The sequence below is a fragment of the Lycium barbarum genome, chromosome 2, assembly GCF_019175385.1.
Source record: "Lycium barbarum isolate Lr01 chromosome 2, ASM1917538v2, whole genome shotgun sequence".
Taxonomy (NCBI): domain Eukaryota; kingdom Viridiplantae; phylum Streptophyta; class Magnoliopsida; order Solanales; family Solanaceae; genus Lycium; species Lycium barbarum.
In genome coordinates, this window is record NC_083338.1 from 53,347,943 (window position 1) to 53,420,031 (window position 72,089).

General features: G+C 37.4%; 1 protein-coding gene, 4 non-coding genes and 1 pseudogene across 7 annotated transcripts; 4 read left to right on the forward strand and 2 right to left on the reverse strand.

Moving 5' to 3' along the window:
* Nucleotides 1-1,900: 1,900 nt before the first annotated feature.
* On the reverse strand, nucleotides 1,901-3,529 carry LOC132626509 (glucan endo-1,3-beta-glucosidase, acidic-like; annotated as a pseudogene).
* Nucleotides 3,530-35,592: 32,063 nt separating this feature from the next.
* Nucleotides 35,593-38,277, reverse strand: LOC132626510 (zinc finger BED domain-containing protein RICESLEEPER 3-like). Of its 3 annotated transcripts, none has more exons than XM_060341427.1 (3): nucleotides 38,152-38,277; nucleotides 36,246-37,775; nucleotides 35,593-36,157 (listed from the first exon to the last, which is right to left on the reverse strand). In XM_060341427.1, exons 2-3 carry the CDS (start codon nucleotides 36,775-36,777, stop codon nucleotides 36,096-36,098), a joined length of 594 nt encoding a protein of 197 aa, XP_060197410.1. In that variant the 5' UTR covers nucleotides 36,778-37,775; nucleotides 38,152-38,277; the 3' UTR covers nucleotides 35,593-36,095. The 3 variants fall into 3 exon arrangements, with proteins under 3 accessions (XP_060197410.1, XP_060197408.1, XP_060197409.1); XM_060341425.1 differs by having other exon boundaries at nucleotides 38,130-38,240; XM_060341426.1 differs by lacking the exon at nucleotides 38,152-38,277 and having other exon boundaries at nucleotides 36,246-38,121.
* Nucleotides 38,278-38,995: 718 nt separating this feature from the next.
* Nucleotides 38,996-39,072, forward strand: LOC132629639 (small nucleolar RNA R12). The gene has a single exon (XR_009578400.1). It is a non-coding gene; the product is annotated as a small nucleolar RNA R12 (small nucleolar RNA).
* Nucleotides 39,073-39,183: 111 nt separating this feature from the next.
* On the forward strand, nucleotides 39,184-39,275 carry LOC132629514 (small nucleolar RNA SNORD24). The gene has a single exon (XR_009578286.1). It is a non-coding gene; the product is annotated as a small nucleolar RNA SNORD24 (small nucleolar RNA).
* A 636-nt stretch (nucleotides 39,276-39,911) lies between these two features.
* LOC132629638 (small nucleolar RNA R12) lies at nucleotides 39,912-39,986 on the forward strand. The gene has a single exon (XR_009578399.1). It is a non-coding gene; the product is annotated as a small nucleolar RNA R12 (small nucleolar RNA).
* Nucleotides 39,987-40,071: 85 nt separating this feature from the next.
* Nucleotides 40,072-40,163, forward strand: LOC132629515 (small nucleolar RNA SNORD24). The gene has a single exon (XR_009578287.1). It is a non-coding gene; the product is annotated as a small nucleolar RNA SNORD24 (small nucleolar RNA).
* Nucleotides 40,164-72,089: the final 31,926 nt, after the last annotated feature.

Below are 72,089 nucleotides of genomic sequence, written 5' to 3' on the forward strand. Positions count from 1 at the left end.
TCAAACTATCCAAATCTGAGATTTTGGAAAAGAATAGTCTTTTACTGTCAATTTACTGGCTTGATGAAGAAGTTTCCATTGTTTACTAACAAGTGTTTGAGATTAATGATACATTAAGAATATGAAGCAAGTGGTGAAAATTGTTATGAAATGGTATACACAAATACACTTTCTTTTTCATTTTTTTCGCTTTTGACACCTTGTCTGTCAAGTCTGTTGTTTAAGTCGATTCTTTGCCCAAAGTAGAATTCAGCCATTATAGAATTGTACGTGTGACTTGTTAGGGCTTTTTGTGTGGTTTTTCCCCCTTTTACAATCCTAAAGTAAGGAAAAGAGTTAGCACAGTTTACCAACTATTCTTGGGAACTAAACATTGTAATTAGTACTCCCTTTGTCCCAATTTATATGGCACCTTTTGGATTTCGGGAGCTAACTCAAGTTTTTCTTTGATCGTTCTAACCCAAGTTTTTCGTTGATCGTTTTTTTATATGCTGTTTAAATATTTTAAGTTGTTAATTATTGTGATTTCTAGTATTTTTTACTAGTTTCTAATTATATAGATTTTATTTCAAAAAATTTAAAGCTTATATGTCCGAATTGACTGTCAAAATTAGCAGTTTGAATCTCGAAATTCTAACTCTGCCACATAAATTGGGACAGAGGGAGTATTCACTTGCAAAAAACCTGCTACTTGTGTTCTGAACCTTAGGATATATATAACTAAAAAAAACCTTAGGATATATATAACTCAAAAATCCTAAACCTGCTAATTGTCTTCTGAACATTAGGATATGTGTTCATGACATTTGCTTTAACCTTCAGAAGCTCTAATTCTGTTTAGGAACCAACCATGCTTCATGTAATCCCCATAGGTAAAGGTTCCTTTGTTATTGAGGTGTTTGTGTTTCTCATAATTGTGGGTGATGGTGTGATGAAATAGACATTAGTAGAGTGATTCTCTTCTTGCTATGCTTATTTTTGTTGTGCTTCGAAGGATTTGAGTCTATTGGAGGTAGCGGTGGTAGGCAGATATAGGATTTGAACTTTATGAATTCTACAACGACATCAAGTGCTGATAATTGGTTTCTAATTTAAAATTTGTACATATGTAGTGAATTTTCATAACACATACAGGTTTAGGACAAACCTGCTTTTCAGCCGAACCCTTAAGTTATCTTCTAGCTCCGCCCTTGAGTGGTGGGTTGGCATTGATGAGGCCACACTGACCGGACATTGGCAGAAACTGACTTTGGGCAATAGCTTAAAAACTAGGGGGTGGAGCTTGTTTCCTGCAAGAGGCTTTGTCATGGATTCAACAGTGATTTACAACAAGACTCTATCTGATTGCAGCTCGGGTGAATTGCTATCACAAGTTGAAGATCCCGAACGCGCCATCATTATATATGATGATAATGCGGATTTCTATGATCAAGTGCGCGTTGTCACTCGAACAAGACTTGAAGCAGGCATCGTTATTTATCGTCAATGCCCTTTAGCTAAGGTTCATCCTGTAATTCGTGTAAATTTCATTGAATGATCGTCTTATAATCCATCTAACCTTTTCTCAGTTTAAGACCATCCAATTAGGAACGAAAGAAAATGGAACTTGAACCATCTAAATGAACAACAATGAAATTATGGGACGGGATAAAGTTACTAATCTTTAGTATATTAAGAGTCGTTTGGATTATTAGCTTTATTCTGGTTTTACTTAGCTCTAACTCGGGCAATACTTAAGTTATTTAATTCCATTTCGAGAAATTGTTTAAAATCTGAGTTAGAAGACGACTTCTTCGTACTAAACTACCTACTGGAACTATTTTAGAAGAAAAGATAAGCCTTGAGATGTCTAAGGTTACTGGCAGATAAATCATCAACAGAGGAAAAGAAGTCCAGATAATAGCTTATAAGTAATTGCCTTATATAAGCATGTAAGGTGGGTATCTCACGTAAATGGGTTGTCGGGCAACTATTATTCTACTACATGTATATATAAAGAAGATAGCTTTTATTGGCGTAATTCTCTTGCATACTATAGCTAGTTAAAACTGATTGGGTATTTTGGCTGCCTGTTTGGTGTAAATAGTCCAAAATGTTTCTCAAGTTCAGGGCTCTTCTGATCTTCATCAAACAAAGCAAATATGTATGCCTCTATGGGCTTGGAGGGCCTTTTAGGACTGCCTCCTTTCACATGCTTAATTAAGTTGTTGTAAGTCCTTGCATTGTCAGTGGAGGTCAATTGCCCTGCTCCAGCCGAAGGCCAACCACTCTCTGATACAACGATTTCCAAAGAAGAGCCACCGGCCTTTCCAAGGGCTGAGTACGTGGCATCTAAGATGGCATCAAACAGGTTTTGGTATCCTTTTCCTTTGTCATTGACAACAACTCCAGGTGACGTAAATAGAGCGTACTCAAGCTTAATGGCTTGATTGTTTGCTATTGCAAAATAAGGGTAAATGTTGACAAGCAAAGGTGAACGGTTGGCTACTAGGAAGCTGATGATGGGATCAATAAATTGCCGACATCATCTTTAAATTTGCCTCTTGATGGAGGAGAAGTCTCTTCTGTAAGTTCAGTTTCAATAGCAGTAGAAACTTTAATCTGGTTTCCGAGACCAGCACCCGAAATTGCATTTTGAATGTTTCTCATGGCATTGAGCAAGAAAGGTACATATTGGGATTTATCATTTAGTGGACTGATTTCATTTCCAACTGCTATATACCTGAACTTGACATTACCATAGTTCTTGACATTGTTTTGTACCCAGGTATTTGCATTGGCTTGGCTAGAAGCGATATTCTGAAGGTCAGGGTTTGGCACGCTGAGCATGAGCTCAATATTGGAGCCTCTAAGGGCTTGGAGAGTGGGTTGATGAGGATCGTAGATTCTCATTCTTCGTATATTATTCCGGTTGCATAGAGCCACAACATCTGCTGGAGATGGTAATCCATTCCCGTTTCTTCCATAACGAACTCCTGTTCGTGCACCTGCATAGCATTTCTGTCTATTAGCTCTTGAATCTATGTACTTTCTAGATCGACTGGAATATCAAGACAACCAGAAACATATGAATATAATTTAAGAGTTTAAGTTATATACACCGTCGGTATAAGGAATTCTTTACACTATCAGGTCATCTAAAGGATATTACTAGCAAGTTTCCTTAAAATGTGGGATTTTTAATCTTAAAAGTAAAACAAGTTACCTGCTACAAACGGTAAATGTGACCGGATAGTGTGTACATAACTTGAACTCATAATTTAAAAAGAAAATGTATTCTTAATCATGTCGCGGAACAAATTTGAAGAATAAAGAGCTACATGCCTCTGCAATATGCAAATTTATAGGCAGGCTGCGTTAGTGTTTGCTATGTATATTAAAAGAGAGCTGACAGACCTGTGAAGTCTGAGGTAGCCAATATAAGTACCACCAGCAGAACTATGGTAACTGGAAAATGTGGTTTGATAGAAGCCATGGCAAAAGAAAGACAAATTGAGCTATGGCTGAAATAGCAGGAAAGCTTACCCATTTATAGTGAAATTTTTAGAAAGAGGAAGGACTATGTTACTCCAATTTCTACTGCTAAGTCAAGTCAATCCATGGAAAATGCAGAAACTTACAACAATGAGAGAAATTCTTAGTATTTGCATAGGTTTTGAAAAGTCTGCAGCCACTAAATTTCCTGGATGAGAATGACTTATGACTAGGAGCCTGTTTGGCTGGGCTTAAAAAAAAACAGCTTATAAGGTGGAAACAGCTTATAAGCCAAAAAAAATAAGTTGGGGTAGGCCAACTTATTTTTTTGGCTTTTAAGTTGTTTCCAACTTATAAGCTGCTTTAGATAAGCTAAACCAAACGGGCTCAATTAACTTTTTCGGCCTATTTTAAGCACAAAATGACTTTAAGCTAGCCAGCCAAACATTCAAAAAAACTGAAAACAGTTTATAAGCAACTTATAAGCCAATCCAAAGGGACTCTAGGAAAAATGTGGAATTGGTTAGCAGCCTTACGACTTATTTGTGCACTAACCATTAGGGCAAGTTGTAGATATTTCTCTTCGAGGATTAAAGAAGATTATCCATTACTGGACTGCAAGGTTGAAATCTTGCACTGATCTTCAAGAGACACTAGGACTAACTTGGTTTAGGCCTTCAGCATAGGTGTAATATTTTGACAATGCAAAGTTTTGTGAGAATGGACTAGCGTGTCACTTTCTAGATGCAATATGCGTACGAAGCATTTTGCACAATCAGTGTCGATCTAGTCTCACAATTCAATTTGTACACGGATTTTAGTCTGGAGTTAATCAGAGCTTTACTTCCCATCCCAAAATGATGTTTATTTGCCTTATTTTTCAAAGGATATCAGTCTATTAGTGAATAATCCATGCTTCCCGCAGTCATAAAAGTAAATATTATTTAACAATATTAGTTGTAGTAGGAATTTCGTGATAGAGAAAAAATAATATCTATTTTAATAATATGTTGTTCGGAAACAATATAATTAGTTCTTGTAAATAATAATAATATCTATTTTAAATTATGTTTAGAGACTTTTGAAAATTAATAGAAAAAGCTTACTAATTTTATTATTTTGTAAAATAACATTTTAAGTAATTGTACATAGAGATTTTTGTGGCTAAAGTACGTCATCTCGACTTCCCGTTCCCATATTGTTTAAATTATAGTTTTCCGCAATGGATTTTATTCATTTTGGAGAATTAAACCTTCTTTTTCCTTTTCTCATTCAAGCCCATCTAAATATGAGTAATGATATGCTGGCATTTTTATGATATTTAGTTTTATTTATGAAGAACTTTAAACAGGAGCTGAATAGGAACGTCTCACTTATTTTTATTTCTATTCAAGGTCCAAATATAATTACTAAAAAAACTATAATTTATAATAGTTATAATAAATAACTATTTCACATGTGGTTTAAAACCTATGTAGCTATTTTTTCTATTTCGGTGATAATGTTCTGTAAATCGGTAATATAACCTGTAAAGTTGAAATCCCGATTCTGCTTGTAATCTTCAATCTTTGAAATACTTCTAATATATGGTTATAAAATAGTTTCTCTATTGCAACGCCTTGGAGCAAAGAGAGTTGATCATCATTCCACAACACCAAACGTACAACCGAATTATCTGGATAAACCCAAAATATTCCTTGATTCTTCATTTCTTGCAACAGCTTTACTTAGCATCAAAGACTTCTACCTTCATCCCTATAAAGTTGTAAAAGAACTCATAAAAACTCACTCAAAGAGAAAAAAGATAATAGAAAAATTAGAGAACATAAAAGAGGAATTGAGGAATCACCCAAATCCGAGAGAAGTAGGGCATCTCGAACTGTTTCTTTTTTGTCTCTTTTTAGTCCAACTGATCAACCCCTTTAATAGGCATTGTTATTAGCCATATGCCTTCTTGTTTCTCCTGTGATTAAAGACGAGAATTTTGTGACGAAGAATATCTTAAGCGGAAGAAGTACACAAGCAATAAGAAACACTAAAAAAAAAAAATAGGTAGATGCAACAAAAGATGAGAAAAAATTAACGACATACAATTATGAATTATAGATCAACCATTTTACTCATTGTTGACATGTAACTATATAAAGGTTATCTTCATCCAAGCAATTAGTCTTGTCTTCGTACGGAAAAATTCTAGGCAAAAGGATATTTAGTCTACTAGTATTGGTGAAACCTGAAAACATAGGCATGTAGAAGACATGAAACTTCTGTCATGTAATTAAAGATGAGGATGAACCCAATAGTATATATTAATCCTCCACTATCACAATATGGACATTGATTAACAGTAATAGAACTTCAATATATCATCGGTTATTAGTTCTCTATGCATTCCCTTACTTAATGAATAGTTATACTTATGACCCTTTGTATAACATGACTATTACAAAGCAACTCTTGTGAAAGAACCAAATTAAAGATTGAGGGAAAAGATCAAATAAAGAAGGAAAAGTTGGGAGAAGGAAAAAGTTGGGAGTAGTAAATATTGAGGCTATAGGAATATAATGAGTGGAGTAGTAAATTGAATTTTGAGACATTAAATTTTTTATATTAAAGAATAGAAATGAAGTAGTACTTGTCATATTTATTATTGTACAATAAGAAAATAGAAATTTGTTAAAAAATGAGAAAAAAAGATAAATACAATCTTTGGCCAAAGAGAGGTGCCACATTTCTTTTTCTATTTCTAGCTTTATTATATATATATATATATATATATAGATTGTATATGCATTTATAGCTTGTTTGACCAAGCTTATTTTTCCCCGAAAGTGTTTTTTTTTTTTTTTTTTTGATAATTGCTTATTTTTAAAAAGTGAGGTGTTTGGCCAAGCTTTTTGGAGAAAATAAGTGTTTCAGGCAGAAGCTTTTCAGAAACTAAAAAAATAGCTTTTGCGCAAAAGCATTTTTTGGAAAAGTACTTTTGAGAAAAATACACTTAGAAGCATTTTTTAAAAGCTTGGCCAAACATTAATTGCTTCTCAAAAGTATTTTTTAAATTAATTGATCAAACACAAACTGCTTTTCGCCAAAAGTATTTTTTTGAAAAGCACTTTTGAGAAAAATATTTTTTAAAGTAAGCTAATTTTAAAAATTTGACCAAACAAGCTATTATTTTTTTTTTAGAAATACATGCGCGTATGCATATTCCCTTCAAATGTTGCTCGATAGTACCACTTGGTTGAAGGGCCTCCGTCTGTGTCCAGATGGCATCATTTGGAGATTCTTGAAAGTCCATTTTTTATGAGTCCTCAAGATGAGGCAAAGTATTAGTGGTAGAAGTTCCTTAGGCCTCATTTGTTTGCACTTATTGGAGGTCTGAATCTGAATGGTTCAGACCTTAAGCCATTAAGTGCATTTGTTTGCATTAAGATCTAAGCACTTATTGAGTCTGAATAGGTCTTAATCAATAAGATCTTGAATCAAGTCTTAATATCATTAAGAGGTATTTTTGTGTGGAACTTTTTTATCACTAACCCCAACCCTCCACCTCAACCCCACCCCCACCCACTCTCCACTTCAACCCCACCCATCCACCTCAACCCTACCCCACAGCCACGCACCCTCCCTCCACTCTAACCCCCCACTCCCCACCACCCCCACCCCAATCCCACCCTACACCACCCACCCCCACTCCCCACTACCCCCACTTCCCACCACCAACCCCACCCCCACTCCCCACCAACCCCTACCCCACACCACCCACCCCCACTCCCCACTACCCCCACCTCCCACCACCAACCCCACCCCCACTCCCCACCAACCCCACCTCTACTACCTCCTGCCCCTCACCCCAACCACCCACTCACCCTTCCACCCCCACTCACCACCCACCACGACTACAAAATATCTCCACCATTACTAGTGAACATAAATGTTTCATTTTTTTTTATCAAATAATATATTTTTTTATTAAATTTGTATTTATTTTCTACTATTTAGCTATTTTTTAATTTGAATTGTATATTTATTATGTTTAAATAAACACATCATGCACATTCGGATATTGAAAAACAAACAGTCTTAATCATTCAGTGTTCAGACCTAGAGACAACATCTTAATGATTTAGATGTGCATTCAGATTCAGACGTCTTAATCTTAAAGAAAACAAATGAGGCCAGTCTCTAGCAATGATTAGCATGATATCATTGACTAGGTAACTGGAAATTTTCCATCTGAATTAGGATTGCCAGTAGAAATTCTAGATGTGTTAGGTCGAGTCCACGAAGGATTTGAAACTCAAATAGATAAAATTGAAGGCAAAAACAAAATGAGGATTATGTAATTTTTTTTTTTTTGCGTGGCTCTAAGAAAATGACCCTGCAAAGATTTCTTGTATGATATTTTCAAATTTCTTTTGTGTAAAAATAAAATAACTCGTGTAAAAATAATGTAAGAATAAAATTTAATTTGTGAATAGCTACAAAACTAATGACCCACAATAATGTCAACCCTAGGGGTCGTTTGATAGCTAGTGAAGAGACAACTTATACATGAATTAATTTCTATATAAATTATACCACGTTTGGCAGCTAGTTAGGTTAAACAGATAGTGCAAACGAGTCTTTACATTGTCTATGCGTATATAACTTAAATTCAAAGATTCCAATTATATCATCAGTGCAATTCGAGATTTTCCTTGGGAGGAAACGGGAAGGATTTGGAATAGAATAAATATCGATTCATACAGAAGAAAAGATTCCCTATTAATTCAAGGGTAAATTACGTATATATATATATATATTAAGGAGAAATATTTACGAAACGTGACGATAGTTTTCTATTTACAAAACATAACATTACAAACCCTATAACAAACATACTTTTTTTATTTTATTTTTAAATATTTTTTATTTTTTATTTTTTTCGCTCAAAAATTTATGTATGAAATGTGTATATCTCGCTCAAGACTTAAAAAGTTCGCTCAAAATTTAGTGTATGAAAATTGTATGAAATGTGTATATCTCATTCAAGGCTTAAAAATTCACCTCAAAATTGTATATATGAAAACGATATGAAATTTATATCTCGCTCAAGGTTTAAAATTTCGCTCACATTTTTGTGTATAAAGTCCATGTTAGATTTGTCTAAAATTAATACAACTACAACAACATTGTATACAACTTTGATACAACATTCAAAACTTAAAATAATCGCTTAAATTTTTGTGTATGAAATGTATATATCTTGCTCAAGGCTTAAAAAATTCGCTCAAATTTTGTGTATGCAAAACGTATGAAATGTGTATATCTCGATCAAGGCTTAAACATTACGCTCAAAATTTTATGTACGAGAATAGTATGAAACGTGTATATCTCGCTCATGACTTAGAATTTCATTCACATTTTGTGTATGAAAAACTATATTAAAATTTTTGCTTACACATACATATACACATTTCATACATTTTTTATACAACTTTCATACACAAAAATTTGAGGTAATTTTTTAAGCCTAATAAATTTTTTTAAAGAAAATATAAAGTTTTTTTTTATTTAAATTATTTTTTTTAAAAAAAATATTTAAAAAAAAAAAATAAAAAAACAAAAAATATATGAAAATCCGTCATGTTTCGTAAAATATCGTTATGTTTTGTAAATAAGGAAAATAATCGTCACCTTTCGTAAATATTTCTCCTTAACATGTATACATACGTAGTTTAACATTGTAATTATGGATAGGGATTGAGATGCTTGCTAGCAATCCAGTCTTCCTTATTCTTTCAGGGCCTATTTTCGAAGGAGAATCCAATACTTCTTTGTCAGTTAATTTTTACCGGATTACCAATTGATGCTTTCCGTAGAAATTTATATGTAATTAATTATTTAGGAGTGATGACTTGATCCTGCATATTTTCTAACGAAGTTGGTACATTGAACTTAATCCTTTTTTGATTTGACTATAGCTAAAAGAGTTGTATTTCTGATAAATATTTTCCATGAAGGCTATGATCCATAGTTTTGACTACATTCCATCAACTATTGTCCGTACTCAAAATTATAGAACATCTTAGACTAAGGGATAGTTTGGTAGGGTGTATTAGTAATGCTGGGAGTAGTAATATAAGGATTAGTTGTGGTGAGATTATTTCTTCGACGGTTTGATGTGATGTATTAAAAATAACATACATTGCATAATTTCTAAAAGAAATATTTGTTACAAAAATACCCTCCACATTCGTTAGCTTTGTAAAAGGTTTTGAGGACTTGAAGGGAATTTTTTTAACCATTCTTATACATGCATTAATAATCTTGGTATTGCTAATACAATGGTTTGCTATGTATAAGGATAATATCAAATAGGTATGTATTAGTTATACATCATACTATATTAAAAGTGGGAACACTTTTAAGTCAAAAGTTGATTTACAAATTTTCCATTAAAAATTAAGTGATAGTTTTGCCCTTGTACTCAAACGCTATTCCAACAACATTTGTGTATAAAATTGTGTAAGTATACATTCTAATTCAGTCAGACCTCTCTATAATGACACCCGCATATAACAACACCTCTCTATAACAACCAACTTTTTTCGGAACCGATTTTTTATGTTATATTTTACTTCTCCATAACAGCATTTTACTTATAACAGCAACAACTAACTTATAACAGCGCTCTTTGTAAAATTACCCCTCATATAACAACTATCTTCTTTTTATGGTAATATAATAATTAACCATCTTTATAAAAATAGAATATTTATGATTACCAATAATAAGTGTAGAGATTTTGACCAAATATTTGATCATTTAATAAACTATTATCAATAAAAAATATTATATGAATATATATATTTTCATTATTAAACAATTTTTCTTCGTTATACAAAGTGTGATTAAGCTTAGAATTTTAATTAAGTGTGATTAAACTTAGAATTTATCAATTAAAAATGAAATAGATTTTATGCATCTTTTTTTGCCAATAACAGCGAAATATTATTTAATTTTCAATGCTGTTATAGGTGTATAACAACTATCCTCTATAACAGCTAAAAAATTTCGGACCCAACGATATTGTTATAGAGAGGTTTGACTATATAAAATTAAATTTAGATTAGAAAAATATAAATGTAGGACCCATTAGAAATTATCAGCCTGACCGTTTATTCTTCAGCACTCAAATTGTATTGCAATCTTTAAAACTCTAATGAATATAGCAGTTATGATTGAACAAACCGTTACTGATCATGCTACTGGATCAGCTCGTCTGTCAAAGAATACTAGCAGACATACTATTAAATTATTAATTAATGCATGGAAGAAATCATCTTGTCTATACTAATATAAATATAAATCTAAACTACTAGATTACGTATATATAAATATTAAGGAGAAAAATATAAATACAAATCTAAACTACTATATATATATATATATATATATATATATATATATTACGTATATATACATATTAAGGAGATATATTTAACAAATATAACGATAGTTTTCTATTTCCAAAACAGAACATTACAAACCCTATAGCAAACATAATTTTAAAAATATTTTTTAAAAATATTTTTTAGTTTTTTTTTTTAGCTTTTTCGCTCAAAAATTTATGTATGAAATGTGTATATCTCGCTCAAGGCTTAAAAAGTTCGCTCAAAATTTAGTATATGAAAACGGTATGAAAACTGTATATCTTGTTAAAGGCTTAAAAAATCACCTCAAAATTGTATGTATGAAAACGGTATGAAATTTGTATCTCGCTCAAGGCTTAGGTTTTCGCTCACATTTTCGTTTATAAAGTTCATGTTAGATTCCTCTAAAATTAATAAAACTACAACAACATTGAATACAACTTTGATACAACATTCAAGACTTAAAATAATCGCTTAAATTTTTGTGTATGAAATGTGTATATCTTGCTCAAGGCTTTAAAAATTCGCTCAAATTTAGCGTATGAAAAACGTATGAAATGTGTATATTTCGATCAAGGCTTAAACATTACGCTCAAAATTTTATGTATGAGAATGGTATGAAATGTGTATATCTCGCTCAAAACTTAGAATTTCATTCACATTTTATGTATGAAAAACTATATTAAAAATTTCGTTTACACATACACATTTCATACATTTTTCATACAGCTTTCATACACAAAAATTTGAGGTAATTTTTTAAGCCTTAGAGCAATTTTAAAAAAAAAAATCTTAAAAAATTTATTTTCTGAAATAAAAAAAATATATATGAAAATTTGTCATGCTTCGTAAAATATCATTATGTTTTGTAAATAATGAAAACTATAGTCACGTTTCGTAAAAAAATCTCCTTAACATGTATATATACATAGTTTTCCCAATATGTAATTAGGTGGGAAGGCCCAAACTAAAACATTGAAAAATCAAAATAATCCTATAAAATTGAATGGCATGCTATATGTACCTTCAAACTAAGTAATATATAGATTAGTCCTTAATAGTAATTTAGGAGAACGTGAAAAGGAGGACATTGCCTAATAAATATCCCTAATAATAATCTCTATAATAATGCACAATTGAATTTCTTTCATTAATTCTTGCTATTATTATATTCTTTTAAAGATACACCCTTTAAGGCTTTAACAGTTACACATACTATTCAAATAGTGTTAGACCAAATGAAGAGAAATTGATCATTCATGTAATTTAATGAGAAGAAAGCAGGAAGAGAAAAAGACATCATAATAAGTACTAATATTTAAGAAAAGTTGATTGTCCAAGGTGCTCCACAGTTTATATGACAGCAGTCCGATCTTGAATACTACTAGGGACCTAATTTTTTTTTTTTGGTGAGGTGGGGGGTGGGGGGGGGGGGGGGGGGGCGCTTAAGCCTAAGATAACAATAATGACGTTTCCTTATTTCTTTGTTCTTCTTGTCAGATTCGTATATGCTAAAGTGAGATCAGTGGAGTTGGATTCAGGAGTTAGGATTTTGTTTGAGGTGTCAATTTTTTAACGTGAATTTACATAACTTTTGTAGTTTTTGTTTGCTCTCAGGCTTAGTTTTTTAATTTATTACTGATTTATCCTTTTTCACTCGACATATAACATATGGTACTATTGCAGACTTCATTGTTTCAAAATTCAGAGTCGAAAGCTTCAATGCTATTTTTCTTTATGGTGAACAGGTGAAAAAAAAAAAGGCACACTATCTATCTTGGCTTTCTTTTCAGGTATAGAAAAATGACATTATTATCTTATATTATTTTGACAAACTTTCATGTCTTTAAATTGTGTCATTTTGTTCTCTCATACAACTTTCACCTATTATCTTCGTCTTTAAATGTTTTCTTTGATATCTAGCAGTCTGTTTGTTCTAATCGTCTGTCCATTATATGTTATTTTTGAGGAATATAATTAGCTTGAATTTATGAATATCGCTTCAAAAATATTCTCTTATGGTTTAGTAACATTTATGATTATGATACTTGGTACACAATGCTAGAGTATGCCCTATGCAGTTGGGATTCATTGATCCACTGCTTTTAGCTTGTATTTTTGGAGCTAACCTTTTAATATATGTTTATCTATACTATCATGGGGAAGTCTTGAACTTAAAAATTGAAAAATTAAAATAACACCCAAGTGTGAGAGTCTTTCTCACCAAAAGCAACAACAATAAGGAATTGCACGACTCCAAAGAAACATTGATATTACAATCTTATCATCTCACATTTTTATATTACGAATATTCTGCTAACTAATCCTAAAAGAAATTTAAGAAGGCAATCGAATAACTTCATAATTAGAGGCAAGTTAGAAATTAGAACAAGGCATTCGAGGCAATGATGGTTATATTGAGAGATTGAAAGCTAGATTGGTAATCCGCGGTGATATTCAAAAAGAAGGGATCGATTTTACATAAACTTTTTCCCCAGTTGTCAAAATATCTACTATTAAGTGTCTATTAACCATTGCTATGGACAAGGGTTGGGTTGTATCACAATTTGATGTAAACAATGCCTTCCTGCATGGTGATTTGCAGGAATAGGTATACATGCGATTCCCTGCTAGTATGACAGCCCCTTTTCCGCATCATGTTTGTAAATTAAAGAATTCTCTATATGGGCTAAGGCAAGCCTCACAACAGTGGTATGCAAGACTCACCTCAACCCCGACTTCAAAGGTTACATACACTCCCTAAACGACTACTCATTGTTTTTCAAGGTCCTAAATGGTTGAACTTCCATTTTAGCTATCTATGTCGATGACGTACTCATGACTGGTGATGATCCTAGTGAGTTAGAGTCTTTGAAGGAATTTTTAAATGCTGAGTTTCAAATTAAAGATTTAGGTCATGCTTATTATTTCCTGGGTATGGAGTTACTTAGGGAATCTCAAGGCTTGATTCTAAGTCAAAGAAAATTTACCATGGACTTGTTGACTAATTTGAAGTTCTTCATTGCAAACTCGATGCTCCACTTGATCCTTATCACTAGCTACATGCTGATGTTGGGAATCTAATTTCTGACCCCACTTTATATCGTCGGCCTATCGAAAAACTTAATTTCCTCACCCATACGCGTCCTGATCTCTCCTTTGCGGTTCAACACTTGAGCCAGTACATGCAATCACCTCGTCAACCCCACCTCGATGCTGCTTTTAGAGTTTCTTTTGACTGATCCAGGATTGGGGATTTTCATCAGTTCCTCATCTTTTTTGGATCTAATTACCTTTTGCGACTCCGATTGGGGATCTTGTCTCGACTCACGCTGGTCTGTTAGTGGATTTTTTATCATCCTTGGTGGAGCTCCTATTTCTTAGAAATCAAAGAAGCAATCTTTGATTTCCCTCTCATCAGCTGAAGCCGAATACAGATCCATGCGCCGAGTTGTAGCCGAGTTGACGTGGTTAGTGCATTTGCTCACAGATCTGGGTGTTCCACCACCATTGTCGGTTTCTCTTTACTCCGACAGTCAAGCAGCGATTCACATCGCCAAAAATCTCGTGTTCCATGAGTGTACTAAACACGTGGATCATGATTGCCACTTCATAAGCCAACAATATCTTGCTGGGTTGATTTCTCTTTCTTCTGTTCCGTCAATTGCTCAGATCGCCGATGTGTTTACCAAACCACTTTCCGGTATTCATCATCGCACCGCTTTAGACAAGCTGGGGGTTGTTACACCACCCTCCATCTTGAGAGGGGGTGTTGGGAATATTATTTCCTCTCATCTTACAGATCAAAAATCAAACGAAGTAAAGAAGGAGAAGAACAGACTTTACACAGATGAAGTTTCAAACACTTCTACTTTGACTTCATCGAAGTCTTTTATTCAAGACACAACAAGTGGTCCCAACCATTGATTTATTGCATCAACTTTTAATCACAGCCGTACACGAGAAATGTTTCTAGTAGGTTTCGCTTACCACGTGTATAGGACAGCTAGTATTTTCATTTCTTTATTATTTTATTATTGTATAGAAATGCATAAGTTAGTTAGAGGAAAACAAATAGGAGGATAACAAGTGTACCAATAGGAATATCATAGAATATTCTTTATTTTGTATATATATTCATGTACAGTGATCAAAGGAAATACATCAAAGAAAATTTGCTCTATTCACAAATCTGAATTTTATCTTCTAACATGGTATCAGAGCCTCTGTAAAAGACCCAATTTGTTTTCCTTTCAGTTCTTCAAATCATCCTTTTCCTTTTCCTTATAAAAAGTCAATCTCGCATATCGAATTCATAACTCAATCACGGGAGGAAGTGACGATCCAAGAAGAAAGTGCAACAAATAAGTCATTCTAGGATGATCCACATTGATCATTCACAAATTTAAGTATAATTATTTACTCAAGACTTTTTTTTTTTTTACTAGTATTGATCATATCAGTTTACAAAACGTGTACTACGACGTACAACGCACAGACCGAGAAACTAGTAGGTTAAACAAGTGTATCAAACAAGGGATTAGTAATACCAAAACTAATTTTATGCATTATCTTCTTAAATACATCCTAACAAACAACCCTAAGTCCCAACGCCACAATAATCATGAAATTCCCTGTAATTCAACTAACCAACATACAAGTCAACAACCGATACAGCTAGTCCCAAATAGGGATTATAACCAGAGAGCTAGAATTTTAGTTTAAGTCACATATTACTATGTGTTAACTTACAAAATCTCTTCAGTAGTATGTTTGAGGATTTCTGATTAAATTCAAATTGTAGCCATACTCTTTGCTTAGTTTTGATAAAACAATCTGTAGCCTTCTCATTGCGTACCCAGTTCTCTAAAATAGTAGTACTAATTAAAGACTCTACGGAAGAGATGTTATGATGAAAGATAATGAACGCAAAGATTGTGAAAGTCTAACACTGTTATAGTCCATTCTTGGTGATTAACCAAAGGCTAGTAGAACTCACAAGCATTTGAATTTAACCAGAAAGGTTGTGTTAAATGAATGTGAACATATCACTAGTAGTAGTAAATGTCTATATTTTTACCTGCATATAAATCTATGATAAGGTCCAAATAGTTCCAGAAAAAGAAATAGTTCAAAAGCAACGTACTAACAAGACATAATTACCCCAATTAGTAGATATCATCGATATGGTTCTTTTTTTTCCCCATTGTGTCCTATTTTTAGCTAAGTCTGCATTAGTTTCCAGAAATTGTATATCTTTCAAGACAACTTCCTTTCATGTGATTCTAGGTCAACCTCGTCACATTTTAGCACATTCACTCACCACAGTTTCACATGTGGATCGTGCACAGGACATGAAAAAAGTGTCACGACCCGACTAGGGGGGCCATGACGAGTACCCGAAGCTAGCTACCGAGCACCTCTCATTAAACTAGTCATCATAGTCATTCTGAACACATATAACTCTAAGGCAATACATGGATATACATAAGCCCTCACGACTACAAAAATGATATACAAATGTACAATGAGATCATCATGGGATATCAACTACCCACACGTACATATCTACGAGCCTCTACTAGAGTACTAGACATAAGGACGGAACAGGACCCCGTCGTGCCCAAATATGTACACAAAGTAATGTATCAAAATAGCACCTTCGGAATAATGGAGTGCTCTTGTAAATCTGCTGATCTACTCCTATGAATCTGGGCCACCTCCCTGTCTACCTGTGGGCATGAACACAGCGTCCAAAAAGAAAGGACGTCAGTACGAATAAAGTACTGAGTATGTAAGGCATGGATAATACTAGCATAATAAAGAAGTCATGAAACATAAGATGAAGATATAACCTGTTTATCCTTTAAAAGAAAACACATGTCATACATATCATATATACTATCACTGTTAACCCGCGTCCGGGTAACCATCGCACGCCGCCCACTAGTGGTGTCATGTCCGTCCCTCTAGGCACGGTGTAATCATATGCAGCTCGCCTTTGCGGTGATATGTCCGACCATCTAAGCACGGTGTAATCGTATGCAGCCCGCCTTCGCGGTGACATGTCCGGCCATCTAGGCACGGTGTAACCTCATCATCATATACTTATGGTAAAACATGCATTAGAACTCAAAGATAATCTATAACTATATCGGGGTGACGTAAGGTCGAGAACCCCCGATTCCATTATGGAGTAATCATAATCATCATACCTCACCTTAAAGGAACTAGCATCATAAGGTGGGTCTAGAAATAATGAATAACACCAAAGAATCGTACAAGAATCATTTGCTTCGTGGGAATATCATATCATGGGCTTTAGGATCTCTAGGCTTAGACTCATCATCATCATTATCCATTTCATAACATATCTTCTATCTTTATCTCATAGGAAGCACTTTATAAACAACAACAACAACAACAACAACAACAACCCAGTGAAATCCCACATCGTGGGGTCTGGGGAGGGTAGAGTGTACGCATACCTTACTCCTACCAAGGTAGGACGGTTGTTTCCGAAAGACCCTCGGCTCAAGAAAAGCATAAAAGCATAAAAAAAAGTCAGATAAGGCTAAGAAATTCAAAGCGACATGGAAAAGCAATAATATAAAATAAAATAAAATAATGCAATCGACACAGATACCACAGGATAATCAAAGCACAGGAAATAGCAGATAATAGCATAAATTGGAGCACAAGAAATTATATTGCGATACTGCGACTACTAATAAGAACGGATAACGAGACTATCTACTAACCTTCTACCCTAATTTGAGTCCTCCAAACCCTCCTATCTAAGGTCATGTCCTCCGTAAGCTGTAATTACGCCATGTCGTGTCTAATTACCTCTCCCCAATACTTCTTCGGCCTACCCCTACCTCGTCTGAAACCATCCATGGCCAACCTCTCACACCTCCGCACTGGGGCATCTGTGTCTCTCCTCTTCACATGCCCAAACCATCTCAATCTCGCTTCTCGCATCTTGTCTTCAACCGAGGCCACCCCCACCTTATCCCGAATATCCTCATTCCTAATCCTGTCGCTCCTGGTGTGGCCACACATCCATCTCAACATTCTCATCTCGGCAACTTTCATCTTTTGAACGTGAGAGATCTTAACTGGCCAGCACGCCGCACCATACAACATAGTCGGTCTAACCACCGCTTTGTAGAACTTGCCCTTAAGTTTTGGTGGCACCTTCTTGTCACATAGCACTCCGGAAGCAAGCCTCCATTTCATCCACCCTGCCCCAATACGATGTGTGACATCATCGTCAATCTCCCCGCTGCCTTGCACAATAGACCCAAGGTACTTAAAACTACTTTTCTTCTGGATGGCCTGGGTACCAAGCCTCACTTCCACGCCAGCCTCCTGAGGTGCTTCACTGAACTTACACTCCAAGTACTTTGTGTTGACACCTAATTTTGGCTCGACGTGCTTAAAATTAACGTTTTGGGGGGCCATGATTCGTTAAAGAGCACGAAATACATTTTTTACACATTCTTACATTTTTTCAACAATTTATTGATGATTATCCTTATTTTAGGAATTTTCTCAATTTATTGTCATTGTTTTTTTCAAGAACCATTATTTTGCACATGTATAGCACAATATTACCATTTTCGTGCAATTAAATTGTTTCTTAATTTTATAGCAATACATTTTCATATCTTGCACATTAATATTTATATTTTATACTTACGTTATTATTTATACATGTATTAATTAATTATATTTTAGTGCAGTCCGACAGTATAGAAAAAATTGGAGCAATTAATTTTTAAACGCGGAGCAAGAATTCGATCAAGTAAAGGTCTTATCATTTTTTAAAAAAAAAAGTTGATTGAGGTGATGTGTTGGGGACAAAGGGGTATGGTTTCATTATTTTTGGGCATAAAAAGGGGTGTTTGTTTATATTATAAGAAAAAGGGGGATTAATTTAATGATTGGAAATCCAACACATATTTACACATACACACACAACACATTTTCAGATTTCTTTCTCTCCCTTAAACCCTAAACATTTTCTTTTTCCCCCTCATTTTTCTCTCACACGCCGCCGCCGCCACGCCGGAGCTCGGAGCTCCGGCGACGCACCAAACCACCCCCCACACCTCCATTTCGTCTCCCTCTCTCTTCAAAAAGAACAAAACCCTAAACATTTCCCTCTCCTCACTCCTCTCTCAAACGCCGCCACCCCCTCCACGCCGGAGCTCTGAGCTCCGGTGAACTCCTACCTCATCCCCAATGAAACCACCACCATAACACCGTCATCCTCCTCACTTATGTCTCTTAGCAGCCGACCACACAACTACGTCCAGTCCTCCACGCCGGAGCTCTGAGCTCCGGTGAACTAAAACCACATCACCACCACGAACTCCACTACCCTTACCCCTCTGCTCCATCATCACCTCAACGCCAAGGGCCGAATCTGCCCGGATTATTTTTCTAGCAAACTCCATTATTGTTTTCTCTGATCTTCCCTCCTATGACTATGTTTTTGCTACTTTTTTCTACTTCCGATTGTTGGTACAGCCAATGGAATGATTTGACATTGTGTTGGGTTAGATTTATTGTTTTCTATTGATTCTCGAGGACTCCGGCATTTGCCATCGAAGCGACACTGGCCCAGCTCTGATTTTCGTAATTTTTGGCCTGAAAATGGCCCATTTCCGATGACCTCTTGGGTTGGCTATATGCTTTGATCTAATATTTATTTTTACTATTGATTAGATTGATTTTGCATTATGTTGTGCTTTCAGGTGATCCTTTGGATCTGGTTCGTTGTTTTACAGTGGCTTCCACATCATATTGGGTTGTTCCACTTTTGTTACTGCTTTATTTTGTTGTTCTTGGTTGTTGCTGCTCTTGTTAGCTACTTCTCACGGCTATCCGTGGAATTTTGGGACTGTTTTGCCCGCTTATAATTTTATTGAACCGATAATGAACGGATACTACACTATATTGGCCGATGAAGAAATTTCCGTCGATTTCCAAGGCCTTCCATGTACAAAGACGGGTTTTTATTTTAAGTTTATTCATTATTTCTTTAATTCATCCGATAGTTATTTATTTTCTTACTAACATTTTTATTAAGTCTCACGCAGGTATCCGGAGTTACTTTTTGAATATGACACTCAAAAGAAGTTCAAATAGCTTCTTAAATTCTTTGTTTATATTTTCTTTTACATTCTTAAATTATGCAAGCATAAAATATAGTGAAACTTTACTTTTTAGGGTGTAGGTTGGTTGTATTTATTTATGATCTGCTTAGGTGATTTAAATTTTATGTGTTTTAGACAAATTAATTTTAGGCAGTTATTATTTTTGTAGCTAATATTCTTATAGTTATCATGTTTCGCTAGAGTTTTAATTCAATAGCTTAGCACACTTAAGTGAATAAATAGGGTGATTTGCCGCAATATTTAGGCTTTAGAATGTACTCTCATAATTAATTGATTAGGCGTATATACTTAACTAGTTAAATTAGTTAACTCACTTCGAGTGCAAAATAATTTCATGTCCATTTTCTTTTTATACCTTTGTCACATACCCAAGTTTCTAAGTTGCACATAACCTTTTTTTTAAAAAGTAATTATTATATCACATATGTAAAAAATACATATTGCACGATTATTTATGTGAATAGTCATATTAGTTATTCTTTAGTCTAAATTCTACTAATTTTTGTAAGTAATAATCAAGCCTTTTTACACATCCCTCGAATAGTTAAATTGGTCCAGCCGGGAACCACATTTGTGGATTCTGAAGGATGCCTAACACCTTCCCTTCGGAATAATTTGAACCCTTACCTAGAATCTCACTTATTTTCGTAGACCATGTTAAGCTGCATATATTAATAATTTATAGGTACCCTAGTATACCTTAAATGCTAGGTGGCGACTCTGTACATAATTAATTATTTCAGAGCTCCATAAGTTGTGCTTTGTTTAGTCTTTGGTAAAAAATGAGGTGCAACAACATGGCGACTCCGCTGGGGATACTTAGGTTCTAACCATATGAACTCAATTTGTTATTCGAGGTATGTTATCTTTATTTGAGTTTTTGTTTATTTTACGTGACTGTATTTATTCGTCATGTATATCCTTCCCCTTGTTCCCTTATTTGTTTGCGTACATATCTGCTTTTAATTTCATACACTGTATTATTGTCTTTTTTTTACTAACATGTTTTATTTACCATACTCATTTTTTTTATTTTATTGTAAATTATGCATCTTGCTTTTACTGTTTCTCTTTAATTGCTATCTTTTTGTGGTTTTATATTAATATTCATATGTGTTATCGGTTTATATAAAATGACATTCCGTTCATATTTCCTCCACTCCTGGAAAATTCACACAAATTCACACACTTAAAGCGGTTTCGCGGTTTGCGGCCGTGCACTACTAAATTACCCTTTTAGTTGGATCGATCTTGTGGATTTAGTCGATCGGCGGTGCAGTCGACGGCCACGGACTTTCCACTCCCAAGTTGTCCGCTTGGGGGAGCCTTGTGTCATAGGAAAACCAACTCTTAGAATTCCTAGGTTATTGTACATTCCATTTTGCAGTTGTTTTTAGCTAGGTTGAATTTTATCCTTTATTTCGAACATTCTTTTCATTTTTCACATACTCTTTATTTGTTACATGTTTTTGTTTTTAAATAAATATTGTTGTCATTTGCTTTGCACTACCTTAGTACTTTATCTAACTATTTTTAGTTGGCTTGTGTTGAACCCTGAATTTTGTAAAATATATATATATTTTTTCTTCAATCATGCATTTTATACCCTATCTGCAAAGAACTACGCACACCTGATTCTCTTCTTTGATGAGATACGTAGGCAGCCCTTTTGGGTTCGGTATTATTATTCAAAAAAAAAAATCCTTTATTTTGAAAAAAAAATCACAAAATATTTTATTTCTTTCTATCCTATTTCAACGAACTACGCGCACCTGATTCTCATCTAAGATGAGATACGTAGGCAACCCTTCTCGGGTTCGGTACCCCTATTAAAAAAAAATACAAAAATACAAAAATATTTTTTTAGATTCATATCTTTGACTTGGTTGGTACCAACATAGTTAGGGTTGTGCATATGAAAGAAACAAGTGATAATCAATATAATGGAGAGGACTGACTTCGTGGTAAAACTATAGATTCTTTTGGTACCTCTCATTCACACTTTAAGGGACACTTGAAAAATTCTCTTGCATGCTTGTAAGACAAGAACAAAACCAACCTCATTGTTTCATGTGCATTGTGTGGTGAGCTTTATATAACGTTCAATTGCATTGCATTGTGATCTAGAACTTGGCCTGAATGTCTGTTGAGGCGAAATTATGAGTAACACTCAGCATAGAAAAGGATCGTAGGCCTTCTTTGACCCGTTTGAGCCTTTCTAGCCTACCAATGACATTATCCCTAACATTCTCCCTTTGAGCCTAAATTGCAAAAGAGTTCACACAAGTACAAAAGAAAGGGACAATAAAACAAAGTGTCAGAGCACACAAATACTGAGCACAGACATAGTGCAACGCTTAGGGAAGAATTAGTCACTCCTTACCCAAATAATATCCTACCCTTTTCCCAAGCCTACATTACAACACCATAACAAGCCCTACGTGATTCTATGCTAAGGTTTCTCTCATTAGTGGATACTTACATGACGGCCAAACTTATGGTATTACAATTGCAAGCATTGAACATCTTTCTGAGTTTGAGTGTACTTCTCTAGATGTCCCAAAGTTCAAAAATACTGAATATGTGTGAAAAGTGACTTTCTTTCTGGTGAGGGCACTTGAAACATGAGAATAAGTATAGTTCATAATCCTTGTTTGAAGCAAAATGAACCAATCTTGTCGATCCTTAGGTATGTCTGAGGTACCACTTGAAGCTGTAGATATTACCAATAAGTCGATCTTGGTTTGTTGGACGATAAATAATGGTGAATTCTTATGCACAATACTAATTGTTCGTACCAATTGAAGTTGAGGCATGTTATATAAATCATTGTTATTAAAAAAAAAAATCATTTTTGCTAGATTTTGCTCTCATGATTTTGCTATTTTTCTTAATTTTGTTTTTTATCGTTGCACAGTAAATATAGTTCAATGTTGTTGTGTTGTTACTAACTCTACGAGGTATCGACATCTGGTCTTACCATGAAAGATCCTCGTATTTTTTTTTCGTTGAAGCATGAAATTGGGAGAACATTTTTGAGTAGCTTAAAAAAAAAAAAAAAAACAAAACAAAACCGCAAGTGCACATCGCATTTCACGGGAAGTATGCAAATCTTTGTTTGTTTTCTAAACTGGGACAGAATTTTTGAGGGGGCCCTCAAAAATTCCACCAATGGCGCATTTCGAGAGAAAAGGCACGGGCTCGACCAGCCCCACAGTAGGACACTGCATTGGCTCGTCCAGCCCGACAATAGGACATTGCATTGGCTCGTCCAGCCCCACAACAGGACATCGAGGGCGTCATAGTATAAAGGCATCATTCTTATCGCCTAAAGGCACCATTTCATGGCCCAAGGACCTTACCTTCTGCATTTCGATCGCGCCGAAGCAAAGGCGTTATCTTCCACACCTGCATTGCCTTATTTATTTTTCAAATGCCCCTGCGTATGCTCGCAGCCGCATTGCACTGCATCTGCATAAGGCTGCGCACCGCCTTTCATGTTGCATGGGCTGCGCACCGCCCATTTAAATTTCTGCATAAGGTTGCTCACCGCCTTTCATATGTTACATGGGCCATGCACCGCCCTTTGTAATTTCTGCATAAGGCTGAGCACCGCCTTTCATATGATGCACGGGCTGCGCACCGCCCTTCGCATCGCTTTCATATGTTACATGGGTCATGCACTGCCCTTTGTAATTTCTGCATAAGGTTGCTCACCGCCTTTCATATGTTACATGGGCCATGCACCGCCCTTTGTAATTTCTGCATAAGGCTGAGCACCGCCTTTCATATGATGCATGGGCTGCGCACCGCCCTTTGCATCGCTTTCATATGTAACATGGGCCATGCACCGCCCTTTGTAATTTCTGCATAAGGCTGAGCATCGCCTTTCATGTTGCATGGGTTGCGCACCGCCCATTTAAATTTCTGCATAAGGCTGAGCACCGCCTTTCATATGTTACATGGGCCATGCACCGCCCTTTGTAATTTCTGCATAAGGCTGAGCACCGCCTTTCATGTTGCATGGGCTGCGCACCGCCCATTTAAATTTCTGCATAAGGCTGAGCACCGCCTTTCATATGTTACATGGGCCATGCACCGCCCTTTTGTAATTTTTGCATGGGCTGCGCACCGCCTTTTTGTAATTTCTGCATAAGGCTGAGCACCGCCTTTCATATGTTGCCTGGGCTGCGCACCGGCCTTTCAATTTTCTGCATAAGGCTGCGCACCGCCCTTTTGTAATTTCTGCATAAGGCTGAGCACTGCCTTTTATATGTTGCACGGGCCGCGCATCGCCCTTTGAAAATTTATGCATAAGACATCGCACCGCATCTGCCTTGTTTTATTATTATTTTCTTAATGCCCCTGCGTATGCTCGCAGCCGCATTGCACTGCACCTGCATTGTTTTATTGTTTTAAAATGCCCCTGCGTATGCTCGCAGACGCATTGCACCGTACCTGCATTTGTTTGTTTTAAATGCCCTGCGTATGCTCTCAGATGCACTACACATACATTGCATCATTACTTTGCGAATGCTCGCAAATGCACTGCACATACATTGCATCATTACTTTGCGAATGCTCGCAAACACACTGCACATGCATTGCATTATCACTTTCAGATACCCTTCAAACGCATTGCATCATGCCGGCTTAAAAAAAAAAACGTCCATTAGTTATCGCCTTTCGAACTACATTGACCTGATTCTCGTGATTGACGAGATATGTAGGAAGCTCTATGCAGAGTTCGGTCACATCAGGGCGAGAATCATTCTTTCCCCAGCAAGTACACAATCTTGCACCTTTCCAGTATCTCGTAGCTCGATACTGGGGCAATTTTGGAAGAGACGACGTGGGTATGCGAACATTTTTTTTTCGGCCCTGAACAATCCTTCCCGTTTTATCATTTTTCTTTTCATTGCAACCCTACCTACAAACTGAGAGTATTGTCAAAGCTCTACCAACGTCTGGCCTCTTTCTCCGTACATATCCTTTTAACAATTCTTTGTCGAGCCAAAATAGGCTACATGTCAACGTCTTCGTCCGAAAACTCTTTCATCGTCTCCGGTCGAAGAGGGACAAGTTGTTGACACCTAATTTTGGCTCAACGTGCTTAAAATTAACGTTTTGGGGGGCCATGATTCGTTAAAGAGCACGAAATACATTTTTACACATTCTTACATTTTTTCAACAATTTATTGATGGTTATCCTTATTTTAGGAATTTTCTCAATTTATTGTCTTTTTTTTTTTTCAAGAACCATTATTTTGCACATGTATAGCACAATATTACCATTTTCGTGCAATTAAATTGTTTCTTAATTTTATAGCAATACATTTTCATATCTTGCACATTAATATTTATATTTTATACTTACGTTATTATTTATACATGTATTAATTAATTATATTTTAGTGCAGTCCGACAGTATAGAAAAAATTGGAGCAATTAATTTTTAAACGCGGAGCAAGAATTCGATCAAGTAAAGGTCTTATCATTTTTTTTAAAAAAAAAGTTGATTGAGGTGATGTGTTGGGGACAAAGGGGTATGGTTTCATTATTTTTGGGCATAAAAAGGGGTGTTTGTTTATATTATAAGAAAAAGGGGGATTAATTTAATGATTGGAAATCCAACACATATTTACACATACACACACAACACATTTTCAGATTTCTTTCTCTCCCTTAAACCCAAAACATTTTCTTTTTCCCCCTCATTTTTCTCTCACACGCCGCCGCCGCCACGCCGGAGCTCGGAGCTCCGGCGACGCACCAAACCACCCCCCACACCTCCATTTCGTCTCCCTCTCTCTTCAAAAAGAACAAAACCCTAAACATTTCCCTCTCCTCACTCCTCTCTCAAACGCCGCCACCCCCTCCACGCCGGAGCTCTGAGCTCCGGTGAACTCCTACCTCATCCCCAATGAAACCACCACCACAACACCGTCATCCTCCTCACTTATGTCTCTTAGCAGCCGACCACACAACTACGTCCAGTCCTCCACGCCGGAGCTCTGAGCTCCGGTGAACTAAAACCACATCACCACCACGAACTCCACTCCCCTTACCCCTCTGCTCCATCATCACCTCAACGCCAAGGGCCGAATCTGCCCGGATTATTTTTCTAGCAAACTCCATTATTGTTTTCTCTGATCTTCCCTCCTATGACTATGTTTTTGCTACTTTTTTCTATTTCCGATTGTTGGTACAGCCAATGGAATGATTTGACATTGTGTTGGGTTAGATTTATTGCTTTCTATTGATTCTCGAGGACTCCGGCATTTGCCATCGAAGCGACACTGGCCCAGCTCTGATTTTCGTAATTTTTTGGCCTGAAAATGGCCCATTTCCGATGGCCTCTTGGGTTGGCTATATGCTTTGATCTAATATTTCTTTTTACTATTGATTAGATTGATTTTGCACTATGTTGTGCTTTCAGGTGATCCTTTGGATCTGGTTCGTTGTTTTACAGTGGCTTCCACATCATATTGGGTTGTTCCACTTTTGTTACTGCTTTATTTTGTTGTTCTTGGTTGTTGCTGCTCTTGTTAGCTACTTCTCACGGCTATCCGTGGAATTTTGGGACTGTTTTGCCCGCTTATAATTTTATTGAACCGATAATGAACGGATACTACACTATATTGGCCGATGAAGAATTTTCCGTCGATTTCCAAGGCCTTCCATGTACAAAGACGGGTTTTTATTTTAAGTTTATTCATTATTTCTTTAATTCATCCGATAGTTATTTATTTTCTTACTAACATTTTTATTAAGTCTCACGCAGGTATCCGGAGTTACTTTTTGAATATGACACTCAAAAGAAGTTCAAATAGCTTCTTAAATTCTTTGTTTATATATTCTTTTACATTCTTAAATTATGCAAGCATAAAATATAGTGAAACTTTACTTTTTAGGGTGTAGGTTGGTTGTATTTATTTATGATCTGCTTAGGTGATTTAAATTCTATGTGTTTTAGACAAATTAATTTTAGGCAGTTATTATTTTTGTAGCTAATATTCTTATAGTTATCATGTTTCGCTAGAGTTTTAATTCAATAGCTTAGCACACTTAAGTGAATAAATAGGGTGATTTGCCGCAATATTTAGGCTTTAGAATGTACTCTCATAATTAATTGATTAGGCGTATATACTTAACTAGTTAAATTAGTTAACTCACTTCGAGTGCAAAATAATTTCATGTCCATTTTCTTTTTATACCTTTGTCACATACCCAAGTTTCTAAGTTGCACATAACCTTTTTTTTAAAAAGTAATTATTATATCACATATGTAAAAAATACATATTGCACGATTATTTATGTGAATAGTCATATTAGTTATTCTTTAGTCTAAATTCTACTAATTTTTGTAAGTAATAATCAAGCCTTTTTACACATCCCTCGAATAGTTAAATTGGTCCAGCCGGGAACCACATTTGTGGATTCTGAAGGATGCCTAACACCTTCCCTTCGGAATAATTTGAACCCTTACCTAGAATCTCACTTATTTTCGTAGACCATGTTAAGCTGCATATATTAATAATTTATAGGTACCCTAGTATACCTTAAATGCTAGGTGGCGACTCTGTACATAATTAATTATTTCAGAGCTCCATAAGTTGTGCTTTGTTTAGCCTTTGGTAAAAAATGAGGTGCAACACTTTGTCTTGGTCCTACTTAGCTTAAACCCTTTATCCTTCAGAGTATGTCTCGAACCCTCCAGCTTAGCGTTAACTCCGCTACGAGTCTCGTCGATCAGGACTATATCGTCCGCGAAAAGCATACACCATGGCACCTCACCTTGAATTTGCCGTGTCAATCCATCCATCACTAAGGCAAATAGAAACGGACTAAGAGCTGATCCTTGATGCAACCCCATCACAACTGGAAAGTGCTCTGAGTCTCCTCCTACTGTCCTTACTTTGGTTTTGGCTCCCTCATACATGTCCTTGATCACCCTAATGTACGCCACAGGTACACTTTTAGCCTCCAAGCATTTCCATAGGATCTCTCTTGGAACTTTGTCATAAGCCTTTTCTAGGCCGATGAATACCATGTGTAAGTCTCTCTTCCTCTCCCTATACTGCTCCACCAATCTTCTCACAAGATGGATGGCTTCTGTAGTTGAGCGTCCCGGCATGAATTCGAACTGGTTCTCTGAAATAGACACACCTCTCCTCACCCTCATCTCTACCACCCTTTCCCACACTTTCATAGTATGGCTTAGCAGTTTGATACCTCTATAGTTGTTACAACTCTGGATATCTCCCTTATTCTTGTACAGAGGGATCATTACACTCGCCCTCCATTCTTCGGGCATCAATGCCGTCTTAAAGATGACATTAAACAACCTAGTCAGCCACTCCAAACCTGCCGGCCCCGCGCTCTTCCAAAATTTCCCCAGGAATCCCGTCAGGTCCGATCTCTCTTCCCCTGCGCATCCTACGAACAGCACCCCTAACCTCCTCAACCTTAATACTCCTGCAATACCCAAAATCACGCCGCCTTCCTGTATGTTCTAAGTCTCCCAACACAATGTCTCTGTCCCCTTCTTCATTCAAGAGTTTGTAGAAGTATGACTGCCATCTCCGTCTAATGAGAGTCTCCTCTACCAATACTTTGCCATGCTCGTCCTTGATGCACTTTACTTGATCCACATCATGTGCCTTTCTATCCCTCGCCTTGGCTAGCCTGAACAATTTCTGGTCCCTTCCTTTCTCTTCTAGTTCAGCATACATGCATTCAAAAGCTGCCGCTTTTGCCGTCGAAACCGCCAACTTCGCCTCCTTCCTCGCCATCTTATAAAGCTCCGTGTTTGTCCACTTCTCCACCTCATCCTTGCTTTCTATAAACTTCGCATACGCCACCTTCTTTGCTTCCACTTTCCCTTGAACTTCTCCATTCCACCACCAGTCTCCTTTATGCTGGCCACGACTACCTGTCGAGACCCCCAACACTTCCCCTGCTACCACCCTAATGCAACTAGCCGTCTTGTCCCACATACTGGTCGCATCCCCACTACTATCCCAGGCCCCCATATCCTTCAATTTCTCTCCCATCTCCAGTGCAGTAATCGTGGTCAAACTACCCCATATGATCCTAGGTCGGTCATCCACGACCCTCTTCTTTCTCGTCCTCTTGATCCCTAAATCCATCACCAAGAGCTTATGCCGGGTTGTAAGATAGTCGCTCGGAATGACCTTACAATCTTTGCACAGACCTTTATCATCCTTCCGAAGGAGTAAAAAGTCTATCTGGGTTTTAGCCACCGAACTACGGAAGGTTACCAAGTGTTCCTCCTTCTTTGGAAAACTCGAATTGGCTATCACCAACCCAAAAGCTCTTGCAAAATCCAAAAGTGAGACTCCTCCTCCATTTCTGTCCCCGAAGCCAAAGCCTCCATGCACATCATCATAACCTCCCGAAATAGGCCCGATGTGTCCATTGAAATCGCCTCCCACGAATAGCTTCTTAGTAGGCGGTATGCCTCCCACTAACTCGTCCAAATCCTCCCAAAAGCGCCTCTTCTCCTCCTCGCCTAAGCCCGCTTGCGGCGCATATGCACTAATAATGTTCAAAGTGAGTCCTTCAACGACCACCTTAATCGACATCATCCTATCAGTGGCCCTCCTAACCTCTACCACCTGATCTCTTAATTCACTATCCACTAAAATGCCCACCCCATTTCTATACTTCGACCTACCAGAGAACCACAGCTTATACCCGTCTACCTCCTTAGCTTTAGGACCTACCCATTTGGTTTCTTAGATACAAGCTATATTAATCTTCCTCTTCTTAAGAATCTTAACTAGCTCTATGGACTTCCCCGTTAACGTCCCAATGTTCTAAGAACCTACTCTCAACCTAGACGCTCCTTTAACCCACTTACCCCTCCTAACCCTCGCCCCCGTCCCCGAACGAGAACATGACCCTAGTCTACCATCACTAAGCAAAGCCACAAGAAAGAGTATGAATTAATAAATTCAAAAGTCTAAAGTTAGCAAAATGTTACTACAAATGTATGGACAAATAATGGATATAGCAACCGGAGGTACCAACTCCAGTTGAACTGAACCTGGTCGCCGCCGGAAAACACTGTTTAACGTCCGAGTTACTGTTCACTGTTGAATTACTTTTCACTGTTGAAATTCTATTCCCAAATACCTAAAACAGGAGAAGAGAAGAGGGGGGCGAAAGAAAAAAATGAACAGGAAAAGAAAAAGGAAAAGAAAAAAAAACAGTAGGGAAAAAGAGGGGGCTGCCGAAAAATGGTGCCGAAAAATTCTATGGCGATGGCGCGACTGAGTTCTTGCAGCGCCAACAGCAGCTAGGAAAGAAAAAAGGAGAGAAAAGGGGGGAAAAAGGAGAAGAGAAGAAGAATAGGAGATGAAGAAAAGGGAAGGAGAAAAAGTAATTTTGGCCGGAAAAGTGGCCGGCGTTACCTGATCGCCGGAGTTACCTGGTCGCCGGACGTGGTGGCAGGTGGGGTGGGGGGGGGGGAGAGGCAATGTTACCGTTGAGGGTATCTGGGGAGAGAAGAGAGAGAAAGCCCTCTTTATAATTATTGACTTATATTTTTCGGAATGTAAGAAGGTCATGGAAGAGAAAGGGAGTCATGTCATAGGAATCATGCCTTAGAAAAGAAGGGACTAGCCTTACATACCTTTACGTTTTGCTAACTTTATCACTTGAGCTCTTCCCTCTATTATTCACGTTTCTACATTCAAGAGAGTTCGTACTAAAATTAGATAATCGAAAACATACTTGAGCTTAAGCTAAGGCTAACGAAAATTGGGTAATATCTCCTTTATCTCGATGACTTCTCCCACATAAAAACAACTCCCAACATCAATAACGACACCCACAATATCTTAATCAATAACTTCATCAAGCTAGGCATTATTAAATCCTCAATATTACCTATCAAAATCCTTCATAACTCTAACTATGGCATCATACCGTATCCATCCTCATACAAGGCCTCTACAACATCTTTAATACTATTTATAACAAGATTATACTCATTACATATCAAGAGCTATGATTCAAGTCAAGTCATGATTCAAGAATATTATTATTTTCATATTTGCACTCTATATTCTCCCCCTTCCATAATCCAAGTCTTTTAACCTCTCAATACTCTTAATAACATGATTTGAACATAAAGCTTACCTTTGATGATGTAGGAATGGACTTTGAATGGAATAACTTCACTTGGAGAAAACCCTATTTCCACACCAAAAGATTCTTGGTTTCCACAAACCCTAGAGAGTACTCTCACACTTGATTCCACAATTTCTCGGTGTTTACTCCTTGATTTCTCTTGGGTATATGATGGTATAATGAGAGAATTTTTCTAGAACTTTCAGGACTTAGAGAGAGACTCAAATCTGAAAATTTGTAGTCCAACTCGTCTATTTATAGCTGGAACTGGAATGTTCCAGATAAGCGGTTCGACGAGCTGGTCGATGGTCACGTCGACGTGTCGACGATCTGTCGACTTGCTCCGTCGACTTGCTTCTGCAGATCAGAAGTTGTAGAGCCATAGTGACGTGGCGATTGACGGCCCGTCGACGTGTCGACGGTCCATCGACGTGTCTCGTCGATCGGTTTCTGCAGATTAAAATTCTCAGAACATAATGACGGTTCATATTGAAGGCCCATCGACATGGTCAACGGTCCGTCGATAATGTCTGGTGTCTGCAGATTTCCCTGAATCTGCTCAGCTTGCGTCGGTTCAATCCGTTCAACTTCTGATCCTGTAATATACCTGAAATACCTGCTAGTACCTCCATACACGGGGTAAAATACTTAGCATCTCAATACTCGGGTACAAATCTCCATTTCGAGGCATACTTGACTAGAAAGCCATAAGTTTTTCCTACCATAAAAACGAGAGGTGTAACAAAAACCATCTCATGCAAACTTCTTACGTATATATTATCCTTAATGACTGCTATTTGCACCTTTTGGCAAATGTAGTCATTTCTAATGTATCTAATCTTGTATGATTATTCATTCATTAGTTTAGCATCCACATCTCTACAACACTCATCTTGTTGATATGTTGGACTTTGAAGGCCCAACATTCACTACTATATGACATTGTTGGTCTTATAATTGTTATGTACAACTTGCCTTTCACTTTGGCAAGCATCATTCTATCACATAGAACTACGGTATCACTTCTCCATTTTAATGTCCATCTTATTTTAATTTTATGAGTAACATCTTCATCTATCATTTCATTGTTTTGAAGTAACACGTGTAGATATCTAAATTGTTTGTATTTTCAGACCACACCCACGTCTGGTCTCACTTCAACTTCTTTATTATGTTAACTAATAAACTTACAGTGCGTATATGTTGTCGTACTTTTACTTGTTAGAATAGGAATAGTGATAAGATTTGTATATAGTATTTACATGGAAAAGGATTGAAATGTAGTGTCGATAAATAGGGTTCAATATGATAATGTAGACACAATTTCAATAATATTTTTCTCCCTATATCTCACATGGTATCATAGCATTGGTGAGTAAATATCCGCTGTGCAATATTCCAGCGAAGTCCCAAAAGAAAAAAAAAGTCATCGTGTCTCAATTTTTCGGCGAATTTTCACAGCTTATTTTGCATAATCTCTCTCCTTTTTTGTGAATTTTCAGTCACCAGAACAATATTTTTTTTTCGGTGTGAATAGTACTTCTAACATGAACAATATTTCTTCGAAGTGAACAGTACTTTCCAGCGTGAACATTTTATTTTTAGAGGTTTCTTTTCGACGATCGAGGCCATGAGCAGATCGTTGTCTATACAGAAGCTGATTAGGCAGGATCACCTTCTGATAGACGTTTTACATCCTGATATTGTGTTTTAGTAGAAGGTAATTTGGTGTCCTAGAAGAGTAAGAAATAGAGTGTGGTTGCTCGATCTAATGCAGAATCATATTATCGAGCAATGGCTGTAGCAACCTGTGAGCTAGTTTGGATTAAACATTTGCTCAAAGAACTAAAATTTGGAGAAATCAGTCAGATGGAACTTGTGTGTGATAATAAAGCAGCTCTTCATATCGCATCAAATTCGGTATTTCATGAGAGGACTAAGCACATTGAGATTGATTGTCACTTTGTCAGAGACAAGGTACTCTCCAGATATATTGTTACAAAATTTGTGAATGAGCGATCAACTTGGAGATATTTTCACCAAGTCCCTCACTGGTCCTCTTATTAGTTACATCTGTAACAAGCTCAATACATATGACTTGTTTGCACCAGCTTGAGGGGGAATGTTAGAATAGGAATAGGAATATGATTTGTATATATTATCCTACATTGAAAATGATTGAGATGTTGTGTCTATAAATAGGATTCAATGTAATAATGTATATACACAATTTCAATAATATTTTTCTCCCATAATTTCTCACACTACTTATCATCAAACCTTAGAGGTTTTTTTGTTAAATGATAAGCGATAATTATCCTGGATAAATTACGAAATTATTTTATCCCGCGTTTGATTTAGTTTCTTATTCCAGGACTAGCAATCTGGGTATTAGTTATACTAGAATTGTGGTTTTATTTTTATACCACATTCAATGTGAGATAATAATTTCGAGATTACTAATCCTGGAATAAAACACCAAAATGACAAATTTGTCATTCTCCAAATCTCTTCTTCCATAGTTCTTGAAGAAATTCAAGATTAAAATTGAAAATAAAAATTTATTTCAAGATTAAAATTGAATTTAAAAATTTATCCAAATTTATCTAGTGTATAAGTAAATAAATATTTAATATTATATCTTGTATATCTCACTTTTAGTACATTAAACAAGCATATCCACTAAATAATCCTGTTATTATTTAGTTCTAATATTGTAGTTCTGACATCATAATCTAGGTATTAGTTTTTTGTAAACCAAACGACCTCTTACGTTCTAAAGTGATTCTCCACGGTTCAATTTTTTGATTGACACCTGGCTTGTTTTGTCAATTGACACAATGTTGTCAACAAATAACATACACCATGGAACCTCAACTTTATTTTGCGGTGATAAGCTCATCCATAACTTGTAAAAATAAGTAGAAGCTCAATGTCGATCCCTGATATAGATCCACTATTATCGCAAACTCCTTTGTATATTCTACTATTATTCTCATGCTGGTGACGACTCCTTCATACATGTCTTTTATGTTATTTATATATTTAATTTGAGTTCCTTTCTTCTCCATTCACTAAAAGACCTTCCATTGTACTCTATGGTAAGCTTTTTATGTCAATCAACACATGCGTAGATCTTTCTTCCTTTTGCAATAATTTCGACCAAACTTCTTAATAAGGATATAACCTAATTTGCATATCTACCGGATGTAAATTCAAATTGTTTCTGTGTCACTCTTGTCGTATTCCAACTATCGTGCTACCACTTTTTTTCATAGAATTTCATCTTAGGACCCATAAGTTACATGTTACGACAGTCAGGACGACTTTGAGAATTTCAATTGTTCTTATAAATTGAAATAAACGTACTTTTTCTCCACTCGTGGGACGTCTTACCACTTCTTAGTTTAACATTGAATAGTTTGGTGAACTACTATACTCCAACCTCTTCAAGAAACTTCCAAACGTCTATGAGCATACTATCCTGACCACAAGCTTTCCTAATCCTCATATTTTCAGGCATTATTTACATCTGTTGGCCTAATTCTACGAGTGTAGTTGAAAATTTTATTGTGCGCAGACATGTGGAGGTCTAAAATATAAAATCAGAAAAGAGAAGGACTAAATTGTGACGTAAATATACTTTGCATCCCAAATGGGAAACTTTGAAGGAAGAAGAAATTGCACGTTTTCCCCTTCAAATAAGCATATCTTTAATTTTTGCCTTCTAGCGATCGAACTTATACCTAGCGGGACATAAGTTCTTTAAGAGCATAACTTATGAGATATTATGATGCAAAAATATAAATTTATGCCCACAAAAAAGTTACTCCCTCTTCCCAATTTATGTGATACATTTTCTTCTTTAATATGTCTAAAAAAGAATTATACAATTATATAGTTAGAAATAATTTAACTTAAAACTTTCTCTTTTATCTTTAATGAAATGATTTACAGTCATACAAATATCTATAACTTGCTTTAGACCACAAATTTTAAAAGTTTTACTTTTTTTATTAAATTTCGTGTCTAGTCAAACTATATCATTAGGGGTGTCAAAAGGGCGGGTTGGGCTGAAATCAGCCCAATCAAAATGGGCTGAAGTACTAGATGGGTTGGGCTAACATTGGCCCAAAAAATAATTGGGCTGAAATGGGCTGGGTAACGACCCGCCTAATCTTGACCCAATTTTTTTTAAACTGATTCCTTTCTGCTAAAATTAATCAGTTTCAAATTCTTTTTTTTTTGGAAAGTTAATCAACTCCATCAATAAACTCATACAATCAAACGAAAGCTTCACATAAACCAGTTACTAAAGAATCTGCAAAAGACACAATTATAGTACATGCGACTCACATATAAAGTACTAAGGCCATGTATCATATGTATTTTGCAGAACTTTGCATAAAGGATACAAACCTTAATAAAGGCAGAACTTCCAGTGATAAGTTTATTAAGGTTTTGCAGTAAACATGAGTAAGACGACTTACAAATTTGTTAGTGAACAAGAACCAGGTAAAAAAGAAAAAGAGATGAGGCTATTAAAAGTCAACAAAACAATGATGAAAAGTATATGGTGATGAAAATGGGTGGAAGAAACTCTATGCTCCTTGTGCTCTTATTTGCTGGTTTCTTCAATTTCTCCCAAGCAACATTAGTTACTTCAACAGAACCCTATGTTTTCAGATCCTTCAGAATCAACCAAACAACAACATCCAAACCAATGTTTGTAATAAAAACTATAATAATCACTGTGAGAAAAGGTTCTGGTCATTTCTCTACTACTCATCATCCTCTAAGCATCATTCTTCTTCCACTGTCAAGAAAACTGAGAAAAACATCAGCTAGCTGGAAGTTAAGCAGCAAATTTCCCCATGTCTATTGCAATGTCATCTTCCTCTTCAGAGTCATCAGAAGCTAAACAAAGAAGATTAAAGAAATTATGAAGCTACAACAAAGATTGCATAAAACAAATGTCAAGATAACAGTTTTGATCATATTTTACCTTGATGACCATAAAGCCAATCTCGCGAACACAACTTAGCTTCTGCATTCTTGGGTAAAATAAAGGTTTGAAATTTTCCAATAACACGACCTCCAACACTAAAAGCGGACTCGGATGAAACACTGGTGATAGGAATACTTAACAAATCACGTGCCATCAATGAGAGTTCCGGATATTTAATCCTATTATCTTTCCAAAATTTAAGCACATCTAAATTTTCATTTCCTTTGCGAACCAACACAGGCTCTTCCAAGTACAAACTTAGTTGTGCCATTTCCTTGATATTAAGATCCTCACTATCTATCGCTTCTCTTATCATCGTATGAATTTTCCAAACTTTATGAAAATACACATTGGCAGTAGGATATTGACTCCCTGAAAACAAAGTAGTAACTTCATAGAAAGTCCTCAAAAACTTAGCAATCCTTTCAACATTAACCCAATCCTCTTTAGAAGGACAACATTTAAACTGACTATCAAGTACCTTAAAATCAGAAAATGCTCGACAGTAAGGTATAGCACTATCAAGCATCAAATATGTAGAATTCCACCTAGTCGGTACATCTTGACGCAATTTCCCTTTCAACTTTATGCCAAGGTTCTTGATACACTCTACAAACTTTATAATTCTTGACTCGGAACCTTTAACATACTTTACACTTTCTCTAACGTTAAATATGGCGAGCTCAATTGTTTTCAAACCTGTGTTGCCTACCAAATTTAAAATGTGGTTTGCACATCGAATATGCACAAATTTTCCATTGCTAAGTAAAGAATCCAGCAACTTAAGATATTCAATCAATCTATCTACAACACCTTAATTATATCGCGCATTATCTAACGTTATAGAAAACATCTTCTTCTCAATTCCCCATTCTTTAAGCATATTGATCAATTTTGGACCTATAACGGCACCAATATGGGGAGGAGGAACATGACGAAATATCAAAACTTTCTTTTGCAAAACCTAATCTATATCAATATAATGAGCAGTAACACACATATAACCATTTTGGATGAGTGAACACCATAAATCAGTTGTCAAGCATATCCTAATTGGAATAAGTGCAAGTTTATTCTTGAGTATTTCTTTTTGATTTTGATACAACTTACTAACGTCGGCTCTTGCAGTATTTCTTGAAAAGGTCTTAACAGTAGGATTCAAAAATTCGTGCAACTCCCTAATCCCTTCCTGCTCCACAAAACAAAACGGGTAGTTGTGTCTAACTATAGCCTTTCTTACCTTATCACGATATTGTTCGTGATTTATTGGCACAACTTGAGAGGCTGCTTCTTTTAGGTGTTTAGCTCGATGGCGATTTAAATTTGTAGTTCCCGAAGTTGAGTCAGCCATAAAAACATCTCCACAAGTTTTACATTTTGCCCTTAATCTATTATCTGTATTACTATCCTTTGGCAACTTCTCATAACCCTCCCACGGTGCAGATTTGTTTTTTCGTCGTTTTGATGAACTTGAAAAGCTCTCTTGAGTCACTTTATTACACGCTTCAGTATGATCCATAAGACTATCTACAAAAAAAGAAAGAAACTCTTAGCATATATTCCAAGTATACTGCTATAATAACATATTCCAGAGATACATAAATCAAGAACTAATTCAATTCCCTAAGAACCAACTTTGACAATGATTTTCCAGCACCCACAAAAAAATAGCAGCAACCCACAAATGATGCCAAAAAAAAAAAGAACAAAAATAACACTGGAAAAAAGAAAAAGAAAAATAGAACCCAAGAGAAAATCATATGCCTTTTGTCATCTTTATGTCTCAAATACAGTCATAATTTATCATATAAATATGCAAACATATGTATGCTGACATTTCTTTGTTTCTCTAAAAAAAAAATAAAAAAAAAAAAATCAAACCATGGGTATGTTGAAATTTTACCAACTGGGGTAAAGTGTGGAAGGGGAGAGAGAAAGAAGATGATGAATAAAGTAGGGAAAGAGGAAGTCTGAAATGACTAATAATTTAGGGGTTTTCAACAGTTGGACTTGGGATATTGGGCTGAAATGGCAATCAATTAAAAAATGGGTTCTGATGAATGGGCTAAAAATCAGTCCAATGCTAATTATCTAGTGCTCAATCCATAAAATTTGGGCGTGCCATCACATTTTAGGCCAGAATTGACACCCCTAATATTATCATATAAATTAAGACGGAGGGAGCATTTGTTATAAGGGATGAAAATTAAAGAGCACCAAAGAATGGGGTCACAAGTGCAATGACCCTTGAAGGACTAAAATATATGATGGGGGTCGTCGGCCCATGCCTTTTACCGGGCCAGAACAATCCAGTCCATTAAAACATAAATACTGACATAAAACCGCTCCCTAGGGTTTTTCTTGCTTCCTATAAATAAACCTGATAACCCCCTCTTCAACCATAACTCTACCTTTTGTCTGCTGTCTCTGGTGTTCTCTCTTACTCATGAATTAGTTTCTCATGAGTTCTCGTTTTTTTTTTTTTTTTTTTCAAAGAAAATCATTAGATGCCTAATATTGCAATTCCTTGATCGAACTCATTGAAGAATTGGTCATGGGATCTATCATTAGGCGATATGCAAACAATGCATATATATCTATTCCTGTATATATGTGTCTACCTTTAGCTCCGAACTATCCCTTTTCTAATAGGATTTTTCGGTGACAAGGTAGATACATCTTTCTTTCTTTATTTATTTTTCTTTAAATGATTTGTTTTATTGGATCTTTCAACTCGGTTATGACGTGTAAGAATGATGAAGAAATCATTCGGATTCCCACTGAATTAATACGTGATTACTACAACCAGCTACTTCTGACTTACACATCATAATAATCTGAATTTCCCTCTTTTCTCTTTATTTCATTTTATGTGTTTATCTTGTTTTTGTTTTACTTTCTTGATTTCTTTAAATTGAGATTTTCAAAGAAAAAAGGCCGGTGATGTAAGGATATATTTGCTACTCTTGATGGGAATTTATCAAATTTCCATCTGATGATTATTTATCCACCAAGATCTCTGAGGCCTTAATTTTAAATTGTTTTCCTTTTAAAATATAAGGTTTTATTGTTAGTGTGGTTGTATTTGTGGGGCAAGTGCTTTCAAATTTTGACGAATTTTTTCCCAAGAAATAGTTATAAGTAGATATGATACATGCTTCATCTCTTTCAATTTAGGTGTTTTAAATGTATACTATATCAATTATCTTTTTTATTTTTTTATTTTGAACAGATTTAAAGAGAAATTAGGACTCTAATCTGTAAAATGGTTAATGTAAAAGCTACATAGATAGTTTTCAGAAACAAGTGGTATATGTAAAAGCTACATAGATAGTAAATAGTTCATTCTAATTTTTATTCGCATATTACTCATGAATTACAAGGGAATTGATTACACTCTAAATTCTAGTGTGAAAATTAGAAATACTTGCCTTGATTCTTGTATCCTATACTCTTAATCTAGTACTACAACAATAACATACCAACATAGTACACTCTTTACCTAGTATTATATGAATAATTATGTTCTCCATCGAGTAATCCGAATCATCCTTCTTTTTTTTTGGTGACAATGTAGATATCTATTTTTGCTTTTACTTGAACCATTTATTTTATTTGATCTTTCAAAAATTAGCCACATTCGGACTGTTTCGATTATGATGTGTAAGGGTGATGAAAGAAATCATTCGGATTCCCACTGATATACATGATTACTACAACCAGCTACTTCTGACTTATCACGATCATAATCGACTTCCCTTTCTCTTTATTTAATTTTTTCTATTTTTGTTATTTTCTTTGAATCAATATTTCAAACGAAAATGGCCGGTGATGTAAGAAAATATTTGCTACTCTTGAAGAAAATTTATTAAATTTTCGTGTGATCATTCCTTATCCACCAAGATCTCTGTGGCCTCATGTTGCCTTTTGGTTTTCAATATCAAGATTTTCTCTCATTAGTTCCTAAACTCGTAATGTTACCAATTTCAAAGTTTATTCAAGCACCTCACTCCCTAACTCTTAAACAGGACATTTCAAAATAGAAAACCGTTTTAATAAAATAAACTCTAAAAAGATAATACATTAAAATAGAAAAAAATATTATTATCTAATTTACACCGTGTTGTAAAATCCATATGATCCGTCGAACATGTGAAAATATGCTAAGAAAAGGCAAGTAGTAAACATTCCTAAATCCTTTATAAAATGCATAGCTATCCTAAATCAAAGAATTCTCACAAGGATAAGCGGAAAAAATATAGTCAATTTTTCAAATTTTAACTCAATTCAGAAAAATTACATAGTATAGTCATCAATCTTCTTTTTATTTCAACAAAAGTCTGTCAAACTTGTACATATTCTAACTTACATTTTCCTTACAAAGACTTTGAATTAAAATATTTCTTATTCTTTAATATAAAACACTATTAACCATTTAACTCAGACCTGGCACATTTGTAACAAAAAAATAAATTATGGGATCAAACTAATCCATTAAAAAAAAGAATTAAGCTAGGCTTCATGCAGAGATCATGTGCGTGATCTGCGTGAAAGAGTCAAAGCGTACATTTACACTTTTGTCCAACTCATACCAAAAACTCTCGGCCCCAACCGTTATTCTTTGGAATTCAAACTCAAAATTAAGATTTTTTTGTATTTTGACCGAAGATTAATCAAGTTTCAAAATATCGAAATATAAATATTTTATATAGAATTTTATATTTTTTTTAGTGTACAATAATATTGACTCATTATACCAAGTATACATATATACATTTGGATCGTTGTTTTAGAGGTTGTAAAGTGCTCTCAAGTACATTTGAAAATTTATTATATTTAAGTTTAAGTGTCATATTTTATAGGGTTTTGATTAATCTCTTTTGTTTTACTCTCAAAGCTATGAAAGTAGTTTTTTGGTTCAAGAAAGATAGAATAGAATAAATTACTCTGCTTTGTATTAGTTTTTTTTCTTTTATGTCTTTTTTATTTTGTTATTGTATTGTGTAAATCACACCTTTTGAATGTGCAAAAATTAATATGATATTTAAAAATAATTAATTCAATACGAGAGGTTCATAATAATTGAAAAATATTTCATTCCATTAACAACGAAATACATCATTAAATTACATAGACTTAAAAAAAATCAAGTTCTAGATACTCTTCTACTTCTAAATGTGCTGCCACCACGGGTTTTTTTTTTTGCTCACATGAACGCTTATTATGCCCAAATTGCTTACATGTCGAGTACTTGCGAGAGTAAGTTTTTTCGCTAACATCCATTTGATTGTGATAACGGGTTAACTTGTTTTTTCCCAATTTACGGATATGGTTCTTGTTCACAATCATAGAAAACGGCGCGGCTAGCCAATAAGCTTGATCACCAAGGGGACGGTAGTGGCCAGAATATGTTTTAAGGTATTTTATGACCTTATATTCCTCCGCCACATAATCAGTTACATTTCTGGCCATTCTCTCAAAGCACTTGACTGCATGAGAACATGGCATGTGATACGTGTGCCACTTACCACAAGTGCATGATTTTGTACGCTCAGTAACGCTATGTTTGTTTCCTCCTTTGCTGTCGCAATAACCCGTTCTAACTTCATACACTCGTTGAACGACGTCATACTCGGTCATTTGGTGACCCTCTGCCTTTCTTCTATGGTGCTCCATTTTTTTGTTGGCCTTTGACATCCATGTTCTCTCGTCGGCTAATATAGCTCTGGCCTGCCTTGTCCTATCCACAAATTGCTCCACGACCTGCCTGAAAGCTAATCTTACCATTGCGGTGACAGATAGTCCTCGAGTAGATTTGAGAAGTCCATTGAAAGACTCCAAGCTGTTTGCTGTGAGCATGCCCATCTCTTTCCTCCATCAGCATAAAGTGTCCATTTTTCAACTTGTAATTTCATCAACCAAACATATGCCTCTTCACTCACTTCCCTTAGCAGTTCCATTTTTGCAGCTCATTTTCTTTGTTGATGCTGCATCGCAGCCCCCCACATCAATTTGTTTACAGTGCTATTTCTAAACTTTGTTTGCAAATTAGCCTTTAAGTGTCTTAAACAATATCGATGGTAAGCATGTGGAGGCTGTCACCTTTCCAGGGTACGCATATATGCCTTTATGACGATCCGATAGGACACATATGCCCTGACGACCCTTAATAACATGAGTTTGTAGATGAGTCAAGAACATCCCCTATGTCTCGTTGCTCTCATTGGCGGCAATTGCGAAAGCAAGAGGGAATATTGATCCATTGACATCCATACCTACTGCAATTAGGAGCTTAATGTCATATCCGCCATATACATGCGTCCCATCTATCGATATCACATTCCGGCAGTGAGCAAAACCATCAATACTTGGTTTGAATGCCCAAAAGACGAAGTCGAAAATTTTGCCCTCTAAAAGCCGCCACTGTACAACAGTGCTAGGATTAGCATGTTTTAGAGCCGCCATATACCCCGGTAATGCCTGAAAAGAGGATTTCCAAGTTCCAAAGATCATCTCAAAAGCACGTCTACGCCCGAGAAATCCCTTTCTCTTACTTATGATTTTACCATATTTTGAGTGGACCATGCTAATACAAGTTTTGATAGGCATCCTGCATAATTTTAAACAAACAACATTTAGCAATGATATTTTAATTGCTATAATATATATATATATATATATATATATATATATATATATATATATATATATATATATATATATATATATATATATATATATATGTAAACGGTCAGATAAGTTACCTTGGAGTTTCCTCTATGTGTTTAAGTAACACATGAGCAATCATGTTTATATCTAGATTAAAATGATCTGCTCGACTTTGTCCCATATCACAAGTGTGCTTCGGGTGGAATTTTGTGATTGCCCATAGACCATCAGGCTTAGCAATTCCCCGAAGCAACCACCGACAGCCTTGAGTATGTTGCTTACAAATCAGCCTCCATACCGATTTGTTTGAGTCATCAACCTTAAACTCCCTCATATCCTTTATACAATACATTTTGACAGTCTGTTGCAATATCGTTTTTGATGTGAACTGCATTCCCTTTGCAAGGACGCATTCATCAGTCATGGGATTTTTTGGTTCAATCCACGTTTTTTGGCAACTTTGATCATCATCTTTTGTGAAGACAAATGCATCCTCACGACCTTGGAGACTGTCAAGTTATGGAATATAGTCGGAATGCCACTGCATTGGGCTGTCAGGAATTGGGTTTTTCGCCATCGGAGGTGGTACGTGGTGGTGAGTTGGTTCTGGTTGCTTCTGGGGACTAAAATGCGTATCTTATTCATCCCCTTCACTATCTTCATCATCGGTTACCTCTGCATTATTAGCTAGTTCATCGCCATCACTCTCTGATGTATTCACATAACTTGGACAATCAGCGCCATCTAATTAAGGCCTCCTCCTCCACGATAAAAAGCATATGTTAAATTCCAAATTCAAATATATATATATATATATATATATATATATATATATATATATATATATATATATATATATATTATTTAACATCAAGGTGATGAACCTATACATATATTGATAATGAGCATGGTGTGGAAAATGATCAACTCCACCAAACTGAGAGGATTGCCTTTCATCCACAGTTGGTACCACTGGTGAGTTTTGATAATAATCAGCTGCACCGAACTGAGAATTATTATAATAATCAGCTCCACTGAACTGAGAATTATTATAATAATCAGCTCCATTGAACTGAGAGTTCTGATAATAATGAGTTGCTCCATTAAATTGAGATGATTGCCCAATATTACTCGTATCAGGTCTATAACCCCTACAAAGATTTAAAAATGGTTATTTACCAATACATATAATAAACACCCCTACACATATTGATAATGAGTATGGTGTGGAAAATGATCAACTCCACCAAACTGAGAGGATTGCCTTTCATCCACAGTTGGTACCACTGGCGAGTTTTGATAATAATCAGCTGCACCGAACTGAGAATCATTATAATAATCAGCTCCACTGAACTGAGAATTATTATAATAATCAGCTCCACTGAACTGAGAGTTCTGATAATAATGAGTTGCTCCACTAAATTGAGATGATTGCCCAATATTACTCGTATCAGGTCTATAACCCCTACAAAGATTTAAAAATGGTTATTTACCAATACATATAATAAACACGTGCTATTGCACAAAATAATAATATAAGAATGCATATTTACCATGTTTGATTTAATTGTTGGGTAAGATTTTCCAGCGGCAATTGGCCACTCAAAATACCCCCGTAAGAACTAAAATCTCCATATGTGTTAGCTTGACTGGGCTGTTTTTGCGGGACCTCTCGGGGTACCTTTTCAACATACATCTCAAGAACATTAAGGGCGAATAAATGTTTTAATTCTTCTGGCGCATTCAAATAATCCGTCAAAGAATCATCATCATTGATATAATGCCTACCATAAAGCACTATACCATTGGAAACTGATTGTGGATATCTGCCTGTTATAGAGATTTCACACTCAACTGTACTAACCTTCGTTTTTTCATATATGTAAGTGACTAGTGATTCATAAGACATTTCAAGTGGACATTTAACATGAGCGTTTGGTCTTTTATTGTAATGAATTGTACTATTGTCATTAAGGATAATACCATCCCAATGTATTGAAACCTTAACTGGGGGAATATCTTGAGCCTTTTTTTGTAGGACTTAAGAGAGGTTTTTTGAGTGATTTAAGAGACTTAAACTTATGAAATGGATGATTTTTTACCTCGTCCAACATTCTTCTTAAATATATTCATATTGACCCTTATTGCGCATTGAAACTGTCACGACCCGTCTAGGGGCCATGACGGGTAGCCAGAGCTGACTACCGAGCACCACTCATTACGCTAGTCATCATAATCATTCTGGCCACATATAATTCCCAAGGCAATACATAAATATACATAAGCCCTCACGACTGCAAAAAGATATACAAGAATATACACTGAAGCATCCATAAGACAACAACTACCCACGCATTCATATCTACGAGCCTTTACTAGAGTAATGAGACATAAGGATGGGACAAGACCCCGTCATACCCAAATATATACACAAAATAATATGACCATAAGTAGCACCTCCGGAGTAGTGGAGTGCTCCTATAAATCTGCTGAGTAGCTTCTATAAATCTGGGCCGCCTCCCCGCCTACTTGTCACACCCTAACAATGGTAGGCATGACAGGCACCCGACTCTCATCAGAGTCGAGTGAACCCTCAGACATTCGCTCTATCAAAACCTGTCATTTAAAAAAAAAAAAAAAACTTGTAAGAACATAAAACTTTTCCAAATCGAAATCATTATTTGTGTAACCATTATGAAACATTTCAATAAAATAAGTACTTTAAACCAATTGAAATCATCTAAAATGCATACTCTTTTAAAATCCACAACTGACATCACTTTGTCGACAAACATACCACAAGACACTGTCTGCAGAAGCCTCTAAGGAGTAAACTGAACATTATAAGTTAGGACAGGGCCCTGACATACCCATAATCATACATATCTATACATGACTCAGCACAGCTCCAGAATGAGGTGGAACTTGCCAGTCCCAGCTGACATCCACGCATCCTAGCTATACACTTAACCTGCCAAACAATCTGGGGCTGCAGGCATGAACGTAGCGTCCCAGACAAAAGGACGTCAGTACGGACAATGTACTGAGTATGTAAGGTGGTAACAAATCGTAATCATAGTTTGACTTAGGAGAGAAGAAATCACAATCTAACTCAATACCTGCAGCCTTCGCTGGAAGAAACATAAATGTGCACACGAAGTCTCAAAACAATCTTTAAGTAAATAATGCAATCCAACACATATGCCGCTTTCGACATGTTAACAGAATGGTCCCTTCGGACAGCCGCTTCTGGCTAGTATTACAATTGTCCCTTCAGACGGCCGCTTCCGGCATAATAATGATGGCCCCTTCGGGTAGCCACTTCCGGCTTAATAATGATGGCCCCTTCGACCAGTCACTTCCGGCTTAATATCACCATCATGTCAACACAAACTCAATCCACAAATATCAATTTCAATTCATATCATAAGTCACTAATCAATTCATCACAATCCAGTTATTAGCCTTAGTCTTTCATAAGAAGTTATCAAATTTGTATCTCACTAGACTCAGGAGGACATACTTCCAGGTTTGAGGGTAGAATTGTTATGAAATTCTTACTACCTATATTCTACTCAATTTCATCTTATTGCCTTACCCAAGAATAAATGATCATGTCAATACAAAGGGATGATGCTATGGAATGTAAACATAAATCGTAAATGAAATGAAGTAGTAAAATCTCGCACCCCCTTCGGAGTGGTTTTGAAATTCAAACTTTATGTTTCCTTTAGTATAAAACTCATTTCCTCGAAATTGTTAGTAAAACCATATACACAACTCAACTTGGCACCTTATGGGTGTTCCCTTTGGAACAGAATAGGAGTACAATATCAATAAGCCGTCATAAGAAACATTTAGACTTTGCTCGTCTAAGAATGGAATCATATGGAGTACATATAGAACGAATAACAACAAGGATCATGCTAAAAGAAGAAAGGTTTGCCTTACATACTTTGTCGCTTACTTGATTAGCTTAACTTATGCTTCCAAACACTGTCCAATCTACAATTAAGGTAAAGGAAACCGTAGACAACTTGAAAAAGGTTCATATACTTCTCTAAGTTCGTAATTAACTTCCGTAAATTCGGGTAGCGTTTTCCCTGTAATCTTCGCTTCCCTCTAATTCCAATTCAATTTAACAACACAATCAGAAACCAACAACAACAACAACCATCTCATATAAGCCTCTTTAAACTCAAAGCATCAACTCCCAAAGATATACACCAAAACAGCCCAGTATACGCTTAGTATACAATATCTTCATACACTTTATTCTCACAAATTCAAGAACAACAACTTATCAACAACATCAACAATCATTTTATATCAATATCCAACTAACTTTATCCATTTAATCATACCAAAACAGCCCCCAAGTTATTTGATATCCAAAAATGATAACCGAACTTTAAACGTCATTTTCTCTATTCTAACCCGTCAAATCTATCAATGATCATGGTAAGAACATCATTAACATCTTAAACATACCTTATATGAGCAGTCACCACGAAACCAACATCCCCCAAGTTCAACTTTTAGCTAAAACGATGGCAACAACTTGTACTGCACTTTACTCTTCACGAGCCTCGGGATTCGGGACCTCGAACTTGATCAAAACTTGGTTTCTCTCTCTAAGGGCTCTCTTCCCTCTCTCTAAAATGTTCAGGTCTTTTCGGGGTTAAATGTCAAGAAATTGCACGAATTTGGCCCTTATATAGGGGTCATGGGTCGGTTCCCACCGACCTTGAGTCGGTTTGAGCCGAGCCCACTGCCCAGCTTGACCTTTCCGCCTTAAAACGTCCATAACTTTTTATCCCTATGTCGTGTGAAGGCCCACAACCTATGGTTGGAAAGGTATTTCAATTATCTACAACTTTAATTTTTGGATTTTTCCCAAATGCCCAAATAATGATTGGGTTATGGCCTCACGAAATCAGATCACCCGAAAACGTAACCTAAAAATTTCTTTTTGGAGGGCTTACACTTGGATTTGGCTCAGGGGTCCTTCTTGAGTTATGTTTAACTTCACATTTATTGTCTATATAACTTGTCATATGTCCTTTATAAAAACCCCATCATGTGAGCCCCACCTCAGCTTACGGTTACGAGGGCTATATATCTTTTAACGTATCATTCCAATCATATTGTACGAATTCCAAATATCATACTCATGCAATCCTCATGCTAATACAGTAGAATTTCATCCTTTATACTTGTAATGTTTGCTCCTCCTTGAGCTCACATTAAGCTGTCTGCGGCCTTAGTAACGCGAAATTTTCCGGGGTGTAACACTACTTGTGGGCATGAACACAACGTCCAAAAAGAAAAGGACGTCAGTACGAAAAATGTACCGAGTATATAATGCATGAATAATACTAGCATAATAAAGAAATAATGAAACATGAGGCGAAGATATAGCCTGAACGTCAATTGCCTCTTAGGGGGAATACTATGCCTGCTTAACTTTTAAAGGAAAACACATATTATGCATATCAAATATACCGTCATCGTTAACCCGCGTCCAGGTAACTATCGCACGCCGTCCACTAGTGGTGTCATGTCCGGCCACATAGGCACGGTGTAATCATAAGCCGCGCGCCTTAGCGGTGTCATGTCCGGCCAACTAGGCACGGTGTAATCATAAGCCGCCCGCCTTAGCGGTGTTATGTCCGGCCAACTAGGCACGGTGTAATCATAAACCGCCCGCCTTGGCGGTGTCATGTCCAGCCAACTAAGCACAGTGTAATCATAAACCGCCCGCCTTAGCGGTGTCATGTCCGGCCAACTAGGTACGGTGTAATCATAAGCCGCTCGCCTTAGCGGTGTCATTTTCGGCCAACTAGGAATGGTGTAATCTCATCATTATATACTTATCATAATGCATGTATTAGAAATTAATTAAATACTACAACTCTATCGGGGTGACGTAAGGTCGAGAACCCCCGATTCTATTTTGGAGTAGTCATGATCTTCATGTCTCACCTTGAAGGAACTAGCATTATAAGGCGAGGGAATCAATAATGAATAGCATCAAGGAATCATGTCAAGATCATTAGCATCATAATAGCATCATATCATTATCACGGAACATATCTCATCTCTATATCTTGGGAAACTGTTAATACTCTATAGCTTTCATCTTTTGGAATGTAAGAAGGTCATGGAAATTATCGGGAAGAAGTCACCATATATATATATATAAGAATCATGCCTTTGGAAAAGAGGGGACTAGCCTCACATACCTTTACGTCTCTCTAACTTTATCAATTAAACGCTTTCCTCTAATGTTCATGATTTTACATTTAAGAGAATTCATAATAGGATTAGATAATCGGAAACATACTTAAGCTTAAGCTGAAGCTAACTAAAATTGGGAAGCATCTCCTTTGGTTATACAACTTCTCCATATAATATAATAACTCCCAAACGTCGATAATAACATCCACGATATTACAATCAATAAACTTCATCAAGTTAAACATTATTCAATTCCCAACATTCCCTTTCAAAGTCACCCCTAATCATAATTGCAACACAACTTAATATTCATTCTCATATAACACTCCTTTAACATCATTTGCATCATTCACAACAAGATTACACTCATGGTATGTCAAGAACTGTGACTCAAGTCAAATTACCATTCAAGAATTCTACTATTTCCATATTTGAACTTCATACTCTACTTTCTTCTATAATCCAAGCCTTTTAACTACCCAATATTTTTAGTGACACGAATTAATGTGAAACTCACCTTTGATCACATAGGAATGGGCTTTGGATGAAAATACTCCACTTGAGAGAAAACCCTCCTTCAATACCAAAGAGATTCTTGGTTTCCACAAGCCCTATTGAACATCCTTGCACTTGATTCTAATAATTTCTTGGTGCTTACTCTTCAATTGTTCTTGGATTTGTGATAATATGATATGGAGAGTATTCTAGAATTTTCAGGACTTGGAGAGAGGTGAAATCTGAAAATTATGACCAAAGGCCGAATATTTATAGCTGGGACTGGAATTGTCACGACCCAACCCCGTAGGCCGTGACTAAGTACCTGAACCGGGCACTCGTATACACACTCTTTGGCTATATGTTCAGTTCACAACAAACACAATATGGAACATATAACGACCAAACCATAGTCTCAAATTTGTCGCATAATTATACATATAAAAGCAAGCCGACAAGGCTGCCATCACATATCAATATCATATGCAAGCCGACAAGGCTGCCACTATAGACGAACATCATACCACAACACATCATATAGACACAGCTGAACAGAACCCATACACAACCCACACATATGTCCACAGACCTCTAAGAGTTTCAACAGTGAAATTTGACGGGACAGGGCCCCGTCGTACCGTTAAACAACATATGCATATATTTGGATCAAAAAGGATCTATACCAAAGTCTGGGCTCCGGAACAACGGAACTCTCCAAGATAGCAGAAGGGAAATCCTAAGCTGGTGGATCACCAAAGCAAGTATCTGCACCTGCGGGCATGAAACGCAGCCCCCCGAAGAAAGGGGGTCAGTACGGGATATGTACTGAGCATGTAAAGCATGAAATACAGTAAACAGGATCATAACTGAAATAAGAAGTATAGGAAACGAGTACTATAACCAGAATACCAAATACTTGCTTTTGAAACATAACTCAAGCACATCAATATCATATATCATATCCGGCCCCATTATGGAACTCGGTGAACATGGTCGCCACCCCGTCTCTGGCACCATAACACAACATACTCCATAATATAATAACTCCGTAACACCGCATAACTCCGTAACACAGCATAACTCCGTAACACAGCATAACACCAAATACATATATATACCATACCCGGCCCTCTAGTGAGGGACTCGGTGAACAATGCAGTGGAAGTGTGCACGATAACATACCCGGCCCGGGACTCGGTGAAAGATATATTGAGGTATGCACGAGCGGAGTAGTGAGAAACTATATGCAATTCAAAACGTTTTTAAGGACTCAATAGAATAGTCAACGCGAACCATCATTCGCAAATTCAATAATAGTCATATCATTTACCTTTTGGATGTCCCTGTGGATTATATCAAAATGTAACTTTGAAATCATATGTACATATCAAAAAATATATATAAAATGTAAGTTATGAGAATCAAGATCATTAGCCACCCTAGTGGTTCTAGGAATAGGAATTCCTTTGGAATCGTATATATATATATATATATCGTATATTCATTTCACAACGATCATGCCAAAAAGAAAGAAGGGTTAGCTTCACATACCTTTAGCGCTTATTTGTCACACAATATGTATACGCTGCCCAATAATACTTCAACCTATATTAAGACGCCAACAACTACGGTTAAACTACGGGGAGATTCAAAACGTATTCTAACGTTAGTAACTCCTTTCTAGATGTTTAGACGACGTTTTCTATTGTAGCTAAACCAACTACATACAACCAATCCCACATCAATAATTATACGTTCAATACCAATCCGGACAGCCCACACAACATTCCAAACAGTCCACATTCACAACATTCAATAGCGATTCACATACGGTTACTACATTCTCAAGTTATTCGAAATAGTTTGTAGCCTTAACGTTTGCATGTAACAATTTTATAACAGCCCATTCAACATACCACACAATGCATAATCTTAATTATCATTAATCTTCCAAGCTCAATAAGAACAACAACAACGTGTCGAAACAATCCCTAACCAACGACATAAAGATGCTCGGAATTCTTGCAAACGTTTTCGAACATATTAAGCAAACCACATACGATTCTTACACATTATTTCATGTATTCTTTTCATATAATTTCAGTGAATTATGACCAGAAACCACACGACATGTACATCATCAATTCATACACAACTAAGCTACATCGTCATCACTATAATCCTTACAACAACCCACAAACGATTTTAGTTTCAACTCCAACCATTAAACACCTTCATTTCCATCATAAAACTCACGACAACAACAATCAAAATATCAAGTAAAATCAGTTCATTATCTTCCACACAAAACAGTCCCTACACGGTTTCAACATGCTTCAACATCACACACGAAATCTCATGGATTCAATTTATATTCATACTAACACAACTTCACCTTTAACCTTCCAATTCATTTCATTCTTTTTACCATGAAATTTATGATAGCATCAACCATAATTACTAAAGAAAATCAGTCCACCATTTCCACTAAAACAGTCCCTATGACCACATTAACATTCCAACACCAACATTCATGACTTTATGCATGCAATTCATGTTCATCAAGTTACAACCATACTTGAACATCAACATATATAACTCCATGGCTACTATCATGTTCCAACATCAACACACATCATTTCATGCATACAACTTATATTTACACATCTACATCACCCTTAACACATGTAAAAGAAAGTTAGATCTTACCTTGACAATCCGACTTCTCAACTTGGCTAGAGTTTGTGAATTGAAATGATAATGGTTCTTGTTGCTCCAATGACTATCTTCACGTTTCTAGGGACCTTCTAAAGAGTTGAAATAATTGAAGAAATTATTTTTTGATCAACACTCAAAGAGCTCAAAATCAGCCCTCTTGGCCGAGAGCTTCTCTCTCTAGGCTTCAAGTTTTCTATTTTTGTGTTGTGAAGTTGAAATGAGAAGATGATCTCTCTTAGTCTTCCATTTGATTAAACTAAGATTCCTACAAGTTGGACACAACACATGCTCCACTCATGACATTGAGCACTCAATTAACTTTGCATTAAATTTCATTTTCTTTCTCTACTACTTTCGGCTAAGTGTTGGCCGAACCCCCCCTTGTCTCTCCTTTTTCCTTTCCTTTTTAATTGTTTACAATACAATTGCATGTGTAGTGAATGAATCATACACTAACCTTTGTCCCTTGCAATCATACAAGGATGAATGGTCAATATTTAAATGTGCTATGACTCATCCAACTTGTATGTCTTCATAAAATAATGCATGCCTTCATAAAATAATGGATACCTGCAATATTCAAATGCATTCCTCAACTTTTTCTCCCCCAATTTCAGCCATCTTGGCCGAACCTCACATGAAATTTTCTTTCAATTTAGTTGTCCACAATACAATGTAAGTGTAGTGGATGAATTAATGTTTAAATGCATAATTGTTTGTCTTCCATAATAACCTTATTTTAGATGACTTTGAGTCATCTTTTGGACATGGCACGTTATTATGCATTTTGGCTCATTGTTGCCACTAATTTTTACTTAACACCACAATTAAGTAGTTCCCAACCTCCAATAACATTTTTATGCTAAGTAAAATTTATAACCGATTAGTTATAGTTTAGAAATTAAAAATCCGAGGTTTCTATCTCACGTCGATTCCTTCGCGAATAACTCGACGTATAAAATACGGGGTCTAACAAGAATATTCTAGGGAGGCGGTTTGACGGCCGGGTCGACGGTCCGTTGACTTGCCTGTTGAATTGCGCCTGCAAATTTCAGCTTGCAGAAACCTATTGACGAGGCGTTTTGACGGTTCGTGGACATGTCGACGGCCCGTCGACGCTGTCTGGTGTCTGCAGGTTTCCCCGATTCGGTTCAGATTCCGTCGATTTGATTCGTTCAACTTCTAACCTCGTAAATTGCCAGGAATACCTGCTGGTACATTTGTACACAGAGTAAGGCACTTTCTACCTTAACTTTCTCCAACGAGCTTCCTTCTCTCCTCAAATGTCTTTGGAATATTAATTAGAATCATTAAGTATCCCTTCTTACTTGTAGGGCATCATATACGCCTTGACTTGCGTTAGTTTATTCACCGCACAACAACCCGAAATTCCGAGGTGTAACAGAAACACATAGCGTAATATGAATTAAATTCAAATAAACGGTCAAAAATGCAGCATTGTATTATCAAATCGGTCTTTTACGTGTCATAAAAAAGATGAAATTGGCATGCATGATGTGTTGTCAAATCATGTTCTATTGCGCATTGAAACATTGCGTAATATGAATGAAATTCAAATAAATGGTAAAAAATGCAGCATTGTATTGTCAAATCGGTCCTTTACGTGTCATAAAAAAGCTAAAATTGGCATGCATGATGTGTTGTCAAATCATTTTCTATTGCTCATTGAAACATTGCGTAATATGAATTAAATTCAAATAAATGGTCAAAAATGCAGCATTGTATTGTCAAATCGGTCCTTTACGTGTCATAAAAAAGCTGAAATTGAAATGTATGATGTGTTGTGAAATCATGTTCTATTGCGCATTGAAACATTGCGTAATATGAATGAAATTCAAATAAATGGTCAAAAATGCAGCATTGTATTGTCAAATCGGTCATTTACGTGTCATAAAAAAGCTGAAATTGGCATGCATTATGTGTTGTCAAATCATGTTCTATTGCTCATTGAAACATTGCATAAAATAAATTAAATTCAAATAAACGATCAAAAATACAACATTGTATTGTCAAATCAGTCCTTTACGTGTCATAAAAAAGCTGAAATTGGCATGCATGATGTGTTGTCAAATCATGTTCTATTGCGCATTGAAACATTGTGTAATATGAATTAAATTCAAATAAACGGTCAAAAAATGCTGTACTATATATAACATGATTGACAAACAACTAGTATTCACTTTAAAACGAGTTATCATGACATTCTACACCCAATTTGGTAATCTTGATTCCATCACATATTTTACCCCAGCAAATATATGTGAAGCAATGGGTAGGACATGGGAACTAGATGATGATGATTTTCATTACTCAAATAACCCTAACAAAAGATACAATCAAGAATACAATAAAACAATGAGAGAAGAGTGGAATTGGCGTATTGGGGAGGCTGAAGCACTGGAGCAAAAGTTAGCTTCAATAGGGCTTAAACGCCCAAAAAAACGTGCTATGTCAATGCCTCGCGGAACTCCACAAGAGTTTAATTTTGCTCTTAATCGTTTTCGCGAAGAGAACAATCAGATGCAAATGTGTTACCATAGGTAGAATATGGTATACATAGTAGCACAAGATTTAGATATGGGATTCGGACTGTGAAATGTCCGATGAAGATTAATATTTTTCTTATAATAAGGTAAGTAGGTAGGGTCATAAAGACCCCCCTCCCCCTCCCCCCCCAAGGGTACATGAGGGTTTGCAACTATATTAGTAGCCCTTTCTTTTGTTATTAGACTACAACGTATTCAATGTCGAGTAGTAGAAACTCAGCTTGGTCTTTACTCCTTCCAAAAGAACCAAATAGCAGTGATGATGAGAGTTCAAATCATAGCAGTTTTTCGAGTGATACGAATGATTTCAAACTACATGAGCTAAATCCGCACCTTCTTATAGAGCGTAATGATGATTTTTGCAGTGTGAAATATTCAGATCCGCGAGAATATTATTGCGGTTTACGCCGAGAATGGTCACATCGGATTGCCGAATCAGAACGTCTTGTTTGTGACTTGGAAAATCTCAACGCTCTAATCCCATCAAGGTACTCAATAACCATGCCTCGAGTAGGTCCAACTACTTGCAAGATGGCCGTACAAAGGATTAGAAAAGAAAACAACAGAATGCTGGCAAGATGTTATAGATTTTACATGCTAAAGTTGGCCGAAGAACAAGCATCATCAACCGGTAGAGAACTAACATCTCCTGAAAAAAGATGTGTGTTAAGAGACCGCCAATATCGTTCTGAGGATGATATTGAGGACTTCTATTCTGATGACGATTAGGGTCTATTTAGGCTCACTGTCTTAGATTATGGGTCATTTACGTTTCGGACCAAGGCTATTAATTTATATTTTTATTTTATGATGAAGTCATAAATTTGAATTAGTTTGGCATGTTTTTAATTCTTCAAAGTTTATTGTTAAAGTCTATTATTAATTGAAAATTTCACAAAGAAACACAAATAAATTAGTACATAAAGGTGAAGATTACATTATAGGGAAAAAGGTACAACTAGTAAAAAACATAATCCATAGAAATATTAAACTTAATAAACCAAATACATATAAATAATGAACAACAACAAGATAGCACAAATAATCTTCCACAATTTAAGTTTTTCTTTCAAAGATATTTTCTCGTGTTGAGCCTCTCTAAGTTTAGCCTTCAGTAAAATTCATTTTTTTCGGAATCGGTGAGCAAGACCTCCAAATGTTCAATTTTTTATTCAGCTTCCACGAGCTTAAATTGCGAGTCCAACTTAGCGGTATCTCTAGAGATACGTGAAGTCGCGGTATCTCTATCAAAAAGTGGATTTTTAAACATCACCGGCACTGTTTTATCCACATGAATGCTATCTTCCCACCGAAAGTGTTTGCAACCACCCATATCCTATAAACATTACAAGAAAATTAGTTTTTAAAGTAAAATATATGGATAACGTGAAAAAAACACTAAAGAATGTAAAAAAACTTACTTCGGGCATTTTACAACTCCAAAAACGGCGACCCGGATTATCTTGGGTCTTTAATGTTTTTAGTTTACAATAATAACTGCATTCACAAATATAGGGTTGTATAACAAACATTGAAGTTTCAAAACTTTGAGACATGTTTTTGGAAGTGCAAAAGTGTGTTGAAAGGGTGAAGATGGAGGAAATGAAAGAGAAGAGCATGAATAAAGGTTGGGATCGGGGGTTTCTGGTATGGGTTTCACGCATAGATTCTATGCGTGAAAGGGCCAAAGTGTAAATGTACACTTTGGCCCTTTCACGCACAGAATATATGTGTGAAGCCTAGTTTGGTTCTTTTTTTTTAATGGGTTAGTTTGTTTCCAAATTGTTTTTTTGGGTTACAAAAGTGCCGGACTCCCATTTAACTATACAAAATAGTACAATTTTAGTTCGATCCTAATTGTGGTATTACACGATAACGAAACACAAAGAATTATAACTGGTAAAGTTAGAAATGACAAAAAAACTTTTCATTTCATCAGTGCTAAAAGAAAAAAGAATATGAAATTATCCTATATGTACTTCATTTATTTTGAAACTTAGGAGTTCAAGTATAAAACAACCTGCTCTATTTATTCATTTTATGAGTAATTTTTGTTTTGATAGTTTTAACTTAGTTGTTAGTTTCTTACAATAACAACATAGAGTCCAATTTTTCAGTAAATAAATCAAATAATGTCCATCTAAGAGACAATAAAGTGTCAACTCTTCGCTAAAGTGCACCGAAGGGCGATGACACATCGGAGGAAGCCGCCTCTATCGGAAAAACCTACTCCATCTCCTCCTGAGGAAGAAGATACACATGAGGAATTAAGATTACCCCAACTGATGGAATTACACAAACCCTAGCTCCTATGCAATTCGCTCAATGGTTAGTGGGGAGAGGGAGTTCACCCACGGTATTCTAGCACCCTCCATTGCCGAAGGAGCAGAGATTGCCACCTACTTAGGCTCATAAACCTCCGTCGCCTGTGGTGCTGAAGTTGAGGAACTTCCACTATCACCTATGGAAAATGAAACATCGCTAGTAGTGGCAGAGCCATGAATTTAGCAAAGGGTGTGCAAATTTTCTTCTCACTTGTGTTAAGTGTGTACAAAATTAAATATGCACCTGACTACCCTTCGCCTAAGGTGGATCCACCCATGACCGCTGGAATTGGAAGTAGAGACGATTACAACAACGAGATCTTCTGGTGAGATAAAACCTTCCATGGCGAACGTGGTGAGTGGACATCGGTCTTTACGGCAAGGAATACAACTGAGCTACTATCCCCCAATGTTGTAGGATGGGGTCAAGTAAGAAAACTAAACCCTAAGAGAGTTAGGGAGCAAACTGCTAAATGGAAAGTGGTTTAATAGGAAATGTTGTAATAGGTGGTGATCTTAAGTTCAAAGAAATAGGTTGATTTGTCTATCGATCCTGGAACTTTGTTTCCACTCCATAGGTCTATCTAAACGATGATGGGTGTTACATATTTAGATTTGATTATGAAGAGGAGAAGGCCAAAGTGCTCACTGAAGGGCCACTCACTTTCAATCATCGACCTATGATCTTACAGGACTGAAAACCTGATTTCACTTGCCAACTGAGCCTAAATTGACGCTTCCAATTTGGGTTACATTTTTAAATCTGCCTGTTTAGTTTTGGGACCTTGAGAATTTGGGAAGGATTGCTAGGTGTATTGGATAAACTATATGCACAGATAAGCTAACAGCTCAAAGGCATAGGATATCATACACGAGAATGCTGATAGATATTGATATATCCATTTTTTTACCTGAGGAGGTAGTGATTGAAGATCCAGTTGGGTGCTATAGAGACCAAGTAGTGGATTATGAATGTAGGCCTCTCTTCTGCCAGGATTGTTGTCAATTAGGGCATGAGTGTGGGAGTTATAAAGTGCCTATGAATCCATGACTTGAGAATAAACAACCACTATAAAAAAAGCAGCAAAGATCGGAATGACATGCTAAACCTGGAGAACAGGGGATTGAAAAGGACCCAAATCCAAAGCAACTTGTAGACACTGACGGTGATGGTCAGCAAAGAGAAATAATAGCTGAAACTGCTGCTCAAAACTCTACAAATGAGGCTGAACAAGTGACAGAGCCTAGTGGAGATGGGATTGCCGAAACTCTGAATACTGTAACTGATGGGATCAATAATGAGGAAGTGCAAGACCCTGCATCAGTTGAGAAAATGAAAGTCAAAGGTAAGAAGAAGATTGTGGAACACTCAAAGAAAAGAGCACTTAGGCAAGATCTAGCATTTGACATGGAAATGGTTGCACATCTACTTGGTCATAATCTTACTCAGGCCTTGAGAATCCATACAAATAAATCCACTGATAAGGTGGTGAAAAGAGGTAGACAGGTGGTTAAACATTCCTCATAATTGTGTGCTCACTGAATATAAGAAGGCTCAATAGAGCCTTTATATAGTAGGAAATCAACTCAAAGTGAAAAGGAAGCTAGGGGATGACTGGGTGGTTGCTACTATCTACCCATTCAATCCCAATGGTAGAATATGGTTGTGGTGGAAGAACCATGCAATAAGGGTCACAATCTTGATCTATAAAACTCAAGCTGTCCACTGCTTTGTGGAAGATAGAAACTATCTGCTAGCTATATGTCTACCCTTCCCCCCGAATAAATAGGCAAAGACCACACCGGGAATATCAACCACCCTCGATGACCACTCTTCCTCCCGAACGGCTAGGCTAACCCCACTAGGATCCATAGAGACTACCATTTCTCCCGAGTAGCTAGGCCAAACATAGACAATCGAATCATGGCTTAATAGCCGAATTACAATCATAGCATAGAAGCAGAATCATTCATTATGAATTATGTCATCATCCCATTAATCGAGGTATACCAATGTCATTAATCAATTTAGAAACCAAGTTCAAATCATTAATCTATTTTAATTCAATGGAACCCGTTCATAGGAAAAAACACATCAAATATCTAAGCCTCCGAAATCACAGTTGAAGCATCCCATATAAGGGTAAATGATGTTCAAAGTTCAATGCTTTATAATTCAATTTCAATCATTCCTTGATGGGGGAAATCACACACACATACACACACACACACACACACACACATGTACGGGCTTGTTCTTCACGCACATAAACCTTGCTAAAGAAAGCATTTTTAAAGGTTGAAAGGTTGAATTACAATCATAGCATAGAAGCCAAATTATTCATTATGTATTATGTTTATCATCCCGTTAATAGGGGTATACATTAATTGATTTAGAAACCAAGTTCATATCATTAATCAATTTCAATTCAACGAAACCCGTTCATAGGGCAAAACACATCAAATATTATAGCTTTCGAATTCACATATGAAGTACCCCGTATAGGGGTAAATAATATTCAAAATTCAATGCTTTATAATTCACTTTCAATCATTTCTTGATAGGGGAAATCACACATACATGCATATATATATATATATATATATATATATATATATATATAGAGAGAGAGAGAGAGAGAGAGAGAGAGAGACACACACACACACACACATACACACACACACACACACACATAAGGTTTAATGGGGGCTTGTCCCTCACTCACACAAACCTTGCAAAAAAATTGTTTTTAAAGGTTGAAAAGTATGTTCGAAAAAAGTCATACCTCAATTTCCGCTAAAACGCTAGCAATCGTAATCCTCTTCGTTCAACAACCGTTCTACAATCAATTTTAATCAAAAGTTTAGAACTTTATTTAATTCTATGGGTTTTTGTCACGCCCAAAATCCCTGGGGAGGAGGCCGGCACCCAGTATATTACTTGACCGAGCGTACCAACCTGTAACTCATGAAATCTAAACACATACAAAGACATCTAGGCCAACAAGGCCGAACTTTATAACATTTTTTAATGTCTTAGGCCGACAAGGCCGTAACTCATGATAACGTGTAAATAGGCGATTGTATCAACTGAACTGAAATAGATTAAAAAGATATATATACATATATACGGGCGGACAAGGCCACCATGGATGTTAACAACTAAGCAAAGAAAAAGAGATATATACAAGGGCTGACAAAGTCCGCCATGCTACACACTGTACCCTCGGCCTACCCATCATGTCAATATATGCACCATAAACACCAAAAATTCAGACTTGGCAACTCCGGATGATATGGAGCTTACCAATCAAGCTGAACTCGAGCAACGCCTACTGAGAAGTCCTATCTATCTACCTGTCAAGACCTGCAGCATGAAATACAGTTCCCTAACAAAATAGATATTAGTACGAAATATAGGGCAATTGAATAACTATAAATTGAAACTGAATTGATACACATGCGCAACTAAATGTATCACGACCCAATTTTGCTAAGTCGTGCGGGCACTTACCTTTCTACTTCGGTAAGCGAACCCTCAACCCAACCATGAATAAATACAGAAAGGATGAAAATTAAGCAACGAAAAAGGACAAATACATAATTATTACTATATATATATAAGTAATAGAAAGTGCGGAATGATAATAAACACCCCCAGGGTCTAGTCTGAATAACACAAGTGCATCTAAAGAGAGATAATACAATCTGGAATACTAATACATAAAATGTCTATATCTCTGAATAAAATAGGACATATGATAGGAAAGTCTTCAAGGTCGGCGGACGACCATGCTCACCCTGAAAACTCGAGAGAAACCTGAAGCGTCGATCAGCCACGGGTCACGGTAGTGGATCCGACCTGATACTCTGTATTCATAAAAGAATACAACAAGTGCAGGTCAGTACAAACACAGTACTGGTAGGCATCATCGACCGACTAAGCATAGTTAACCCAATTCAGATAATAAAGCAGATAAGAAAATAAACCAGCAAGTATGAGACAATGCAATCAATTCCAATTATCCTTCATCACCTACGTAGAGCATCTAATCCTAAATGTGCCAAGTCTAAAGGTATCCAATCTAATCAAACATCACAATACAACACCAAACATCACAATGGTGTCATAATGCAATGCAATGCAGTAATGGTATGAATGCAATGCAATGCCATGCAAATGCGGTGTACACATGTGCTCCGGACGGAAATATCGACATCCCAGTAACACAACCCCGTATGACTCGCGAAGTCTAAGTTTCATCCATCCCGGATCATTGCCCAATAGACAGACGAGACCCTGGATCATTGGCCACAGGGGGTTCTCACCGGCACCACTCTGGGGGACCCGCGGAGTCCATGCACTCACTCAATCCACGATTTTGGAATGAACATCGGACATCAGACTCTCACGTCACTCAAGTAAAGTAGTTTCATCATGTATCAATTCATTCAATCCACGATTCCGGGATGAACATCGAATATCAGACTCTCACGACACTCAAGTAAAAGTGAGCCTAGCTCATCAAGCATTTCGTCAATATCTCAACAGTGTATCATGAAAATGAGAGTGCGTACAATGTATGAATCACATCAACAATCATGCTCAATATCACAAGTACCGACAGTGGGTACGCCAACAATATATCTAAATCAAATACCAATAGTGGGTATGCCAATAATATAACCGAATCAAAAGTACTAACAGTGGGTACGCCAACAATATAACCAAATCACAAGTACCAACAGTGGAAACGCCAACAATATATCCGATTGCAATTACCAACAGTGGGTATGCCAACTATATCATAATCAAGATAATAAAACACAATCCACTATCTATCAACAACTAATGGCATCAAGCCAGCACAATAAAACAATCAAATCAATCACAACAGGGTGGCTAGCCCCAATATACAACAGGGCCCAACCTAAGGCAATATCCAGCCCGACTTCATACCCGAAGGTTCACATGCTGTCTCCGACAATATAATCTAAATATATGCTTCGCTATACAAAGTCTCACCGAAGGTAAGCCATAACCTACCTGGATGGCTGAACGACAACACTAACAACTCACTCATTTGCCTTGCCTTTCCATTGAACCTCAGAACCAAAGTAGTCTAAGCATACTTGAAATCTAGATTAGAAATCATGAAGAATGATACTAATATTGCTACTATTCATTTTAGGTCAATTCCAACCCTAGAATTTAGGAAAACGGGCCCACAAGGGTAAAACGAGAAATTCAGAAGCAAATTACCAAATTAAGCACTAGGTGATCATAACCCAATCACTAATTGGTGATTTAACTCAAGAATTAGTCTAATTTCTAATTTCAAGCAAAACCCCCTAATTGGGTATAAACCCTAATTCCTTGATTCCGAAATTCAATGCTAAGAATGGAAGGTATATGATTAATAAGCTTAGATTCATCAACATGTAACATAAACATCATGAATTTATCATTACCAAGCCTAGAGAAAGTGTTCATAAAAAACTGCCATGACCCAAACCGGAGGGCCGTGACTTGCACCCAAAACCTTACTCGGCTGAGTGCCATACAACTCTTCCATCCAGGAGTCACAACTTCTCCCTTATCGTTAATTCAAAGAAAACCTTTAATCACAAATAAAATCTTTACAAAGGAAACAAAGCATAAGGACACATCGACCTATATGGTCTCTTTACACAACTGTCAACTCCTCGACGCCCTATCCACAGGACACTGTCTGCAAAAGTCTCTAACATACACGAGATACCATAATATAAGTACTCTAACTCGGCAACACTCCGAACTAAGATGGCGCTCACCAATCCAGCTGATAGCCTGGAAACATCCTATAACCAACGTCTTCTACTCATCTGTATATAGCTGCGTGGCATGAAACGCAACCCCCAAGGAAAGGGGGTCAGTACGGAAAATGTATTGAGTATGTAAAGCATGAAGTATGGTAATGAAGATCATGACTGAGTAGAAGATGATAAGAGACAATTATGTTAATCAAGAAAGATCAAGACATCTGTACCTTATGAGATGTGAGTCATGCATATATATAATATACCGTACCCGTCCCATTATGGGACTCGGTGAATGAAGTCATATATATATATACCGTACCCGGCCCTCTAGTGAGGGACTCAGTGAAATATAATACGTACCCGACCCTCTAGTGAGGGACTCGGTGAAATGTAATACGTACCCGGCCCTCTAGTGAGGGACTCAGTGAAACATATAATATACATACCCGACCCTCTAGTGAGGGACTTAGTGAAAAATGCAATGAAACTGTGCACGATTACGTACCCGGCCCGGGACTCGGTGAATGATATATTAATGGGATGCACGAGTAGAATATCATGAGCAACCATATGCAAACTAAATCAGCATCTGAGACTCAATAGAATAATCAGAATGAACCAACACTTGAGAACCAAAGACAATTATCATGTCAAGTACCACTGACAATTATCATGTCAAGTACCAAAAAAAGGAAAGAAGGGGTAACTTTACATACATGTTCAACCTCCAATTATCTACACTTATTCGTCCGAACTCGTAAGTCTACATTTAAGAGGATTTACACTAACGTTAGCCTCTTTACCGCATGCTTGTACCAAGTTTCAAATCAAACTATTTTATATTCTGCTGAAAATCGGGCAGCATTTCCCCTGCTTATATGCCTAGCCCGAATTCTCAATTAAACAACTAACAACAACAATAACAATACCAACTTCAGTAGCATCATTTAAAACACCAAAGTATTCCATAGAACAGCCCACCCGCTATTTTCCAACTTTCGTAACTAATTAACCCACTATAAAATTATTAACTACGCTAACTTGGCGAATAAACCGGTATTAACGTAAATAGGAAGAGATTCATACCTTTCCCTTGGTAATATTGCTATATGTTCACTTCTCCGTCTTGAGCTTAAGCCACAAAGCCTCAATACACAATTTTGTAGTCACAACTATACGTCGTTTGGACCAAAATTTGGGAATTATACCTGGTTTTGGGCTAAAATTTGGCTTGGGGAGTTGGGGAGAACTCTCCAGAATTTTGGAGAGTTTTTTGGGTGTTTGGTGAAGGAAATGAGGGGTTAGCCCCTTTAAATAATGCTCCAGAATCTGCCTGCACCGCCTTTAAAATCGTTCAGCGCGATCGCGCCACCTTTGGGCGCGTTCGGGCAGGCTTAACTTTTCTGCCTGCGCGTTCGTTCGGTAAAAAGGTCACAACTCTTGATCCCGATATCGTGTGAGGGCCCACGACCTATAGTTGGAAATCTATGCAATTATCTACAACTTTCATTCTTGGTGTTTTTCCAAATTCCAAACTTATGTGGGCGTTTTGGCCCCTCCAAGTCAGATCATCCAAAAATGTTTTCGTAAATCGTCCTTTTGGAGGGCTTATGCCCATATTTGGCTTAAGGGTCCTTCTTAGGAATTGCTCAACTTTCCATGTACTACTCATATATCTATTCTTATGTCCTTTATAAAACCCCGCCATGTGGGCCCCACTTAGCTTACAGTAATGAGGGCTTTAATCCAGCAACGTACTGACTGATTTACACTATATGGTCTCCAAACGTCATATGTATATTATTATTACACTCTTACAGTATAAACTTCATCCCTAACCCGGGCCTCAAAATTGCTCAGCGCGTTCGCGCCTCTGGTGGAGCGTTCGCGCCTCGTGTTGGCGCGTTCGCGCCTCGTGGTGGCGCGTTCGCACTGTGTTGACCCTTGGCCTTCTGCGTGTTCGCGCCACTCCCTGGCGCATTCGCGCAGACCATTTTCCTGGCCTGCCAGCATGACTTGTAACGTCCATATCTCCTTACCCCGATGTCCTATTGGGGAGCGGTTTGTCGCGTTGGAAACTAGACTTCTCAAACTTCACTTTAGGCTTTTGTTTCACTTCAAAACTCTTAATATACTTAGAGATATTCTTTCTCCCAGTTAGCCCAAAATTTCTGTACCAAACCTTTCCTAACTTTCCTTCAAAGCCTCGGAAGCTTAATCTCTTTAGTTCACTCGTTTTTCAATCCTTCTATAACCTGTTACGTGAACTCGAACTCTTAAAATTACAAAACGAGCACCTATGATCTGGCATCTTCTTGAAAATAACTCCGATGTCTGCAATTGAATAGCTAACACCTAAAAAAATCTCAACTTGCAGAACTACGGGGTGTAACAAAAACTCTCTTCCAACTTCCATTACTAAGGGTTTATCAAAGGGAAGGAAAATCTAAGATGATTATGATTTAAGGAAGAATAAAGTGATAGGAAAGATTTACCTCCAAGAATCTCCTCCAAATATCCCTAAGAACAGTTCCCTCTAGCTTAAATATCGAGATGAGAAATAATGAGGGTCTAAGAGCTTTTAACACTTTATTAATATTACAAACTGCCCGTCACCAGCTTCAGCGGCACTGGGACCGCCCCAGCGGTGCCGCTTTAGCGGTCACTTTCCCGCTTCAGCGATCAAGGCTAAAATGCTTTGGCCGCTACAGCGGCAGGTTTACCGCTCCAGCAGTACCGCTGCCGCGGTGCTGGTGCCGCCAAAGCGCGTACAAGACACCAGAATACTTCCCAAGTTTCACAATTTGATCCAATTTTTCGACTAGTTTCTGAGGCCATCTGCTCACATACCATACATATAGACATACATAAAAACACACTACGAACGCGTCCGTGGCTTCGAGATTCCCAACGGAGGTCTGGTTGACAAAGTCAACCCCCGATGCCTTAATTCCAATTTCCCAGCCTATGTCCCAAAATACATCCGAATGCATTGGGAACTGAACCATATACAGACGCAAGTTCTAAACGACCATCTGGACCTCTCGGAATTGACGGAATCCCGAAAAAGGTTCGTTTACCCAAAAGTCAACTTTAGGTCAACTATTTTTCACTTTAGGTCTATATTTCAGAAAAGTTACCCGAATCTGATCTAGACACCTTGAGAAGCGTGCTAACGGTCCCTTCGGGTCAAAAGTGAGCTAATCAATGCTCAAAAATGGGCAAAAATATCGAAAAGACTATAACGAACAAGCGGGTCGTACCAACTGAACAGTCGTTCGTCCTCGAGTGATGAAGAGAAAGGAAGCAGGGAAATACTTGAATCGGTGGACAACTGGGGATATCGGCTACGCATGTCGGACTCGATCTCCCAAGTAGCCTCCTCCACAGGACGGTGCTTCCATTGCTCCTTTACTGAAGCAATCTCTTTCGACCTCAACTTTCGAACCTGCCTATCCAAGATCGCGATAGGCTCCTCCTCATAAGTCAAATTCTCATCAAGCAATATAGAATTCCAACGGACAATGTAGGTACCGTTGGCATGGTACTTCTTCAGCATCGAAACATGAAAAACTGGATGAACTCCCGCCAAGCCTGACAGCAATACTAACTCATAAGCTACATCACCGATATAGTCCACAATCTCAAACAAACCAATATACCTGGGGCTCAACTTGCCCCTCTTACCAAACCTCATAACACCCTTAATGGGTGAAACCTTTAATAGAACCTGGTCACCAATAGCAAACTTCAAATCCTGGACCTTCCGGTCCGCATACATCTTTTGCCGACTCTGAGCTGCCAAAGGCTTGGCCTGAATAAATCTCACTCTATCAAGGGACTCTTTCAACAAATCCGTACTCCAAGGCCGAGCCTCGAACCCATCAAACCAACCAATCGGAGATCTACTTCTCCTACCATATAAGGACTCAAAAGGCGCCATGCCAATACTCGAATGATAACTGCTGTGGTACACAAACTCTACCAAGGGTAAGTGTTGATTCCAATGACTACCAAAATCAATAACACACGCTCTCAATATATCCTCGAGCACCTAAATGGTCTGCTCGGACTGGCCATCAGTCTGGGGATGAAAAGTTGTGCTAAGATCCAATCGGGTACCCAACTCCTCATGAAAAGCCCTCCAGAAACAGGAAGTGAAGATGGTACCCCGATCAGATACAATAAAATTAAGGACACCATGTAATCTCACACTATCCCGAATATACATCTTAGCTAACTTCTCCGTGGTATAGGAAACCTGAATAGGAACAAAGTAAACGTGCTTAGTCAACCGATCCACTATCACCCAAATAGAATCAAACTTGCCAAGGGTCTTTGGAAAACCCCTGACAAAATCCATAATGATCCTCTCCCACTTCCACTTGAGAATGGGCATCCTCTGAAGCACCCCACCGGGTCACTGGTGCTCATACTTTACCTGCTGGAAATTTTCACAGTTAGCCACAAAGTTAACAATATCCCTCTTCATCCGACGCCACCAATAGTGCTGTCTCAAGTCACGGTACATCTTAGTCGCCCCCGGATGAATGGCATAGTGAGAGCTATGGGCCCCGAATAAGATCAACTGAATCAGATCACCAACATGAGGAAAACACACGCGTCTTCTAATCCGCAGAATGCCCTCAGAATCAATCACGGCCTCCTTGGCCTCACCTCTCAAGACTCTATCTCGGATCTTGCTCAACTGAGCATCCTCAGACTGATGAGTCCTGATCCAATCCAATAAAGACGACCTCACCTCTATACAAGCCAAAATCTTGCCCGGGGCTGAAAATCAAGACGGATGAAACTGTTGGCTAGAGTCTGAACCTACATGGCCAACAGAGGCTCAGAAACAATCAATCGAGCTAAACTTCCCATACTCACTGCCTTGCGACTTAAGGCATCTACTATCACGGGGAAGATACATAATAGAGATGTCATAGTCCTTCAGGAGCTCCATTCATCGGCGTTGCCTGGAATTAAGATCTCTTCAGGTAAACACATGCTGAAGGCTACGGTGATAGGTGAAAACCTCACAATGGACACCGTACAAATAATACCTCCAAAGATTCAACGTTAAGACTACGGCCAATAACTCCAAATCATGGGTAGGGTAATTCTTCTTATGAACCTTCAACCGACGGGAAGCATAAGCTATCACTCTACCCTCCTGCATCAACACACGTACCCAAACCCATACGGGAGGCATCACAATAGACAGCGAAATCCTTACCTTCCACAGGTAATGCTAGGATCGGGGCTATAGTCAAAAGAAACTTGAGCTTTTGGAAGCTCTCCTCACAATCATCCATCCAATGGAAGGAAACATCCTTCTGAGTCAATATGGTCAAGGATGAAGTGATAGCAGCGAAACCTTTCACAAAGCGATGGTAATGGCTGGCCAAACCCACAAAACTACGGATCTCTGTAACAGTAGTGGGCCTCGTCCAACCCCTCACAGCCTCAATCTTCTGGGATCAACCATAATCCTCTCATTGGACACCACATGGCCTAAGAATGCTACAGACTCCAACCAGAACTCACACTTAGAAAACTTAGCAAACATGCTATGTTTCTTCAACAATCTAGGAACAGAACGAAGATGGCTCTCATGGTCCTCTCTACTATTGGAATACACCAAGATGTCATCAATAAATACAATCTCAAAGGAATCAATAAATGGCCTGAAGATGCCATTCATTAAGGTCATAAATGCAGCCGGGGCATTGGTAAGCCAAAAGACATCACTAGAAACTCATAGTGGTCATATCTCGTTCGAAATGCTGTCTTTGGGATATCCTCCGCCCTGATCTTCAACTGGGGATAGTCAGAACGCAAATCAATCTTTGGCAACAGCGAAACACCCTGAAGCTAATCAAATAGATCATCAATACGAGGCATAGGGCAACTGTTCTGAATAGTGACCTTGTTCAACTGGCTGTAATCAATACACATCCTCATAGTCCCATATTTCTTCTTCACGAATAACACAGGAGCACCCCAAGGGAAGATGCTAGGTCTAATGAACCCCTTGCTCAATAAATCCTGCAATTGTTCCTTAATCTCCCTCAACTCGGCAGGTGCCATCCGATATGGTGGAATGAAAATGGGTCGAGTGCCCGGATCCACATCGATACAAAAATCAATGTCACCATCGGGTGGCATACCCATCAGATTCGACGGAAACACCTCCGTGAACTCGCTCACAATCGGGATAGACTCAAGAGGTGGAGATGCAACAGTCGTATCACGAACATGAGCCAAATAAGCGGGACACCCCTTACTTACTAACTTCTTCACCCGAAGGAAGGAAATAATATACTTCGGGGCGGGACTAGAGGTACCTCTCCACTAAAGCCTAGGGATGCCCGGCATGGCTAACGTGACTGTCTTGGCATGATAGTCCAAGATCGCATGATAGGGAGAAAGCCAGGACATACCCAATATAATATCAAAGTCCACTATATCAAGGATCATCAAATCTACCCAAGTGTCATACCCCATAAAAGTAACCAAACAAGACCGATAGACTCGATCAACAATCACAGAATCTCTGACCGGAATAGACACATGAACATGTATGTCTATGCTATCACAAGGAAAATCCCAACCAACGGTATGAAATGCAGATACATACCAATTAGTGGATCCAGGATCAAATAAGATAGATGCTACTCTATGACGGACAACAATGATACTTGAGATCACAGCATCTGAGGCCTCTGCCTCGGGCCTACCAGGAAATGAGTAACAATGGGCTCCACCACTCCCAGTCTGAGATCGCCCTCTCGTACTCTAGGAACCACCTCTAGCTGGCTGGGACCCACCTCTAGGACCATGGGAAGTATTGCGACCTGACTGAGCACCGCCTCTCTGAGAAGTCCTCGATGGCTGATAATCCTGCCTGGGTCATGAAAATCTCCTAGCAATATGCCCAACCTCTCCACACGAAAAACAGGTGAGAGGTGTCGAATAGTGAAACGCGGAAGCTGAAGACTCAGATGAAGCTGCCTTGTCCATTGGTCTGGAGAACTAACTCTCAGGAGCTCTCTGTCTAGGTGGCTCACTAGAGGAAGCCGGTAACGCTGAATGCACAGGACGACCGGAATAGGGCTGTGGTGGCCTAAAAAACTGACCGGCGCCCCTCGAATCAGAACCTCCAAAACTACCAGTCTGATGTGGCCTCCTGTCACAACCACTAAAAGCACGGGCCTTAGCGCCCTCAGCCATAGAAGCATGCTCGACAATGGACTGGAAGGAAGCTCCTATTGACTCTATCTGAAGACAAGGAATCTGTAGAGAGTCCACTAGTCCTCAAATAAAGCGCCTGATCCTATCGGCCTCAGTAGTGATCAACGAAGTAGAATAATGGGCCAGATAAAAGAAACGGGTCACATAGGCATCCAAAGACATGCCTTTTTGCTCAAGGTGTAAAAATGCCCCTACGTGCCTCTCTCAAAGACCAGGGCATATACTTCTCAAGGAAGGCCCGGTAGAACTAAGTCCAAGTCAAAAGAGGGGAACCCTCAGGTCTGCATGCCACGAAATACCTCCACCATGTCTTCGCGTCGCCGCAAAACTGGTAGGACACATAATCAACGCCGTGGGTCTCTACTATCCTCATATAACATCCTGAATCTCCCAACCAGGTCTTGGTCAGAAGTTGTCATAACAACACCCTCCATGGGCCTAATCTCATCACCAAGAGCGGGTATCGCATCAATGCAAGGAGCCATAGCCGCAGCGGGATGTGCTGCCTGTGTAGGTCTCTACTCAGGAGTCTGCGCCCCAACCCTAGTCTGTGAACCCCCGCCGGGTGTAGTATCACAGCCAAACACCTACTGGGCATCAAGATAAAGCAATACTATGGCCATAGGATCATGCATTACCTGATCAGAAGTAACCTCAGGCTGTTTCTGAGCTGGAGCTACATCCTCGAGCTCAGGAGACGGAGATCTCCCTTGGCGCCATCCTACCGCTGGAGCTCTACCCCTGGCTAGGGAACCTGATCTCGGGCCATAGTAGCTCGAGTCCTCACCATCTGTGAGAGAAGAGATAAGAGTCAGATACCAATTTGATCTTTCCAGATACCAATTTGAAATAAGTAGCAAGATGAAAAGAAGAAAGTGAGATTTCCTAAATGTCCTGTAGCCTCCCGCAGATAAGTACGGAGCTCATTGTACCGATCCGCGAGACTCTACTAGACACGCTCTTATATTAAAGACCGGGTAACCTAGGGCTCTGATACTAACTTGTCACGACCCAATTTCGCTAAATTGTATGGGCACTTACCTTTTTATCTCGGTAAGCGAACCCTCAACCCAACCATGAATAAATACAAAAAGGTTGAAAATTAAGCAATGAAAAAGGACAAATACGTAAGTCTCACTATATATATAAGTAATAGAAAGTGCGAAATGACAATAAACACCCCTAGGTCTAGTCTGAATAATACAAGAGCATCTAAAGGGAGATAATACAATCTGGAATACTAATACATAAAATGTCTATGTCTCTGAATAAAATAGGACATATGATAGAAAAGTCTTCAAGGTCAGGGGACGACCATGCCCATTCTGGAAACTCGAGAAAAAGTTGAACCGTCGATCAGCCATGGGTCACGGAAGTGGATCCGACCTAATACTCTGCATTCATAAAAGAAAGCAGCAAGTGCAGGTCAGTACAAACAATAGTACTGGTAGGCATCATTGGCCGACTAAGCATTGCTAACTCAATTCAGATAAGCAAATAAACCAGCAGGTATAAGACAATGCAATCAATTCCAATTATCCATCATTATCTACGTAGAGCATCTAATCCCAAATGTGCCAAGTCTGAAGGTATCCAATCCAATCAAACATCACAATCCAACACCAAACATCACAATCAAGTCATAATGCAGTGCAATGCAGTAATGGTATGAATGCAATGCAATGCCATACAAATGCGGTGTATACATATGCTCCGGACGAAAATATCGATGTCCCAGTAACACAACCCAGTGTGACTCGCAAAGTCTA

Excerpts from the sequence above, each read along its gene's own strand:
- LOC132626510 (XM_060341427.1), bottom strand. The coding sequence starts at position 36,777 with ATGCTTGATAGTGCTATACCTTACTGTCGAGCATTTTCTGATTTTAAG. Across the intron at positions 36,158-36,245 it reads TTGGCTTTATGGTCATCAAG|CTTCTGATGACTCTGAAGAG; the intron begins GTAAAATATGAT and ends TTCTTTGTTTAG.